The following is a 72,089-nucleotide window of genomic DNA, read 5'->3' as shown; positions in this document are numbered from 1 at the left end:
ACTTTTTGGTAATCAGGTGCCCAGGGCCTGTGTTCCTTCCCTAAAACTGTATTGAAACCTAAACCCAATTGGCATCTCTGGCCACATGTCAGCTCCTGGTAAATGGTACCCAAGGCACTGTGACCAGAGAAGGCCCCTAAGGGCTGAAGCACTTATTGTGCCACCCTTAGAGGCCCTGTACCCTGACACACACACACACTGCATTTGCGTCTTGGTACAGAACAAAACGAGTCTACATGGCACACACCCCTGTGTGTCATGCCCACAACACACTGCCCTGGCATACCTCAGTCATCCCTCTAGCTGGGTGCCCTATGCCAGTGGTGTGGGTACAGGTGCATGAGCCCTGTACCCCTACAGTACCCAGGTCCATTCCTGGGCACTGTAAGTGCAGTGCTGCCATTAAGAGTATATGGTGCTGGGAAGTCGTCATCACGAACTCCACAGCACCATGATGGCTACACTGAAGACTGAGATGTTTGGTATCAAACTTCTCAGCACATTAAATCCACACTGATGCCAGTGTGGGATTTAATGTAAATTGCACGACAGAGGGCAACTTAGAGTTGCACCCTGAAACTAACCCACAACCCACGTCCTGACTGAGAGGCTGCCACCTAGCAGACATGTTGCTGGACCCCTGGGTAGAGAGCCACCCGCTCTGGTGGGTCTGCAACAATGCACATCCTGGGCAAGGTGCTAGGTCTCCTCCCCCTGGATGGGCAGGGGAAGCTTCAAAGGCATGCCACCTTTGTGAGCCTCCCCAGACCACTTGCTGTACTCAGCAACTACTCCTCACTGGTTCTGACCCCCACTCTGGCGGTAAGACTGGCGGGAAAACCCAAGTAAGGACATGAATAAAATATATATCGTGTGAGATAAAGAACTAAATTAAAAGTTCAGTTTTAACCCTGAGGGTGTGGTCAACATGTTTCTGACTATGTGTGATTGCTAATCAGGCTTTCACCAAAGTGTAGTGGTGAACCCTGGCGGTATGGGTGCGCTAAGGCCTACCCTAACCAGGGGTTGCTAGTGTGAAAAATATTAAAAAACACTAAGAGTTCAGATTCCCTCGGGATTAGAAAGGAACCGAGTTTATTAAATAGTACAATCGTTCATTGTACCATGGGTCATGGGAGGGGGGTGGTGGTGATATGGTGCACCGCCCTCGACGCCAGGCACCCGCTTGGTACCTGGGAGCACCCTCTTTTAACCGGACCCCGTAGATGGTCCGGTTTCACACTAGCAACCCCTGGGTATGGTGGGCCTTAGCGCGCCCTTACTGCTGGGGTTCACCACTACACTTTGGTCCTGATGAAAGCCTGATTAGCAATCACACATAGGCAGAAACATGTTGACCACACCCCCAGGGTTAAAACTGAGTTTTTAATTTAGTTCTTTATCCCACACAATATATATTTTATTCATGTCTGATTGGCAAAACTAATAAAATTATTTTTTGACACAGTCTAGACATTTTTAAAATTCACTATTCACTCTTCACCAAACACCAATTACCAGCTCCACAGTAAACTGGCATTGCAGGACACTAAGGTGGCATTCGGCCACTCCTGGTGGGGCCCTATGATGAAGCATGTCACCAACCAGGTTGGTGAGTGAGGGCTTTTTTAGAAACCTAATGGGTCTTTCTCTACAGTAAAACCTACTGTTATTTTCAACAAGCTTGCTCTTCTTTTATTTTGATGGTACACTCCTTTGTTGATTTCATGAGATTATTTTTGATTACTTTTCAGATTACCTTATGGATTACTTTTTCTAATCAGTGTGATATGCCTTAGAGAAAAGGTAGGTAATGCAGTTTTGTGATATTTGCGGTTTTTCAAGTTCTTATACAAGACCAACTCCACACTTGAAACAATTTTCACAAGAATGCAGAAAGTGCAGTCATATGGAAGTTAAATGAGGTTATCAGTCTCAAGTTAAGTACTTAGGTTTAGGAGTTGGTTTTCTGGGGTTAGAACCAGGGTTCTCCCAGGTTCATGGATGCACTCTCAAAGCACCCTGAGCTGCACTAGGTTGGCTGGGTGCGGAGTACTGAGGCCCAATGTTATCCAGTGGGGGTTAGGGGGCCTCCGGTTGGTGGCTGCTCACAAGCAGGCCACAAGGTTGTGGGAGCACAGCTCCTGGTGTTAAGCTCAGGGCAAAGGGGGATCCAAGTTAGCACCCAAAGTATACCCACAGCAGCGCAGGGGCGGCTGGGTGCAGGGTGCTGTTTTAGCATCGGGTGCCCTGTTGATTTCAAAGGGATTCTCCGGTTGCAACAAAGGCTGCCGGTTTGGGGACGAAGATCTTCTGGAGGTGACCACCGGTTGGAGAGGTAAGTTGGGATGTCACCCAAGGCCGTGGGGCGTCGGGTGCAGGGGTGTCTTTAGGCATCTGGTTTTCTTACCAACTCCGGTCATGGTCAAGGGGATCCTCCAGAAAGGGGCTGCAGGCTTCACTTGGAGATTCGAGGCAGGTCAGAGATCACCAGATCTCAGGTCAGGATCACCAGGGAGATCTCCTCGTGGTGTTGGGCCACTCAAACCCGGGATGTTGGCGCCAGGGGCAGACTCGCGGTTTTGGCTGGGGCCAGAGTCTGTTGGAGAGCAAATCCGGTGCACATGGGAAACAGTCTATTGGGTTTGGAAGGCTGGGCGGATCCTTTGTGATCTTTAGGGCTGCTGGCTGCAGGACACCCCGGGATTTCGCTGGAGGTGGGGAGGTGGAGACAGTCTGGTAGGGCTGGGGCCAAGTCAGTGGGCGCCCTCCTTAGTTTCAGCACAGCTTCACCTGTCCTTCTCTTTATCTGGTCGGTTCTTGTCTGATGAGGCAAGCTTCGGGGGTTGCCCTAAATACTAGATTTAGAGGTGTTACAGGTAAGTAAAGGTTGGGACCAATGGGTCCCTTCCTTGGGGTGGGTACACCCCCTATTATGCCACCCTCCAGTGGGAGGGGCACATATACCTCTGTCTGGTTGGCTAGGTCCCCCCCTCTGCAAGATGGCGGGGACTGAAAGTTGTGCTTCACCTCGCCTCTCCCACCTGAGGGGTGGGGTTAGCAAAGGTGGGCACACCTCTCCTCCTAACTTGGTTTTCTCGACGATTCTCCTGCCCAAAGTGGGGGTCAGAACCAGTGGGAGCCAGTTGCTGGAAGCAGCAAAGGGCTGGGGTAGCTCATAAAGGCGGCAAGCCGTAGAAGCTTCCCCTTCGTGGACCTTGCCCATCCTGGGGGAGGAGGCTTGGCACTGCGTCCCAGGATGTGCATTGTTTCAGACCCCTGAGAGCAGCTGGCGTTTGGCCCAGGGGTCCAGTAACATGTCTGGTGGTGGCAGCTGGCGAGCAGCCACTCAGCCAGGACACTAGTGGTCGTTTTTCAGGGGGCATCTCTAGGATGCCCTCTGTGTGCATTTTTCATCAAATCCCACACTGGCATCAGTGTGGGTTTAATGTGCTGAGGAATGGCTATGCAGCAGCTGGTCACAAACAACTGGGAGTTGCGAAGATCTAGTGGTTGTAACAGAAATGGTGCAGAAGGAGACACAATAGTGGGCATCCAAGAACATAACACTAGGCAGACCCTGCAAAACAACAACTCCCTCAGTGACCATCACAACAGATGCATCTCACAAAGGATGGGGAGCGCAGACAGGAAAATTAAAAATACGGGGTCAATGGAACAACTCAGACACAGACTAGTGTTTCTAGCACTAAAGGCCTTCCAAGCTCACATTGCAGGGAGGACAGTATTGTTCCCGACAGACAATACATCAACGTTTTACTTGAACAAACAAGGAGGAACAAAATCATTTATCCTAAGCAAACTAGTCAGGAGATATGGCACAGAAGCAGATCAGCTCAGTAGACAGAACTGCAGCTCCCACGAATGGGAAGTAAAGCAGAGGAGCCTAGAAAAAATATTCAGACTCAGCAGGACACCAACTATAGACCTATTCGCAACAGCGGAGAACAGGAAATGCCAATCTTTCGCCTCCAGGTTCCAACACCACCTATCCGAAGGGAATGCCCTGTCACTTAATTGGTCAGGGACATTTGCCTATGCTTTTCCCCCACAATTCCTCTACTGCACAAGTTACTGGAGGCCAGGCAACCAGTGGATAGCCTAATCCTCATAGCCCTGCAGTGGGTGAGACAAACCTGGCACTTAAGTCTACTTGAAATGTCCACAGCACAAATGATCAAATTCAAATAAGAAAAGGACCTCCTCACAATGCAAAGTGGTCAAGTATTCTACCCGACACCATCAACGCACAGCCTGGTGCCTGAGTACATAAAATTTGGACATCTCAATTTGCAACAAAGAACAATGAAGATAATAAACGAGCCACAAGGTAATGCTACACAGTTAAGTGAAAGAGGTGTCTCATTTGGTGTAAAGATAACATTACCCTAGATTCATTATCTAAACAGGAAACAGTGTTATAATATCTCTAACCCACTTGCTAGGCAGCGCAATCATCTATTCAAGCGTCAAGGTCCACCTGATGGCAATTCCAGCATACACCATGGGAGCATGATGAGTGAGATGCACACCGAGGGAGCTCCGGCCAGCCACTGCCTTTTGAATCATTTATCGCGGCACCAGGGCATTAACGGTGACACTGCTCAGCCTGCCTGGTCATCGGAGGCGTCAGGGTGTCCTTTACCCCACCCCCCCCGGCGCGACTCTTTGGGCACTGGTAGCTGTGTCCTTGGCAACTTTGCTGTCGGGGCCAGGTCTGGGAGCCCACGGCCACCATCTTGATTCCCTCCAACTCCAGAGAGCGCCCGGAGAGCAAGGGTTCCCTTCTGGTGCATAACGGCACACCGGGGAGCTTCGCCGGACCGCCTAGGGATCAGTGAGGAGGTGTAGCGATCTGCATTCGATATCTGGGAGCGCAGGAGGTGTATCGCGCTGCAGGCGCTTCTCCGTGCGGTGGAGGAGATTGTGCTGCGGAACCCCTAGCTGATTCTCCCCTCCATCGCTGGTGTCCTGGAGGTTCCGAGACGCTGTATCTTCTGTCGTGAAGAGGGGTGAGACTAGGCGGGTGGTGATCCACGACTGGCTTCTCTCCTGGGACCCGCTGCCTCCTGCTGCTGAGGGTGTATGCTGGACATGGGCCCTGGACTGGCTCTGTTTCCCCCTGGTTCCTTACCCCTCGGGACTCTTTGGAGGAGCGCTCCCTATTGGATGTGACCACCCGAAGCCCTGAGACTCTGTCGGGCAGTGTCTCTTTCACAACAGTGCCCCCATCTTCTTGCTGGGGCACGACTACTGTAGGCACCCCCGGATCTGCTTTCCCGGTACCGGCTGCTGTGACGTGCTGGGACCTCCTGGAGACTTGCAGTGTAGGCCTGGTACAGCGCGGACTCCCCGTGTGAGCTCTACTGTGATGCCATCTCCCTACCCCTGTTGTGTGTCTGGCCCCTGTCCTTGCGGGGCTGTATATGTGATCGCTGGGGTTCTCACACCTGCTGGGGTGCTACGAGGAACTTCTCCCCATCCTGCCTACGAATTTTGGTTTTTCATTCAACTCAGAGGGGGGAGTCAGAGGGGGCCTTGGACGCTGTGGGGTGAAGATGCTGCCCCTCTCCCCTTTACTGCTGATCGCCCTGCTCACCGACACTACGACGGCTCCTAACCCTTTACTGGGGGATGTGCTCGGCTTCCTGCTTTATTTCTCTGACTTGGCTCTCCATCCTGTGCGTTGGTGTTTGAGGGGTCATGCCACGCTCTAAAGCTGGGAAAGAAATCGCTGCACCCCGAGAGAAAATCCTGTGACTGCTCTGTGGAACAAACCTGGTTCTACACCCTCTGCGGCTATGGCGCCTTTGGCAGAGGGCCCCTCCGATCCTCTCACACAATCCTTCATGGCCAACGTTTTGCAGGAAATTAAGTCCGAAATTGGATCGCTTAGAACCGAGGTTCAAACCTGCATCAAGGAACTCAGGAGAGACGTGACAGAAATTGGAGAGCGAGTGGACAATCTCGAGAAGACGGTTAATGCTCGCACGGAAGACCAAGAGCAACTCTGGCAACGATTGGCCCTCCTGGAGGAACAACATATTGAGCTCCAAATGAAGCAGGAGGACTTTGAAAACCGGAGCCGCCGCAATAACTTGTGCCTTAGGGTTGTTCCAATGGGGGCAGAAGACTCTGACATTGTGACTTTTGTTGCGGAGTTGCCTCATGAGATCAGAGGGGATGACGATGCCTCTCCACCTGCGCTTGACAGGACTCACCATGTGGCTGTACCCTCTGGGCGCTCTGGTCTGGTTCCCGACATATTAACCAGGGTCCACTTTTTCACAGAGAAAGAGGCTATCTTAAAGGCAGCACGTTCCAAATCGGAGTTAACCTACAAGGGTTCCTCCATTCAGCTCTTTCAGGACTTTGCTCCCACCACGCTTCGTTGCTGCAGGGACGTTAAACCCCTCACTAATAAGCTTCGTGAGCTGGGCATTCAGTACCAATGGGACCATCCCTTTGCGCTTATCTTTCAGTGGAAATCCAAACGCAGGGTGCTGCAATCCCTCCAGGAGGCCACTCAACTGCTCCGCCTCCTGACTTCCTTTCCGCAGCCTAGCCCTTCACGTTTGCCCCCTTTGGATCAAGCACCTGTGAAGCCACAATGAGTTAGAGCGCTCAGACCGCGGAAGCTGCCTAAGCGTGGTGAACGGTCCTCCTCTCATGCCAAGCAAGACATTATTCAACATCTTCGCTCCCTGGACAGAGAGAAGTCTCCCTCACATTCCCAGCCAAAGGAGAACTGAAAGCTCACCCGCGTTTTAAGAGGTCATTGTCTTTGTCACCAGCAGTCCCCCGCAAAGGCGGGGTTGGGTTCTCATGTTCACTGTTTACTCTTTTCTCGCCTTGACTATAGTGTGGCAGCGGTGCTGTCGTGCGCCCCCTAACTGCGGTGCTGATTTCCTGAGACTCGCCCCCCTTTTGATTCCTAAGAGAGTGACATCTCTGGGATGGCTTGTGCTATTGAGCCTAGCCTGCTCCTAGACTGGAACAGGACTTGTTGGCCACGTTGGCCGTTGTTCATTCTCGAAATTTGCTCTCCTTTTTCCTTTCTTTTTCTTCTTCTCTGCTTTCCCTTTTTTCCTTGTTTGGAGGGAGGGAGGGCCACGCTACTGGTTATTACTTGTGCATCAACTTCCTCCTATATTTTGCTGGGTATTGAGATGCAGTCTGGCTGTGTTTATTTTTCATGGTGGTTTGATGGAGGAGGACGGGGGGCTATGGGCCATATCTTGGTCTCACAACATTTGATGGCGGATGAATGTAATCAGCTCTTACCATGACTTCTGTACCCTGTTTGAAACTCCTTTCTCTTAATGTAAAGAGTCTTAACTCTCCTAACAAACATCGTCAAATTTGGCGCTATTTACTACAACAAAACCCAGACATTATCTTCTTACAGGAGACACATCTTTTATAGGTGGATACTTCACGTATGGCCCACCCTAAATATCTCTTTCAATGCTGGGCATCTGCACCTAAAAAAGTGGCTGGGTTGGCTATTCTCTGCAGGGCGGGCATCCAACAGGGAGCTGCCAGAGTGATCTGTGGTCCCAATCAAGCACAGGATCTATTTATCGGGGAACTCCTATGGGAACAGATTACACATGACTATCATCAGCTCATTTTGGGGGTGATTTCAATCTAGTGTGGGATGCCGGAATAGACCATAGTACTGGTACATTTCATGGGGCTGGGGCCATGTCTGCCTCTTTGAAGAAACAGTTTACTGATTTGGGATTGCTAGATATTTGGCGTTACCACTCCCTAGCTACACAAGATTATTCTTATTATTCCCATTTCCATCGCTCCTACTCCTGCATTGATTATCTATTTGTTCCCCACTCCCTGGTACGTGATGTTCTCTTTGCCTAGGTCCGATATCTCCATTTCGCACCATGCACATGTGGAGCTTCTGCTACACGATCGCACACATCAGTCACGTCACTCCCCTCACTGGAGACCACCCCCTCTTTGTCCTCTGGGATCCAGTGGATGTTGCTGAGATCCGTCACGCTATCCTGCCCTATTTTTCATCCAATGGTCTACCAGAAACACCTTTCCCCGTGGTTTGGGACACCTTTAAAGCCACCATTCGGGGTCAGATCACCTCCATTGTGATAGCCCGGGCTTGGCAGGCTCATTTGTTCGAGGACAACTTGTCCGGGGACATCAAAACGCTGGAAAAACTAGACCAGGAACATTCTCTAGCTCTTAATAAGCGATGCCTGGCTATGCTTCATGGTCAGCTAAGGGCTCATAGGACTAATAAGGCGGAGCACACCTTATTGGCATTAAAGCAACGATACTATGAAGGGGTGGACAAGGTGGGAACAGTTCTAGCGCGTCACCTTAGGAAGTGGGCAGCAAAGGCTAACATTGCAAAAATTAAATTAGACGATGGCACATGGGCTACCACTGAAACTGCCAAGCTAAAAGCCTTTCACCATTATTACACTTCTCTTTACACACGGGAGCCACCTAATTCGGATCAGATTCAAGCAGAATTGTGGAAATGCAGATGGACTCCGATCGATGGGCATCATGCGCAACTTATTGAAGATCCACTTACATTAGACGAACTTACTAGTGCGCTGAAGGACCTACCCCTACATAAATCTCCGGGCCCGCATGGTCTCCCGGTCTCTTTCTATCGCACCTTTCTTCTGCAGATACAAGAACCTCTGCTCCGCCTTTTTAATTCCTTTTCTGATACTGGAGGCCCCTCCAATTCTATGGCGTTGGCCCAGATCGCACTGCTCCCTAAACCAGGAAAGGATCCCACGTTGTGCTCCTCTTTTCGCCCCATTGCGCTTTTAAACACAAATCTAAAACTTTACACTAAAATTCTGGCCAAGCGTCTCGACCCACATCTGCCCGGGCTTATCGAGCCTGATCAGGTTGGCTTTGTTCATCAACGGCAGGGCGCGGTTAATGTGTGGCGCATCACTCACTTAGTTGAGAAGGCCCACCACTGGAACATACCCGCCTGCTTATTGTCACTTGATGCTGAAAAAGCATTTGACCAAGTGGGCTGGGCCTTCTCGCGGGCCGTCTTACATAAAATAGGGCTGGGACCTCAGTCGATTGCTAGGATCATGGCGTCTTACTTTTCACATCAAGCCCAGGTCTTGGGTTAATGGCCAACTTGCGGGTACTATCCATGTTCACAGGGGCACCCGGCAGGGATGCCCTTTATCTCCCCTGCTATTTGTGCTTGTTGTAGAACCTCCTGCCATCCTGATCCACCAATCCCCTGACATTACAGGCATTGTTCACGGACGAGTGGACCACAAAATTGCCTTGTTCGTGGACAATCTCATTCTTAAATTGTCACGTCCATGTTCCTCTTTGCCCGCCCTTCATACATTGCTACAGTCTTTTGAAATTGCCTCAGGCCTTAAAATCAATCATGTGAAATCGTGGGCCTTGACTCTTACAATCCCTGTATCTGAGAATCCTGTGCTCCAGTACCTTGCCCCATATCAATGGGCCTCACACTCCATTCGGTACCTTGGCCTTAACTTAACCACTAATCTTACCAGATGGTCACAAGCAAATTGGTAGGAATGTAAAATTGCCATCTTGGAGGATCTATGAACGTGTAGATCTTTCCCTATCTCGTGTCTGGGACGTCAGAACGCGGTTAAAATGTCGGTGCTGCCGAAAATATTATATTTATTCCAAACTCTGCCCATGCCTTTACCGCAACACCACATGCAGAACCTCCAGCGCGAGCTTACTAACTTCATCTGGGGAGGGAAGCGGCCACGCTTCTCTAATAAAATATTTATGCTTCCTCGGGACAGGGGGGGATTGGCTTGTCCCAACTTACTGGAGTATTACTGGGCCTCACATCTCCGTTTTATTTCGGACTGGGTTGTGCGGGAGAGTGAGAAGGTTTGGTTCCATATGGATAGGGCTGTGGCTTGCCGACCCCTATGGGATCTTGTCTGGCTTTCACGGGAGGCCCGACCACGCAGCACCTGTATGGCCATACCAACAAAAACTGTGTTGGATGTTTGGGATAAGCTGGTGCTATAATAATAATCCACATTTATAAAGCGCCAGCAATCACCCGTAAGGGTCTCTAGGCGCTGGGGGCCGTCGGGAAGATTAAGCAAGCTATTGCCCAGAGTCACATGGTGCTGGGCTAATCTGCCACCAGTGCTGGGATTCGAACCGTGGTCCCCAGATTCCGGAGTCAGTCGCCCTGGCCGCAGCGCCACACCTCTTCCAGGTGCTATCCAGGGGTCTCACTTCCTTCCCGTCACCTCACACTCCCATTGCTCGCAACTCTCACTTTCCACCTGCTCTACACCCACACTCTTTCCTGGCCTGGTCAGAAGGGGGGTGCCGGACGCTCCCGGACCTTTTTGAGGGGGACACCTTTAAATCTTTTGAACAATGCAAACGGGACTTCCACCTCTCCGAGGGGGCTAGATTAAAATATCGCCAACTTCGGCACTGGGTACAGGCATCGTCTTCCACTCAGGGAGCCACTCGTCCTTTCACCCCCTTTGAGCACCTGGTGCGTTCATATGATGAATTCAGGGGTCTGATATCTCGCACATATCAAGTCCTTCAACATGCCTCCAGACCTACTCCTCATACATAGCTGAGGGTTTTCCGCAGCATTTCTCAGTGGGAATCCGCCTATCAAGTCATGACACAATGGTATTACACCCCCCATAAGTTGCACAAAATGTTCCCCAATTCCTCCCCTGTTTGCTGGCGATGTACGAACGCTACTGGGGATTTCCTCCACATTTGGTTGCATTGACCAATTACTGGAAGGAGGTCCTTAGTCACATTAAACAAGTGATTGGTTACCCACAACCCAAAACTCCGACTACACTCATCCTGGGCCTCAAACCTGCGAACTTACTCGCTATGACGCACTAGGACTGGCACCTAATTCTACACATGCTTGGCGCAGCGAAACAAACAATAGGGTTATACTGGAAGAAGGCTGAAGCACCCCAGTGAACGTTTGGTTCGCCTGTCTGTGGCATACCATGGCAATGGAGCTACTCACAGCACAGCTCCAGCTCCGCAGCACCAAATTCACAAAAACTTGGCAACCATTGGTAGGTTATTTTTGCAAACTCGATCACGCACATCTACAGCCCCCGAGGCTTCGGGCTTTACACCTCTGAGGACAACATACTCCCCTCTGACGCGGACATACTCTGGGGGCCCAATAGAGATACTGCTTAATCTCCCCTCTGCATGGTGCTGGTCATTTGCGTTGCCATGACTTCCATCGGGTCCTTCTCCACACTTGGCTCCTCCATTCACAGGGGCTTTGTGTTTTGCTGTGGGACATTTTGTTCACCCCGAATACACTTCACATAGCTTCTCTCTCCCAATGGGTCCCACCACCACCTAGTCCCTCCTCACATGTTGGATGCCTTTTTTCTCCCAGAGCAGTGTCCTTCTATATATGACAAATTTGTAATATGCCATTGCTTTGTCTTCTGTGTTTTAATTTGCTGATATTCCGGAGTTGTTTATGATGCGTCCTTCCCTTTCCTTTCCTGGTATTCTTTTTCTCCTTTTTCCTTTTTTCTACTATATTCTTCTTCATGATATTTTGATTGTTGTATTGTATTGTCTTGATTTGTATTGTCAATAAAACAGATTTGAAGCAAAAAGTTGTAACTTAAAAGATTCCTAGAAGGTTCAGAAAAAATCAAATTTCCAAGAAGGGCTCCAGTCTCTATGTGGATTTTAAACACTGTGCTGACACAGTTTATGACGGAACATTTCAAACCAATGCACAAAGCAGAACTTTGGCATGTCACTATAAAAAAATGCCTTCTTAATAGCCATAACGTCACTACGAAGAGTAAGTGAACTACATGCACTAACTATTAAGGAGCCATACATGAAAATCTACAAGGACAAGCTAGTTATAAGAACTAATCCTCAGTTCTACTAAAGTGGTGAGCAATTTTCACGTGAATCAAAGCATTCAGTTAGTTTTCTACACCCACAAACATGACTGGATAGAAGACTTCATACCCTGGATGTAAGAAGAGCGCTACTATATTATCTACAGGAGACAAAACAACTCCATAAGGGGAATCAATTGTTCGTCTCTTACACAAAGTAAAGCAAAGGTTCACCCGCCACAAAAAGAACAATTGCACGCTGGCTTGTGGAGGCCATTCAAATATGCTACTCCTCAGCAGGAAAAACATTAAGCTCACGCCCAAAAGCTCATTCAACAAGAAAAAAGTGTGCAACCCTAGCTTTGCCAATTGACATATATGCAGCTGCTACATGGGCCTCCTCACATACTTTCACCAAGCATTACTGTGGACATACAAATGACAAAGAAAGCACAGGTGGGACAGAAAGTACTTCAACACTTATTTGCTAGTTCTTCCACATCTCATCCCTCCCATGCAAAGGGGGGGGGGGGGGACCGCTACATTATCTAATGCACAGCATATGAATCCAGCAAAGGATTCATGCTGCAAAACAAAATGGTTACTTACCAGTAGGAGTAGTTTTGCAGCTTAGGAAAGCAAACAGTTGGGAAGATCATGAAAAAGAATATATACTCAGATTAGAAAAAGTAAATAAATAACCTTAATCTCAACAAGAAAGGGAAAAAAGAATCCAAAAATGGCTACCACGCACAGGAACTCCTAGGGTGCAGTCTTATGTCACACATGGGATGGATCTAACACCCACAGAAAAAAAAGAAATGCAGACCATTCCGGACCCAACTACTAGATGGCGTAATAATGCACAGCATATGAATCCAGAAAACTCTTCAAACTGTAAAACTACTCCTAGTGGTAAGTAACCATTTTATTACTCAAAATCGTGGAATAATGCTACTCCCTACCCTTCCTTACCTATCCTCCAGACATGCCATGTACACCACAACATCTTCCGAAGGACCAATTGTCTATACTCCAAGAAGTTCCAGCTCTCTTGACAAAGGGGCAATAGAGAGGGTGCCGGTTTCAGAAATCGGGACTGGTTGTTACGTTCTGATACTGAAGATGGATGAAAGCGTTTGCTCCATTTTAGATCTTTCCCTCTGGACTTCTGCTTAAGGAAAGACAAGTTCAGGATGCTAAATCTGTCCCAAGTTATCCCTGCCCTTGAAAAGGGATCCTGCATGTAGTGCTGGACTTGCAGGGCGCATACTTCCACATTCTCATCCTGCCGTTCTACAGGTGCTACTTGCAGTTTCAGGTGGGCTAGGAGCACTTTCAGTTCTGTGTCCTCCTTTTTGGCCTGACCAGTGCACCTGAGGTGTTCACAAAGGTGATAGGTGGTGGTCGTAGCCTATCTGCGGAGGTTATGAATACCAGTCTTCCCATACCTGGCTATGTGAATTTGGCTTGCATCAAACAGTTGCAAACCATTTCCAGATGACTACTGAGCTGTTTACACTGTTGGGTTTCACCATCAGTGTGTTGCAAACTCACACCTGAATCCTTCCCTGTAGCTCCCCTTCATCTAAGCTATCCTGGAAACTGCTCTTCTGAGCTATCCCTCCACTTCAACGAGTTACTGTACATTCGGGCCATGATCCTATTTCAACCTTTGACCTGGACATCAGTGAGAGCGGCCCTACAGCTTCTGGGCCTCCTGAATCCTGCTTGCGGTCCATACCAGGTGGCACATGTGAGCTCTGCAGTGGGATCTGAAGTGGACTTGGAACCAAGGAAATCTGTCAGATTCCATCCATGTTGTGCAGGATACTGCAAAAGATCTGTAGTGATGGTTGCCTGTCTGCAGTTGTATTGTTGGCAGGCCCCTCTCTCTACCGAGAATTAACAATTTTGATGGATGCATTGTTACTGGGTTGGGAAGGTCATCTGGAAGAGGTGGCAATCAGAGTACTTTAGTATCTGATGAAAGTTCACCTTCACATCAACCTTCTAGAATTGCGAAAGACTCTCCCGACTATCAGGAGGGAATGCATGCAGGTTCTCACAGACAACACCACTGCCATATGGTATTACACCAAACTAGGCCGAGTGAGGTTGTTGGCCAATTGCAGGATCTCCTCGCCTCTGGAAGAGGCTGAAAGTTCAGGGCATCTCTTTGATCACCCAACACACAGTGGGATTTTTAACCACCAGGGCAAATGAACTTGGCCGACGTTACCTAGTAGATCACGCTCTGATGTGGCAACGCACTCTATGTTGGCACAACCCAAAAACTCCAAAATAAATAGCAGTGCATCCAGGACGCCTCTGTCAGACTCATTCTCGACATACCTTGCCAAAGCCACATCTCCGGACACCTGAGGGACCTCCACTGGCTCCCGATCAGCCAAATAATACCCTTCAAGCACCTCAGGCACGCCTACAAAGCCCTCCACAACACCGGACCTGAATACCTCAACCACCACCTCTTCTACACACCCGCCAGACATCTCTGCTCTGCCCATCCAGTTCTGGCCACTATCCCACGGATCTGCAAGGTCTCAGCTGGAGGAAGATCCTTCTCTTACCTCGCTGCGAGGACCTGGAACTCTCTACCGCTGCACATCAGGCAATCACAGTCACTGCCTCAATTCAGGAAGGACCTTAAGACCTGACTCTTCGACTGAACTATAGAAGCCCCCACCCAATCTCCCCTTGCCACAGAGAGCGTACAATGTTTGAAGTTCTGTCAGAAGAACAATTTACTTAACTTCGGTAGTGCCTTTTCTGGTAGAGACTATTCAACTACATTTTACTCACCTGTCATCCCTGTTCTGTAGAATAGTCTCATTCAGACCAATCTTAGTAAGAGTCCATCTCAGAAAGTTCTGCTCACTGTTTCTTATTAGTTTCAATAGTCAAGAAAGAAACTAACGCAAGCAGGTGACGTGTATATCTACTACTCCTGGTGTCAGCTTGGTGTCTGTCTCCCTAGGAGATCTCTGAATAGAGCAGCTCCCCAGTCCCAGCCCACCCCCAGGCCAGCAGACCTAGGACTGCTATTGGTTTTCCCCAGCTCCAAGCAAATCTGAGCCCTCCTCTCACACCAGCCCAGGCCCCTTAAGGCTTTGCTGGGTGCACCCCAAATCATTCTCCTCCATCTTGTGAGTTGCAGCCTACCTGTGCCCAGATTGTAGTGAGCAGAGTCCAGGAAGTGGTAAGGAGGCAGACTAGTGCTGTCTCTTTCCTAAAAAAGTTTAAAAAACGATTGTCCCTTCCTGTGATTGCATCATCTTCTTTTTTTCTTTTAAAATTTATTTACCTGTCTTTGCCTGTGGTTGTTACAGTTTAATATTGAAGTTATAACCTGCCAGTGATTGCATAATTTATCCCATGTTTTTGTGTTTAAACTTGTGGTTTTTCCTGCCCGTGACTGCTTCAATTTAACCTGTTGAATTGTGGGATTTGCAGTCCAAACTCTTTAGTTTTTATCTCTCATTCCCCGTGACTATCGTTTTTTCCCTCCAAATGTCTCCTTTGCTCTGTGCTAAGACCTGTTAAGCAGTGCACCCCCAGCCAACATTTTGTGTTAACAAGTCAGTGAAACCAGCCTCCCACCTTTCTCCCTGACACAGCAGTAATCTGCTGTAAGCTGTTTAAACTGTGTTTAATAGGGACTGTGCACTTCGTTTTTTGGGCAGGAGAGGGAGTAAAGCTTTATACAAATAGTGTTGTTAGAGGACAAGTTTGTTAGGCCCGTACCTGTAGAAGTCCAAAGTGTGGATTGCACCCGTCTGTCTCCTAGGAGATTTCTGAATAGAGGAGCAGCTTCCAACTCCCTGGCCAGCAAACCTTGTCTGAGGTAGCTGGGACCTTATATAGTCTGATATTGTTTGGTACATGTGTACACTGATTGGTAGTTGTATCTGATGTTTCTATTGGATTAGGGTTAGTGTCCTCATTGGTTGGGTATTTGAGGGTTCTGATTGGTTTCTGGGTCTTTGATTCAATCAATGTAGGGTTGGAACTAGGGCTAGGGTTAGGATTTATATTGGAAGTAGGGACTTGGGCTTCCTGTGTTATTGGTTGTTGGGACTAGGGTGGGACGAGGGCTAGGGTTAGGCCTTTATTTGGAAGTAGCGATTAGGGCTTCTGGTGTTATTGGTTGCTGGACTAGGTGTGGGACTAAGAGTAGGGTTAGGCTTTCTATTGGAAGTAGTGACTAGGGCTTTCTGTGCCATTGGTTGCTTGTACTAGAGTTGGGACTACTGGTAGGGCTAGGGCCTCTATTGTACGTAGAGATAGGGTTTTTGAAACTGATTGGGTGCTTGGACTAGGGCTAAGATTGGCTGTAAGGTCTTGGTCTCCTATTTGTTCTAGATTTTAGGGCTAGTGTTGTGATCGGATAGTGTTAGGGCTAGGGTTCCCATTGGCTGAAGGGGTCACCTGACTACTAGGGCTATAAACGGCCAAGGCTTAGGGCATCTCAACCCGGGCGTCGAGGCTAAGGGTGGAGAGGACAAGGGTGAGTGCCTGTTTGAGCCTGTTCAAGACTGGTCGGGAACGGGGGCAGAAATGCTGCTCATTTTCCCATTCACTAATGCCCACCCTGTGTATGTGTCCCTCTGAATATAAGCATTTATTTTCACTATAGATATGTCCCTATCTTTGTGTATTGCTTTGTATAAACATGTATAATAATTATGTTGTTATAAAAACAAAACGAAAAAAAAAAGAAAATCCTCTTTGGTCTACATGTACTTGCTTCCATTGTGCATCTATGTACCTCCATGTACTTGGATATGTGTGTCTGTTACTTTTCTCCTGAAAAAGCATATCCAATGCACTGCCCTATTTCTCATCCTGTACCTCTATCAATATCTTTAATCTGCATATGCTTACCTCCTTTATGCATCTATATACTTTCAATGTACTTATGGATCTATATATTTATCACTTTCTTCTAATTTAGCATTTCCAATGCACTACCCTATTCCTCAGCCTATACTTCTCTCAATATATCTTCTAGCCTAACTTTCTGACTCATCTCAAACTTCTTTCTACTACTCTTTCTACTGCACTACCCTATCTCTCATCCTATACATCTATCATTATATCCTCTACACCCACTCTTTCATTTATCCCAAACCCCATACCACTAGTATGTTCCCCAAAATAACCCTTTCTTGACTCTCTCCTGCTCTACCCCTCCTTGCATCATCTGACACCTCTTTTACTATACCGATCCCCAAAACAAACCTTTCTAAACTCTTCCCTCTGGCTCTTCCCCTCCAAAAACCCTTTTTACTCATCCAAAAGCCTCCTCCTACTGTTATGACCTAAAAAAAGAAACCCTTCACTCTTCTATCCCTCCACTATCCTTTTCAATCAAAATAACAGACTAACATGTTCACTTCTCTAATTCCATATTCCACAATACTAATTAACCACTAATCCTTTATGGGTTCCAGAGTAGCGTGCTTCTCGCCAACAAAGCGTTTCAACACCTCATCAGGGTTACAAACGCTATATAAGTGCAAACCTTTTTCCCTTTTTTACCCCTCCCCAACCCTTCTCAATCCAAATAACTGACTAACATATCCACGATTTAAATTACTTTATATTTCACTATACTAATTTTCAACTCTAATCCTTTATGGGTTCCGGAGTAGCCTGCTACTCGCCGAAAAGCACTTCAACACCCCATTAGGGGTAACAGGCGCTATATGAATGCAAACCTTTCTTTCCCTTCTATCCCTCCGCTATCCTTCTCACTCCAAATAACTGATTAATATCCACCACTCAAATTACTTTCATATTTCACCATACTAATTCACCACTAATCCTTTATGGGTTTCCGGAGTAGCGTGCTACTCACCAAAAAAAGCGCCTCAACACCCAATCAGGGGTAAGAAGCGCTATATAAATACAACCTTTTTTCCTCTTCTATCCTTCTGCTATCCTTCCGAATCCAAATAACTGACTAACATATCCACCACTTAAAATGTACTTACATGTTTCACTATACTAATTGAACACTAATCCTCTATGGGTCCCGGAGTAGCAGGCTACTCACCGAAAAGCGCTTTGACGCCTCGTCAGGGATAGTAAGCGCTATACAAATGCAATTACAATACAATACAACTGCATAAGACTCAGCAGCACAACGTCGCACTGCGACACCTGCCAACACTGGAGGGAATTGCTATGCAAAAGTTTCAGGATCCAGTCTGATGCTTGTGGATATTCAAAAGGTGAGACATCTGTGGCTAAATAGTCTTCACCAGAATAGGCATTACAGAAAGTAAGAAACTTGTTTTTTTCATTTCCCCTCTTGATCTTTGACCAATCCCAGCTTCAGCTGCAAGAAAAATTTAGGAACAAGACCACAAGATACAATTTCCCAGATATATGTTACTCTGGAGAATTAAGGGGCATATTATCAACGGCCAGCGATAATTATCGTTGGCCGCTCTTAGCGTTAAAATGTTTAACGCCGGCTATCGCAGATAATTATGTCCATGGTAGCGCTGTATTAACAACGCTCAGCGCAATGGCGATAATTATCCTTGCAATAGTGATGTTTTCTATGGAACATCGCTGGTTTTCCAGCGATGTTCCATGGAAAACGGTGATACCCTTGATGATAAGGGCCTGTGGTCTTAGCCACACAATCCACCCCCCATGTTAAGTATGCCTTAGTCAGGAATTTAACAGATGTTAAATTCCTGCGTTAAGGCATACTTAACGCGATTTTAAAAATCGTTACCCTTCCTTGATAATATCGCGAAGCTGCCTTTGCGATATTTTCCCTGGTTGGTTTCACAGCCACGCCTACTTTGCGTCTCATTAGCGATGCAAAGTTAGGCGTGCTGGAAACGGGGACTAAGTCAGCAAAACACGCGCTAGCTGATTAGGCGATAAAGTTATGGTCGCTTTACGCCTGAAAACGGACGCTAAAGCAGCGATAAGTTTATCGCCTGGCCTTGATATTATGCCCCTAAAACTTTAAACTCATGACAGAATTGGAACCGCCGTTACAGCCCTGATGAAGTCAATTGTTAACACCTACTTTGACCAAACGTATTGGTTGGCTGGAATTTTTCCATTTGAAGTAACGAACAGAAGAATTGATCATGTACTGCTGCAATGCTGTCCATGAAAGTTGGGGTGCCGGCAACCAGTTTAATATACAACTTGCATTAATTTAAGGATTTTTACTCTGGACCAGGGAAGATACTTTTCCTCACTTTGGAAAACGCTACTTTAAATGAGAAAAGAATATAATCCCTTTTCAAGGACTGTGCTACTTGTGGTCAGAGAATAATCTTTGCCGACCATCCTCACAAGCATCTTCTGCCTGTACTTGAAGAACATGGCAGCACTTAGTGGCGTATACTACCTTTATAACGGAAAAATAATTCTGGCTTTATTTCTTCAGGAAAATATTCCCTTCTCAAGGCATACATTTGTACGTAGTGCTTCACCAAGCACTTCCTTGTAAAAGGTGTGGGGGGGGGGGGGGGGGGGGGAAGGGTAGTATGCCAGCCTGCCAGAATCGGAATTTTCTAAGGAAGTGCCACCCGAAGAGCTTCCAAAGAGAAATCGCCACCTTCCATGCCAGCTCAATTTAAGTAGCATTGAAAAGCTGTAGGAGCTTTCTTCGCATAAAATAGTGTGAAAATCTGGTTTCCCTGAACTTCATGCGACATTCCCACCTACGTCTATCAGTGGTGTTCTAGTCAGCAGCCAAGGCACATACACCGGTGTGTCATCTGCCTTGTCGACAGACACCTCATCAGTTGTGAACCCTTCAACTAATTATTTAATCTCTGAATGACAGCAGTGCTGACAATGTTCCTGCTGTTAGTACTTACCTCATAATCCCACTGATACTGCATCAGCAAAGGTGCAGCTAGTGGATAAGTCTGTTATCCCCTTGTACAAGTAGGTTGTGAGCGTGGAAAATCCACCACAGCAAAGCATGGTCCTAACTCGCCTGAGGTTCCCCCCCTCCCGTTTACCACTTCACTGTTTTGCCAGCATGGGGCAATGGACATGGGTTTGAAGAAATTAGGCAGCATTATGTGGACAACGACCCTAAAACCCCTTACCTCATGCTGCGACTCTCACAGGCAGTGCAATACAGAGGACTTCCTGAGCCTATTACCTTTATTACAAGAAATATGCAATAGAGCCTCCCATGTTTCAGATTGCTTTAGATTTTCTGCAGTCTCCTGCGTAGGATGAACAACTTCTCCAGGTTTCCAACACAACCATTGAAAGTGCTACCAACTCCACCAAAAAGGCTTGTTCCGCCATCTGCACCTTCACAGCGGCTACCATCGTCACCCCCTGTAACTGACACTCACAATGTGTGGGAGGAAAAAGAAGAGGAAAGGGTGAAGATGAGGCCAACGAGGAGTGAGCCACTACATGGCGCATCAAGAAGGGCGGGAGACCTCATCTCAGCAAGATTCTGCTCCCTTTGGGGCTCTTTTCCACTTACTTCTGAAGTAAGCTGCGAAATGATTTGATTTAGCGATCACCTTGGGTGGCGGAGCAGCGCTTCCTCTTCAGGTTCAAGGAGCAACCCAGGAACTCTATGAAATCCATCCCTTTTCTGCTGTGTGTATGTGGCAGGAGGATTTAAAGCCCTGATAGCAATGTCTAGGGAATAAACATTAGTTCCTTTTCTCATCTGACAAAAAGTATCACTATCCTGAGGTCGCTCCAGCATGCCTCATTGCTCCCCCAACATTTGACTCAGTCATGTGCTGGTGTGGTATAAGGCGCCGAGCCTCATGCGATGAGGTTCTAGCTTCTTTATTCATGAGCCACCCCTCCCCCCATCTGCAGGTCTGACCTTCTCCAGATCCCGCATCAACTGTCCAACATGGAACACTGGCTACATCATCACTACTGTGGAACTTGACCAGTATTCTATCCCTACCATTCCAGCAGGTATCTTCTAGGATACCACACATCCCCGGCTATTACAATAATTTTAAAAGAAAATACTTTAAAAAAACATTTCACAGCTAAACAAATTGTAGTTTGCATTAAATATTAACACACAATGCAATACAATTATTTGCTTGGTAAAATAATTATTTACACGAGATGCATGTCCAATTTGCATTTGTGGTTTAACACAATACCAAACAAAGGAAATATTCCCATACAAGCTGCAACCCACAAAGAAGTGTTTACTTTATAAGCCACAATACTTATACACTACAACACTATTGAGATTCCAAACCCTACCATCTTTACAGCATTTTTTAACAATTTTTTGAGAAACTGAACATTTTGAAATGTCTTTTGACTTCACAGGTTTCTTTATTGATACTATATTTCCCACCTTGAATTTGATTAAGATTTATTTGCATCATAATTTAATTTCTGTCTCTTTTCCTTTCTTTCCATAGTATCTCCCTCATTCCATTGCACACACCTTTCCTTGTCCCAATGCAACCACAATTGTGTTAGCTTTCTTCCCTCCGAACTGTTCAATTTATACTTTCACAGTTGTGAAGTGTAATGAAAATCTGTAAGTAAAAAAAGAAACCCCGAAACCGGTCCAAAAATGCTTGTTTCCAGTCCAGGGAGGGCCTGGCCTGGCAATTCGGGCTGGATTATTCGCGTGAGGAATAAGGTCAAGACTGATTTGCATATGGCTGGGTCCAAACTGTGGTGGCATAGTGAGCAAAAGAAACATGGATTTAACCCAGATCTGTGCTTGCGGTGAGTGGTTGATAAGTTTCAGCAATTCGTCCATCATCCTGTTGTGCTTGCTATGTTCGCCCTAAGTGCCCAAGGGTATGCCCAGACATGGGTCCTTTGCTCACTGTGACACTGGATTCAAGATAGCCTGCCTGATGAGTGCCAGGATGCCTGTTTCTGGTCCAGGACCTGGCCTGGCAGTTCAGGCTGGACTGTTCCCATGAGGCTGATTTGCATATGGCTGGGTCCAAACTGGAAAAACGATGGATAAAACCCAGATCTGTGACAGGGGGTGAGTGGTTCAAAAGTTTCAGCACTCTGTCCATCATCCTGAGGTATTTGCAAAAATCTTTAAGCATATAGAAATGTATTTAAACATTCTTTCTTCCAGAGGCTTGTTCCAATTGGATACATACTTTTATAGCTCTATAAAATCTCTCAACAATACATTTTCCTTCTAGGTAATACAGAGAGCACAACCTATGTTTAATGCCTTTTTGAACTAAGAATGTTTCCATTTCTGCAGAAATCATTTGTGGACCATTGTCAGTCAGGAGTGTGTTAGGTACCTCCTCCCAATGGAATATTTAATCAAGAAAATCAGTGATTTTATTTTTCGTTTCTATCTCATTCACAATGCCAATTTCAGCCCACCATGAGAATTGATCAACCAATACTAGCAGATAACTGGTCACTCCCCTATCATGATGAGGTGCAACTATAGCAATAGGTACAACTTCCCAATTTCACAGGCATGTCCCTGTATGCCATGGGGGGATTCTCGACCTTGTAGATTTTGTCGCTCTTTGCACAATCTTTGCATTCCCTGACCCCGGTTTTTAAAGCAAAATGTCCATCCCTGGCCACCGGTAACTCTAACATATTGTTCCTTTGGTCTTACTCATTCCTTGATGTCCTTCATTGCCTAGTCTCGCTACTTCCTCCCTTAACTCTATTGGCACCACCAACTTCAAACATCTCAAAAGTACTCCATCTTCACAAGAAAGCTGATTTCTCACTTTCCATTATACCATTTTTTTTTCACTTCTGAGCCTCATCCTTTTTGTAAGTCTATAGTAAGCCTTTGCAATATAGGATCTCTTCCTACAGCATCATGATCTAACCATTCTTCACAAGACATACTTCATTCAGTAATGCTGCATACTTCCACTCCATCTTCATTACCTTCATCTAATATCTCCAATACTGAACTCAGCCTTGACAGACAATCTGCTACTTTGTTCTGTGATCCCGGAACAGAGCAAACTTGGAAATCAACATCTTGCAGTTCTATTATCCATTTACTAATACACATTGAAATCATGTTGAGCTCTTTCTTACCAATAGGGACTTGTGATCAGTCAATAATGTGACAGTTTTCCCCACAATTACGTTTTTAATTTCTTTACTGCCCGGAGCTTCTATCTCAATTGTGGAACACTTAGTTTCTGCTCCCCTCGATGTGTGCAATAGGTTTCAATACCTCTTCACCTTCTTCAATTTGAAACAACACTGCTTCTAAACCCTTTGTGCTGGTGTCTCATTATGCAGCAGGGTTTAGATAGATCAAAATGTTTCAAATTATTAGTAGGAATCTGGCTCTGTATATGCTATACCAAAGTGAGGTATAGTGTGCACAGAGTCCAGTGGAAACCCAAAGTTAGGCAGAGGTAAAGTTATATAGCACCTCACTCTCTATTTGTGGTAGTGTTGTCGAGCAGTAAGGCAGTATCAGAGGACAGTGTTAAGCATTTGATGTACACACTCAGTCAGCAAATTGATTCACACACTCAAGAACTGAACTCTAGGCCTATTGCTTTTGTATAAAAAATATACTGTTGTTTTATTTTTAGAACCAAGCATGCCTGGCACAGGTAAGCATTAAATACTTTACAGTAATAAATTGCTGAGTGTAGAACAGTTTGAAAATGCAATAGGAATTGTACTTTGTTTGATTTACAGGGGATGCAGTAGGTTTCAATACTTAGCAAATACAGTACATTGAAATGAATAGGCTTTTTCAGTAAATTACAGGTAAGTTACTTTTTACGTTACTTTTCTAACTCAGTGCTCGATGCCTTGATTCAGCACTGGGACATTTCCTGCAAACAGGTGAGTAAATATGTTTTGGTTATTCATGCGTTTTTCAAAGAATATTTTTAGATTTCAAAACTCCACACAGAAACTTTTTGGAAGAAAATTGTCAATGTTATCCTATTGAGGAAAAACAGGTTATTGGTTCACAGATAAGTTATCGACTGTGGGAGTTAAGGTTCTGGGGTTAGACTCAGGGGTCCCCCAGGGTCAGTGATGCACTCTTGTTGCACCCTCAGCGGCACTAGGGTGGCTGGATGCAGAGTGTTGAGGCCCAATGATATCCAATGGGGGATAGGGGGCCTCCGGTTGGTGGCTGCTGGCATGCAGGCCACTCGGTTGTGGGAGCAAAGCTCCTAGGGTTTAGGTCAGGGCAAATGGGGAAACAAAGTAGCACAAAAGGTGCACCCTCAGCGGCACTAGGGCGGCCGGGTGCAGGGTGCTGTTTCAAGGTCGGGTGCCCTGTTGTTTTCAATGGAGGACCTCCGCTTTGCAAAAGCACAGCAGGCAGGGAGATGAAGGACTTCTGGGTGCGACCACCACTTCGAGAGTTGGGAAGTTAAGGGTTGGTTAGGCATCGTTGGTTTGGGCACACAAGGCCGTGGGGCGTTGGGTGCAGGGGTGCCTTTTGGGGTTGGATCTTCTTACCAGCTCCGGTTCGCGGTTAGGGGGGCCTTCTGGATTTAGGCTGCAGGCATCGGCTGGAGGCTTGAGGCAGGCCAGGTGTCGCCGGATCTTGGGTCAGGATCGCCGGGGTGACCTCCTTGTGGTGTTTTTCCACTCCAGCTCGGGCCAGGTTCGGCGGGGGCAGAGTAGGCTGGATTTGCGGTCTCTGGCTGCTGCCAGAGGTTGCAATTGAACAAATCCGGTGTTCACGGGAGAAGCAGTTTTTGGAAGTGAAGGTAGGCTGGTCCTCCGGGGTTATTGAGGTTGCTGGCTGCAGGACACACCGGAAGTTTGCAGGAGCAGGTCCGAGGGGAGACAGGCCGGTAGGGCTGGGGCCAAGTCAGTAGGCGTCTTCCTCTTGTTAGCTGGCTGCATGGCTGTTCGGTCCATCTTCTTCTTGTCAGGCTGGATCTGAGGAAGCAACGTTCAGGGTGCCCCCTAAATACTAGATTTAGGGGTGCTACAGGTAGGTAAAGGGCAGGGACCAATGAGTCCCTTCCCTGAGGTGGGTACACCCCCTATCGTGCCACCCTCCCGTGGGAGGGGGCAGGAGTCTGTCCCTGGTTGGTTGGGTCCCCCATCCTCAAGGTGGCGGGGACTCAGAGTTGTGCTTCACCTCGCCTCCCCCACCTGAGTGGTGGAGTTGGCAGAGATGGGCACACCTCTTTCCCTCACTTGTTTTTCCCGCCGGCTCTCCCGCCCAAAGTGGGGGGTAGAACCAGTGGGGACCAGTTGCTAAAAGCAGCAAATGGTCTGGGGAGGCTCACAAAGGCATCATGCCTTTGAAGCTTTCCCTTTGTGAACCCTGCCCATCTTGGGGGAGGAGGTTTGGCACCTCGTCCCAGGATGTGCATTGTTTCAGGCCCCTAAGAGCAGCAGGCTCTCGACCCAGGGGTCCAGAAACATGTCTGTTGGTGGCAGACTAAGCAGACACTCAGTCGGGTCACTAGAAGTTGGTCGAGTTTCAGGGAGCATCTCTAAGATGCCCTCCGTTGGGCATTTTACATTAAATTCCACACTGGCATCAGTGTGGGTTTAATGTGCTGAGAAGTTTGATACCAAACTTCCCAGTTTTCAGTGGAGCCATTATGTTGTTGTGGAGTTCGTAATGACAAACTCCCAGCACCATATACTCTTAATGGCAATACTGCACTTGCAATGCCCCAGAATGGACTTGGGCACTGACGGGGTACAGGGCTCATGTACCTGTACCCTCACCACTGACATAGTTCACCCTGCTGGAGGGGTGAATGATCTTTGCCAGGGCAGTGGTTTTGTGAGCATGGCACACAGGGATGTGTGCCATGTCGACTCTTCACTTTGTTCTGCACCAAGACACGCAGCCTGTAAAGGCAGTGTGTGAGTGTCAGGGTGCAAGACCTCTAAGGGTGGCACAATACGTGCTGCAGCCCTTAGAGGCCTTCTCTGGTCACAGTGCCCTGGGTACCTGTGGTACCATTTACCAGGGGCTGACCTGTGGCCAGAGATGCCAATTGGGATTAGGCTTCAATGCAATTTTAGGGAAGGAACATAGGCCCTGGGTACCTGATTAGCAGGAGCCCAGGGCACACTCAGTGAAAGAACATCAGCAATTCAGCAAAAAGTAGGGCATACCATGCAGAAAGAGGGCACTTTCTCACACAACCCCGCCCCCAAACGAAAGATGATGAGACTAACCTTTACCTAAAGAGTCTTCATTGTCTAAGTGGAAGAATCTGGTAAGCCCATCTGCATTGGCATGGGCAGTCCCAGGTCTGTGTTCCACTTCAAAGTCCATTCCATGTAGGGAGATGGACCACCTCAACAGTTTTGGATTTTCTCCTTTCATTTGCATTAGCCATCTGAGAGGTCTGTGATCAGTTTGAACTAGGAAGTGAGTACCAAACAAGTATGGTCTCAACTTCTTCAGGGAGCAAACTACAGCAAAGGCCTCCTTCTCAATGGCACCCCAACGCTGCTCCCTGGGAAGAAGCCTTCTGCTTATGAAAGCAACAGGTTGGTCTTGGCCTTCATCATTGGCCTGGGATTAGACCGCTCCTATCCCTAGCTCAGAGGCATCAGTCTGCACTATGAACTGCTTGGCATAATCTGGAGCCTTCAGAATTGGTGCTGAGCACATTGCTTCTTTCAGGGTGTCAAAAGCCTTTTGGCAACTAACTGTCCAGTTAACCTTCTTAGGCATTTTCTTGGAGGTGAGTTCTGTGAGGGGAGTCACAATGGACCCATATCCCTTCACAAACCTCCTGTAATACCCAGTCAAGCCAAGGAATGCCCTGACTTGGGTCTGGGTGGTTGGAGCTGCCCAGTCCAGGATGGCCTGGATCTAGGGCTGTAAGGGCTGTACCTGGCCTCCACCAACAAGGTGGCCCAAGTACACCACAGTTCCCTGCCCTATCTGGCATTTGGATGCGTTGATAGTTAGGCCTGCAGTTTGCAGGGCTTTTAAAACCTTCCCAAGGTGGATCAGGTGATCCTGCCAGGTGAAACTAAAGACAGCAATATCATCAAGATAAGCTGCACTAAAGGACTCCAACCCAGCAAGGACTTGATTCACCAACCTCTGGAAGGTGGCAGGGGCATTCTTTAAATCAGAGGACATAACAGTGAACTTATAATGCCCATCAGGTGTGGAGAATGCTGTTTTCTCTTTTGCTCCAGGGGCCATGCCAATTTGCCAGTACCCTGCAGTTAAGTTAAAGGTACTTAGAAATTTGGCTGCACCTAATTTGTCTATAAACTTATCTGCTCTTGGAATAGGGTGAGCATCTGTCTTGTTGACAGAGTTGAGCCCTCTATAGTGCACACAGAAACCCATTTCTCTCTTTCCACCCTGTGGATGAGGTTTGGGGACTAGAACCACTGGGCTGGCCCAGGGGCTCTCAGAGGGTTCAATAACCCCTAACTCCAGCATCTTGCTGACTTCAGCTCTGATGCTTTCTTTGACTTGGTATGACTGTCGATAGATTTTGTTTTTGACAGGTGCACTGTCACAAGTGTCCACATCATGGGTACACCAGTTTGTCAGACCAGTGGACAAGGAAAAGAGCTTAGCATACTGTTGAAAGACTTGCTTGCAGTCAGTCTGTTACTGGGCAGACAGGGTGTCTGAAAAGACAACTCCATCTACTGACCCATCTTTTGGGCTATATGAGAGGAGGTCAGGGAGAGGTTCACTCTCTGCTTCCTGTTCCTCATCAGTCACCATCAGCATGGTGATGTCAGCCCTATCATTGTAGAGCTTTAGGCGGTTCAGGATAGGGTAAGGGCCACTCCATCTGTCCTGGAGTGCCCTTGGTGCCACTGGCTCCAAAACCCACACCTTTTGCCCAGGTTGAAATTCAACCAGTACAGCTTTTTGGTCATACTAGTGCTTCTGAAGCTCCTGGATGGCCTCAAGATTTTTGGATGCCTTTTCCATGTACTCAGCCATTCTGGACCTGACATCAAGCACATCGTCCAAAATATCTTGTTTGGGTTCTTGGAAAGGCTTCTCCCAACCCTCTTTTATAAGACAGAGTGATCCCCTCACAGGATGGCCAAACAGAAGTTCAAAGGGGGAAAACCCTACTCCCTTTTGTGGCACTTCTCTGTAAGCGAAAAGCAGGCATGGTAAGAGGACATCCCATCTCCTTTTGAGTTTTTCCGGGAGTCCCATAATCATCCCTTTCAATGTCTTGTTGAACCTCTCAACAAGGCCATTGGTTTGTGGGTGATAGGATGTGGTAAACTTGTACTGCACTCCACACTCCTTCCACATGTGTTTTAGGTAAGCAGACATGAAGTTGGAATCTCTGTCTGATACCACCTCCTTAGAAAACCCTACTCTGGTGATGACACCAATGAGGGCCTTGGCTACTGCAGGAGCTGTAGTAGTCCTAAGGGGAATTGCTTCAGGGTACCTAGTGGCATGATCCACTACCACTAGAATGAATTTGTTCCCTGATGCTGTGGGTGGTTCAAGTGGACCAACTATGACCACACATACCCTTTCAAATGGAAACCCCCACCACAGGCAGTGGTATCAGGGAGGCTTTGGGTGGCCACTGGCTTGACAGGTAACACAGGAGTTGACATACTCTTTCACCTTTTGGTGCATTTGGGGCCAGTAAAAGTGGCTAACTAGCCTTTCCTGTCTTGGTTTGGCCCAGATGTCCAGCTAGGGGGATGTCATGAGCTAAAGTTAGAAGGAACTCCCTGTATTTCTGTGGCACTACCACTCTCCTGGTGGCTCCAGGTTTGGGGTCTCTTGCCTCAGTGTAGAGTAAATCCCTCTTCCCAATAAGCGCTGTGGGTACCACTGACATCTCCCTTTGCTTCTGAAACAGCTTGCTGCCTCAGGCTTTCAAGAGTGGGACAGTCCTGCTGCCCCTGGCACAGCTCTTCCCTAGAGGATCCCCCTGTGCACAAGAGTTCAACCTGGTAAGGGTCAAGCTCCATAGGCTCAGTTGCCTCTGGGGTGTCCAAGTCCTCTCCCTGAGGAGAGGGGTCCTGATCCTTTTGCTGAATAGAAGCTGGTTCCTCAGTCGTCTTACCTTTTCTCTTGGTAGGATGGGCCATACTTTCAGGCTCCAACACTTCTTTTTCACCCTGCCGTTTGCTCTGCGCTCTTGTTTTTACACACACCAATTCAGGGATATCCAGCATTGCTGCATGGGCTTTTACTTCAACCTCAGCCCAGGCTGAGGTTTCCAGGTCATTGCTAAGCAGGTCATGCAGCTGGTAGCTTTGGAGAGATCACTACCTGTTTCAGGCCAGTAACCCCCCCCCCCCCCCAGTCTAATGTCACCATAGCCATAGCATGGTTAGTGGTAACACTGTCAGCATTGGTGACTGGGTAAGTACGCCCAATCAAGTATTGCTCAGGGGAAACCAGTGTGTCTTTCACCATAGTGATACTGGCACTTTTATCCCTCAGAGCCTCTATCCTAGTTCCATTAATCCAAGGGTATTGTAAGTACTTCTTTAAGTTGAGTGGCCACACAGCTACAGTGTCAAACTCAACTTCCCCCTCTGAAACTAGAACTGCTTCAGTGTGCAACCTGATTTGCTCTGGGCACACTGTTGATCCCATCTGAAGACTTGCTACACCAGGAGTAGCTGTAGGACTATGGGCCTTTTTGCTAGGGCAAGCATTGTCTCCAGTTAAGTGTCCCAACTTTCTACAGTTGTTACACCAGGCCTTTGCAGGATCAAGGTTCTCGTCCTTATATCTAGAACAAAATTGAGAAGAGTTTTGGGACCCACCTTCCTTTGAAGGTTTTTGGGGCCCTTTAGAAGACTTGGACTTTTTATCTTGGGGATTCTCACTACCATTTCCCTGGGGAGGTTTTGTAACCCCTTTCTTTTGGTCACCCCCAGTGGTTGTCTTAGTCACCCTAGTCTTGACCAAGTGGTCTGCCTTCTTTCCCAATTCTTGGGAGAAATTAGACCTAGGTCTACCAAATGCTGATGTAACTTTTCATTCGTGCAATTACTTAAAATATGTTCCTTCATAAACAAGTTGTAAATTCCAGTAAAGTCATGCACATTGTGTCCAGTAAACCAACCATCTAGTATCATTACTGAGTAGTCTACGAAATCAATCCAGGACTATTTGGGGGTTTTGTGAGCACTCCTGAATCTAATTCTGTACTCCTTAGTTGAGAGTCCACATCCCTCAATCAGAGTTCTCTTCACGAGGTCATAAAACCCAGCATCTTCCCCAGAAAGGATCAGGAGTCTGTCTGCAGTTACCATAGAACAGTTCCCACAGGTGTGCCCCCCAGAGAGGTTTCTTCACCTTTCTCACAAGCCCTCTCAAAGGCTCTGAACCATTTAGTGATGTCATCACCCTCCTCAAATATAGGGACAGTCCCTCTGGGGATTTTAGGATCATAAGATTGCTCTTTATCATTATTATTTTGATTGCTGCCACCATTGATGGCTGCTAAACCCATCTCCTTTCTTTTTCTAGCCAGGAGTCTGGACTCTAGATCCAGTCTTTTGGCCAGCCTTGCTAAAAGGCTGTCCTCACCAGAACCTGAGTCACCTGTGTGGCATCTAGGTCCCCATGGGTTGATTCTTGGAAGTAAGGGAACAGGATTCCTTTCTTCCCTAGGAAGTGGTGGAGGTGGGCACCTTTCTCCCTCCTCCTCACCTCCTTCTCCCTCTGACTGGTCATCACCATTTTCAGAGGGGTGGGCCTTTGAATACTCAGCCAACAGCTCCTGGAGCTTTTGTTAGGTTGGATCCTCATCCCTTGGTATATTATTAATTTTACATAAGGACCTTACTTCTGTGAAAGACAAGTGAAGGTAAGGGGTGAGGTCAAGCTCCTCAACCATGTCCTGTATGTCATTAGGGTTATCTTCACTAATTGCTGGGTTCTGTTTTTGAGACATTCTAACAAAAAAATTCTAACCCCTCTACCCTTGACTACAGTGACTTTTTATTTTCTAAAACTCTAAAGGGACTTAAGCAAGGCCCTAACAAGACTTTTAGTTGTTTTGTAAAAATGCCAATTTGAAAAACAATCTGAATTCTAAAGGCAGTTTAAGAGTTCTGTCGTGTGATCAGGTGGTAACCAAGTAGTCAAACAAATGCAAGTTGTATATCCCACGCTGATCCACCAATCCAGGAAATTGGCTCTATATATACTACACCAAAATGAGGTATAGTGTGTATAGAGTCCAGGTGACCCCAGAGGTAGGTAGAGGTTAAAGTTAGATAGAACCTTACTCTCTATTTGTGGTAGAGTGGTCGAGCAGTAAGGCAGTATCAGAGGACAGTGTTAAGTATTTGATGTGGACACTCAGTCAGCAAATGAATTCACACACTCAAGAACTGAACTCTAGGCGTATTGTTTTTGTATATGGGTGCCGCTCGTAGGCTGGGACATTGCATGCTCTTTAATTTTCCACTCGCTGGGGTTGCCCTGGAGGAGCTGACCGGCTGCTGTTCACGAACGAGTCTTTTTAAAAGGAACATTTTATTGTTGGGACTGCGAGGACCAGTGCGCCTTGCACATTCTTCAGTTATCGCACCTGGGTCCTCTTCCCGACTCCTCCCCCTCAAGCTACTTAACGCCTCGGGGCCCCCGCTTCGCGGGAGCCGCTCGTAGGCTGGGACATTGCTTGCTCTTTAATCTTCCACTCGCTGGGGTTGCCCTGGAGGAGCTGACCGGCTGCTGTTCACGAACGAGTCTTTTTAAAAGGAACATTTTATTGTTGGGACTGCGAGGACCAGTGCGCCTTGCACATTCTTCAGTTATCGCACCTGGGTCCTCTTCCCGACTCCTCGCCCTCAAGCTACTTAACGCCTCGCGGCCCCCGCTTCGCAGGTGCCGCTCGTAGGCTGGGACATTGCTTGCTCTTTAATCTTCCACTCGCTGGGGTTGCCCTGGAGGAGCTGACCGGCTGCTGTTCACGAACGAGTCTTTTTAAAAGGAACATTTTATTGTTGGGACTGCGAGGACCAGTGCGCCTTGCACATTCTTCAGTTATCGCACCTGGGTCCTCTTCCCGACTCCTCCTCTCAACTATTTTAGCCACGCCCAGTCTCGCGTGAGCGGGACGCGTGCGGGGCGCAGACCGGGGCGAAGCCCGGGTAAAGGGCGGGCCCGTTTAAGCCCGTTCAAGCACGGGCAAGACCGGACCGGGCCCCCCCACTTACCCGTACTCTCTACCATTAGGTGAAGAACGAGGCTATGTCCTCAAGGGAAATGAGAAGCAAAGCCACGCCAGTAGCTTCTACGGTTACAGGTACCCTTGATAATTTTCTTATTAGGGCTCACTCTGTGGTGAACAATGAATTGGATCTTCTGGAAAGTCGGTTGTCAGATGGGATCGCAAGTACTAGAAGATCGTCTCTGGGTCTAATGTCAACTGTCAGAACCTTCGAAAATTTAGATGACTCTCATACTGCTCTCATGGACAGTATTGACCATTCAATAGACTCTGTCCTGCAAGAACTCAGGTCTAGCACATCCTCCCGCCGAGATTCACTCCAACCCATCCCTGAGAGTCTTCTGTATTGACTGATAAAGACGGGAGTGACTTAAAGATATCTTCTGCATGTGGGTCTCGGGAGGGTGCTGTTCCAAAGAGGAAGGGAGTGAGGAAGCTTAAGGGAGGTAAAAGGGCTAAGATAGATTGCCCTTGTTACAACCCACCAACTACGATTCCTCCTGCGGATAGTCTGGTAATTTTAAATTCTAATCCTACCCCAGTCCCACCTGATCCGGTACAAATATCCTCTTCACCACATCCTCTCTTGGGTATTTCTGAAGTGGGGCTTGGAGGGGGTGGAGAGTACCTTATTAATGTCATTACTAATGTCTTAAAAGATTTCCTTGCCCCCCTGATGGCTAGATTTGATTCTATTGATACCAGGTTAAATAAAATAGAATTGGTCACAGGGGATATCGAGATCTGCCTGAGGTCCAAGGGAAGCACTCAAAGTGTGGTGTTAACAAATATTGCTGATTCCTCCTTGCCTAATCCTATTGGCCTCACAAAACCTACGATAGGATCGCACTCTATTTTATCGGGTACATCTGTAACCCCACTTCCCTCCCATGGTCAGCCCCTTTCCGGTGCAAGGAATTCTAACCCGGTAGATAATTCAAATGTGATCAAACTAGGGAAGATCCCGAATGACACTGGTGGCCGTAATACACAAGACCTACCCAGCTTAAGCGGGAAAAATGTAGTAAACCTTCCTCCAAAGGTCGCACCTTATGTGATTGTCCTAACTGGTGTTCCTGAGCTCAAAAATTCTGTATTAGAAACCTATGAGTCTTTAAAAAACAAGGTCATCAGTTGGTTGAACAATTATAGACCCCTCCCCTTATCTATGAGAGGTGAATTGTTGATGGTTAGGAGGGTAACTTGGCTAGGACATACTGAGAAGAAATTGAGGGGCGATTGTATTCTGGTAAATTTTAGAAATCCACAAATTGTTTCCCACATTTGTAATTGGCTGGGTAGTAAGGAAGGTACATCCATTCAACCTTTTTCACTCTCCTTTTTTTATCCCCCATGTAATTTCCGCAACCATCCAGGGACTGCTGATGAATGGACAAGGGTGGGACCTAGACCTCTAGGCAGAAGATTTAGCTATATTCAGCATGAGACTCCCAATTTAGGTGATTACTCATGCATTAATAGGTATAGCTGTCTTGAACAGGTTGACTGACTTTCTAGTGAGGACGGCAATAAGAGCACTGAAGGAGGGAATTGCTATCTAGCGCAGTCGGGGGCAATGGCTGTTGCCCCTTGAATCGGGCACTCACCACGAGGTCAATCGCCTTTCTGATTGGTGAATCCAGGAAATGAGCCTTCTCCCGTCCAACTTTTTGATACCTCCCTAGGCCCACCAGTATTAAAAATTCTTTCCTGGAACGTAGCAGGCCTTGGTAACAAGCTGGCCTGTCCTGAATGGGGATCTTTTATAGATCTCCATGATATCTGTTTCTTCCAGGAAACATGGGCAAGGGAAGAGCTATTCCGTCTGGGATATGCTTCTTTTTCAGTCCCTGCTAGGTGGGGAGGAAAGGGCCGACCGTCAGGGGGCCTAACAATCTGGGATGCAACCCATTTGGGCTGCAGACCCACAGTCCTGGACACTGAGACTGATGATGTTCAGTGTGTGTTTCTGGAGTGGCGGTCTGGCTTTAGACTTGCTATGGTCAATGTCTATTCTAGACCTGTGAGTCTTTCCTCTGAGTCAGGGGCAATGGAAGAGCTGTCCACAGTCCTCTCCAGAATCCCAGAGGGTATCATGTTCGTGGTGGGAGGTGATTTCAACTCCCATTTCGAACCGCTTGAAGGGTTGCTGGACGGTATAAATCAGGAGGAGGATGATCTTTGGAAAATTCCACCAGTTGTAGGCCCGGTGGCATGGATGTGGACTCCTCTTGCCGTCCAAATTACATCTTTGACCTTTGCCCACTCGATGACGGCTTGTAACGGCCGTGCAAAATCTGATAACCCCTCCATGCCTACATTTAATAAGGCGCGGAGGGAGGCACGTCTTGATTACATTTTTGTCCAGTGCAGGGCCTGGAATAGAGTCTCAGATTTTAGGGTGGTTCCTAGGGGTGAGAGCGACCATAATCCCTTGATTTTGGATTTTTTAGTCCCAGATGTCTGCAAGAGCAGACTACGATCGCTCTCTGGTATATCTAGTAGGGCTACCCTTTCTAGTAATAGACGTAGGGTAAGATGGGATAAGTTGGCTGACAACCCCGAGGAATTATTTGGTCTTTATGCTAGGGTTGCTTCAGTACTGGCAGATGTGGCTGTCCTTATCGAACAGCCTGTGTCTGATTTCTTTCAAAGACTGGGAGAATTTAATAAATTACTATTTTTAGGACTCTCAGATATTCTAAATCCCCCAGGTTCTGGTGGGAAAAGGATACGAAGGAAGCAATCCTGGTATAATAGGACATGCAGATTAGCAAAGAGCGAACTCCTTGATGCATTAAAGAATAGTGCAAGCAGGGAAACTATCTAGCAAAGGAGGCAAGTATATCGCCACCTAATACACCATGCTAAGCTCGAGTGGGGCAATAAGAACTGGGCCAGGTTAACTACAGCGCTAGCCGTCAAGGACGGACGCAAATTCTGGCAGATTGTGACCACAGGCTCATCTGACCCCGACCCTGCAGTAACTTCAAATATTGCTCCAGAGGTATGGGAAGATCATTTTAGTACCCTGTACAAAGGGGATGACCCCTGCTTGGAAGACCCTTCGGATGATAGATTGCCGAGTTGTACTGACGGCTTAGAAGCGATTATTTTTACCCTAAGCGAGGTTGACCTTGCGATATCTAGACTCCCTGTGGGTAAAGCACCAGGGCTGAATAAGGTTCCGGGAGATCTTTACAAACAGGAACCTAAGGTTTGGGCGCCCTACTTGTTGACAATTTTTAATGCTATCTCTGGTGGTATGGCGGTCCCTGATACTTGGCTGGGAGCGGAGGTAGTCCCGATTTTTAAGAAGGGGTCGCCTCTGCTCCCAGCCAACTATAGGCCAATCAGCCTAATAGATGTAGATCAAAAACTTTTTGCAAGGCTGATCCTTGATCGCCTCTTGGATTGGATGGAGGATGCAGAGATTCTGAGCCAGTATCAGGCAGGTTTTAGAAAGAGTGTATCAACCATCGACCAGATTTTTAGATTGGCTATGCTTTTTTGGAAGACGGCGAAGGTCGAGGGTGGCTCCCTCTACACTGTCTTCGTAGACCTGCGTGCGGCCTTTGATTTATTCCCACCTAGGAAATTATGGAGTGTCCTACGGGACCTAGGAATACCTGCTCCTCTACTGGATATTATTATAAGACTCCACACTCATAATTTCGCAAAGGTCAGGTGTGGGAGAGAAGGCAATTTGTCATCTAGCTTTCCCGTCGCCAGGGGGGTTAGGCAGGGTTGCTTTTTGGCGCCAACCCTGTTCTGCCTCTATGTAAACGGTGTTATCTCCCACCTGAATGCGGTCCCCAACAGAGATGCACCAAAGCTTGGTGGCATAAGGATATCAGCTATTATGTTCGCTGACGATACCCTCTTACTCTCCAAAACGCCTATGGGCATCCAGCGAGTTTTAGAGGGTTTCGTCACGTTCTGCTCTGATAGGGGGCTGGAAATAAATACGGCCAAGACGAAATTTATGATTTTTAACCCCCCTAAGTCAACCCGACCAAATCCAGTTATAAATGGTGTGAGCCTAGAAAGAGTACAAACGTTTGAGTATTTGGACTTGACTCTCAACGAGAATATGACCTGGGCTCAACACCAGACTAAATCTCAGCTTAAGCTAATACAAAAGGCTGGGGGGATTATTAAGCTGTGGAATAAGTCGATGATAAAACCTATTGGGCCCCCCCCTTGAAATTTATAAAATGCAGGCCCGTGGTGCTATAATATACGGTGGTGAATTGTGGGGACATAAGTGTATCCCTGCAATTACTGTCACGGAAAATAAGTTCCTCAGGCAGTTAGCTTCCTTGCCTATTAGTTCACCCATTCTTCCTCTCAGGCTTGATCTGGGAATAAGACCATTAAAGGAGGAATTGGGTCTGAAGCCTCTAACCTTTTGGAGGCGTTTATGGGTAACCCCCGAACTATTTAGCTATAGGCAAGAGCTTAAGGAACTATTACAAATCCCACTTGTACGGGAACTCCCCTGGTTAAAATATATTAAGCAGGAATTTGAGAGGTTGGGCTGCCCTTTGATGTGGATTAACCCGGAAGAGGCCAGTAGAAATATATCGCGCAAGGACCTGGTTAATCGGTATTATGAGTATAATCTATCTAGTAGCCTACTGAATGATCAAATGGGGATAATGTCCAGCACCTTTATAACAACGAAAGATTATTATAAGTTGGAGACTGTCTTGGACAACATTAGCCATAATGGTTTAAGGAAACTGTTTCTCCAATGGAGATATAATTCCTTACCAATAAGAGCCCTTACTAGTAGATGGTATCCATCTACCAGCAAAAACTGCCCAGTTTGCTCTGACGAGTTTGAGAATGAGATCCATGTTATGTTTTATTGTCCTTCCTATTTAAAGCCTAGGCAGAAGTGGATCATTCCCTTATGTAGAAACTGGGGGATTAGGCACTGTTCACTCTCATACCGAATACTAAAAACTGACCTATCCCCATTAACTGTTTTTGCTGTTAGTAAATTCCTAGCTACTATGTGGAACATCAGAAGATGCCTTGTGGCAAAATTAGTTTTCCTCCATCAATGTTTAGTGAATGGGGCCAGAGGCTTTTTAAATTAGGAGTTCCATTCCTGTTGTTTTAATGTATAAATGAACAAACTGTTATGATTTTTAACTGTGATTGTAAATTTTATAATCTGTAAAGATTTGTTTTGTAATGTTTGCCATTTCTTTTATGACTTTTTAAGTCGAAATAAAGATAATGAAATGAAAAATAAAAAATATACTGTTGTTTTATTTTTAGAACCAAGCAAGCCTGGCACAGGTAAGCATTAAATACTTTACAGTAATAAGTTGCTGAATGTAGAACAGTTTGAAAATGCAATAGGAATTGTACTTTGATTTACAGGGGATGCAGTAGGTTGCAATACTTAGCAAATACAGTACATTGAAATGAATAGGCTTGATGTAGCGCTTAAAAGGTTGAAAATCGTAGGGGTGCGTCATATTCACTGTTAGTTGGCACCCGCATATAATCAAATGTGTACTCAGGTATTTTGTGTGTGAAATGTTTTAAGAAATGTATAAGGTATCGATTTAAATTAGAAGTGTTAGCAATGTACAAGCGTATTGTGAATGTATTTAGAGAAATGCATAGAGTTTTAGTTTATATGAACGCAATGTGAAGTTAACGTGTAACCTAGAAAACGTTCATGAAGATTGCTTAAAGCATACATGAAAGGGAAGACGTAAATGTCAATAGCTTGATTTAGGCATGCTTGTGTAACCGAGTAGTGGCCAGAATTCACATATATCGTTAAGGAGAAAGGCCTGTTATTTTCTTATGTTAGCCGAGGGCAATAGGCCAAAAGGATTTATTTTAGTAGAGGTTTTAGGCTGTAGTAAATTGCAAAGTTAAAAGGTGTGACGTATGTCTGCATTCCATGATCTCACTCCAGGTGCAAGGACAGTTGCTTCGTTAGTAGAGAAGTTCTTTGTTCACAAATTGACTTATGTAGTTAAAGCCAGACATGGGAGTGCATTGGAATGTGCCAATCGTAACTCCTAGTGCGGATGGTGTCTGGGACTCAAGGCCAAGCTGATGGACGATGGAACTGGACAGCGCTCAACGGAAAATTACTGAAAGACGACCCGGCTGGAGAGGAGGTGCAAAAGGGCATGTTCTAGGATTTGGGGTTCTGTATTAGGGAAAGCGCCCCGAGGGTGGAGGCAGAAACAGAATAGATCAGAGCAGAGAAGAGTTAGGCGAGGAGCGAGAGGGGGCATTTATAGATCAAGCTCTCCAAGTGAAGACTTCTTAGGAAGTTTCACTCTGACACCTTTTTCTCGATTTGAGGGTCTCAAGGTATTGCTAAGTAGGGATGACATCTAGTACAGAGTAGGGACAGAGATGGTATGGTCCAGTATCCCTAATATCGACATTGGCTTGGTAGTTTTCTACCTCATGCTTTTAGAAATTGTGCTTTTGGTTATTTTTAGTCGTATGCGGATTCTTCGTAGAGTAGCTTTTGTGTTAGTGCCTATGTATTTGTTGTGCCTCGTATTGAGGAGTTGTATCTTCAAATTTTTATGTTGATAATAAAAGCCAGAGAGCCAAGAGATTAAGTCTCGAGTCCTTGATTATGACAAATTGCGGACAGCATTCTTTGATAATTGTGTTTATTCCCTCCACGCTATTGGGCAAGTAAAAAGTTCCATCCGACCAGAGTGGGTTCTTGTAGATAATTTGCAGATAAGAAAATGGGCCTGAGCAGTTGGTAGCAGAGGATGGTTCCTTCCGATAGCGAGGGACGATTAGATTAGATAAGGATAAGTGATCCTTGAGGCCCATAGACGATAAGTGATGGTGAATCATCAGACGGTGAGCGGGAGACGACGGCGGCAGATGAGCATCGACGGCGAGTAGCAGTGCGGCAGGAAACAGCAGTTCCAGGAGTGAGTATGAACAAAACGAGATGTTGTAGGTTGCGGTGTTGAGTTGTTGTGTGATGTTCTGCGGAGTTGATGTGTATGTCGAGTGATTGTGAGATCAGGCTGTGAGCGTGCGCAGCCCGGGAGTTGTGGTGTAGAAGACACCTGAGATAGATTTTGTTGACCGCCCAAAGGAGATCGTGAGGTACCATCGATCACCTGGACCGAGATTGGGGGAGTGAATGTGTGAGTGCGTGACAACTTGACGCTGGTCGTGGGTTGTTGTACGTGGAATTGAATATTAGTAACCTTACAGAGGCGATCTGTCTGCCCGGACGGGGACAGACGGTTGCCAGCCGAGGTCAACAATTTCGAGAGACTGTGGACGTACAGTCAGAGGCTGTGGACAGACAGCCAGAGAAGTGACTTAATTGGTTACTTCAGCGTATGAATGGGACGAGTGTGGGCGTGAAACGTGTCTGGTGAAGGGAACTGCTGCGAACGAAGGAAGGTGACGTCAGAGAGTGTCGCGCTGTGATAGGCCGGTTGGTGTGAGGCGCGCTGTTATTGGAGGATTTAAGAGCAAGAAGTAAACAGAGCGCGAGATCGAACTTGTTCGCCATGAAGTGGTTTAGGGTTTTGCGGGAATTGTGTAGAGGTGACAAGCATGTGGTTACTCGAGAGGGAGAAGAAGCCCCTCCCAAGGATACCCCAGCACATTATATGGCAAAGAATGTGAGATTACACACCATAGTTTGGATCGAGAATTGGCACAAGATTACACAAGGTGAAGGGGAACTAGCTTTCCCGAGGTACGGCTCATTCAGACTAGCGGTGCTGTATCAGCTGAAGGCTGTGATGGCGTCCTTAAGACCCTTGCCAAGGCCAACACAGTTCGAAGCACTACATGCGTGGATTAGAGCAGCACATGATAAGGAAAAGGGAAGAAATCAGGAAAGGGTGAGAAAATCGATTAGGGCATTCCAAGATGCCAGGTGGGACGCAGCGGAGAAAAGATGGAGAGTGCAGGCGATAGAGGAAGAAAAACTGTATCCCTTATTAATAGACTCGACGGGGATAAGGCATGTGAAGGCACAGGAGGAGGAAAGTGATTCCGATGATGGAGTATTGGAAAGAATGCTGGAGGAGAGACCACCTCCTTACAACCCAGAAGAGACAGAGGACAGGTGGGGTGAGAGAGGGGAAACTAGAAGGGTAACAATTCAACCCGAGACTCGAGTAGAAGGGATGGTCTCGTTCGGAACAGAGAGTTCACGGAGTCAGTCTGAGGTTAGTGGGAGGATCGAGAGAGAGATGAGGTTGCCGGATGCACTAGGGTACCGGTTACCATTGGACCGATTGTGTCGATTTATAGTCCAGAATCGGAGGAGATGGAGAGGTCCGAACGGGTAGCTGAAAGAACGAGGAGGGAAAGCAAGGAAAGTGGGTTGGAGGGCGCAACGGCCCGAACTCCAAGCCCTGTACAATGGAGCACACCATTGGTAGCGGTATCAGATTCATCTAGGGGCGAAGGTGGATGGAGACCCGAAAGGTCGATGAATCTGATGGGGTCGGAATCAGAGTTGCGATCATGGGTACCAACCGAGAAGCACCGGAACCCAAGTATGGCACAATCGGAGAGGGATCGGATTGATTTTTTGAACCGTTCCGCTCCTATGCAAGCACCAGAAGAGAGTAGGGTGAGGGAAGCACCAGAAGAGAGTAGGGGGAAGGAATTGGAATGCGAGTATGACGAGAGACATGGAGCGAGTTGTCAGGTGTTGAAGGGAGCTCTGAAAGTAGGGACGATAGATGTCGTAAGGCTCAAAGCAGAGGTAGATGAAATAATAGCTGGAACTCTACCTCTTGAGAGAATAGTAACATACAACCCGGATGAGCTGTTCTTTGTAGCGAAAGATGTGACTCGCAAAGCACGAATTGCACACGAGAAACTAAGGGGATTGGCGAAGGAATATGAGGTGGATCTATCCAAGACTAGAACGTTGCAAGGAAGTCATAGGATGCATTATACTGAGCGGGAGTTGGAGGAGAAAAGGGTTGTTGGTTTAAGATCACATACCAGAGAACTGATCTTAGCCATGCGAATATGGATGATGCTTGATAAATGGTGTGAGAAGTTGGCCTGGTATATGATGTTCACTAGTTAAAGTGACCACCTTGTACCATGCCAAGCAACCCTTATGGCGTGGTTGTAAGTCAACCTTTTCGGACTAGCTGCCCTAGTGGTAGCGTAGGCTAAGCAGTCTTTGAGGCTAAACTCGTGAAACGTGTTAAGCAAGCTGTTTTACCAAATGTAACCCCCTTTTATACCAATGAGAGGACACCACACAGATATATATTGAAAATATATATGTATTTATTTCTCAAAGTAACCCCTAGACTCTTTATGAGCACAGGAGCACAAATCGTTAAACAAGATTACAGTAGTATACACAGAAGTTGCACTTTATATGGATAGGCCCTGGTGGCCGCTGAAACCATATACTAAAATAGTGGTATAAGTACCACGAACAGAAAAGGGAAAAGGCCTAGGGCCTCTAGAATCGCTGGGCCTACAAGGAGCTAACTTTAGTTAGTGACCAGGAGGTCCACGGGTTGCATGTGCAGAGCAAACAGTCACACGCGAGCTCCCATAGGTTTTCAATGGGTGCGTAAAAGTTACAAAGTTACTGCAAAAAGGATCTTCCGGATGGACTATGAACTCAAGATTCGAAACACAGACACTAGAGATGATACTCTACACTTGGACACCGGAGTGCCAGCTTTACCTCACCCACAGGAAGCGGGTGCATAGGTCTCGAAGTGCGTCGGGTTTCTTCTATCTGTTCAATGGAGCCTGAAGACAAAGATGCTGCAGGCGATCGGTCCGGAAGAGATGCGACGGATGCAAGAGTGGATCGGAGTTGTAGAAGACCTGTAAGCAGAGGGGACAGTGTTCACAGTCACTAGCCAGTGACCAGCGTGGCACCAGGTGGGTACCAGGCGATGTCGGGTGCAAACAGGTAGGAAGGTGTAGCTTGTCTCTGCAGCCACGTGGTCCCTGAAGGTCGACGACGTCCAGGAGTCGGTTCACGAGCTGTCCCACGCAGGCTCTCGCTGTCGGCGGTGTCGGCGACTTGATCGAAGCAAACAAGCCTTGGCAAAAGCAATTGTTGTGGAAAACGAAATAAGCTGATGGTTCTGACCAGCAAGGTCAGAGGGACTGCTCCTTTGGAGGGGAGCAAGGGCCAGCCTGGAGCAACCAGACCAGTGGTGTAGCTCTTGAAGTTCGTTGCCAAGATGGCCACTAGCCAGCGGGCCAGCAACCGGTTAGGCGCGTCGAGTGGCAAAATGCAGAAGGGCCCCACGCCGATCGTGGAGATGCTGGAGGGCTCACCTTTGGTGCAGATGCTGCTCGGGTGTTGGGCTTCTCAGATCCCAAAGCACAACTTGGAGGGAGCCTCGGTTGTTGCGCTTGCAGCTTGTCGTGGTCTTTTCAAGATGGCTGGCTCCACGTGTCTCGGTACCTCCACGGGTCTCCTCTTTTCAGGGACTGTGGATCGGGCGGTGAGAGGTCTGAAGGTCCAGGTCTTGTCAGTCTCTGGGCTCGGGCTCCGGCGGGAGGCGGCGGCAAAGCAGACGTTGATTCGCTGGATGGTGCTTGCGTTAGCAAGGTGGTCCCTCCCTGACCACAGGGGAGATTGGCTTCAGTCCTCTGTGCGGCAGAGCGTCGAAGTTCCCGTCTTCTTCTTGTAGTTAAGTTGATTCCAGGATATCTGAAGTCTTAGGACACAGCTCCTACCTTTAAGCGGATTCTAGGGGCCGAACTACCTGCTAGGTCCCTCCCTAAGGGTGGGACCAGGAAGGGGGGTGGTTACACCCCCAATCCTTTGTCCAGCTCGCCCCAGGCCCGGGACTGGTGTGCCCCAGGACCGGATTGAACTGGCATATGCACCGAGGCTCCTTGTGAGCCTCAGGCATGTCTGGTTTCTTTCAAGCCCTACCTGACCAATACACAAAATCCTGTCTGGGGTGGTGCACGCACCTCCCCTGGCAGGAAACCCTTTGTCCACACCTCCCAAGCTGGAAGGACTCCCAGCAGCAGGAGGGCAGACTTGTGTCTGTGGTGGCAGCATCCATTTTGTGGAGCTGAGGCTATGTCTGATTTTACCCGGGTTTCAGGTACTGTACATGTCGTGTCCCTCTGGAAGGGTGGAATGCTAACCCCGTCGCCAGAATTGGCGAGGGGTTAGTATTCCAATTCGTATGACACCTTACTCGACATGTTTTGATAAAGCCAAACCAAAGTTAGCATTTAACCGCGAGGTTCATAATGCACTTAAGAGTATATGGTATGACGATATCTGGAAACAGTAGAAGGAAGTTGTTCCGACCACTGCAGACAGGCTCAGCTCATGCCAGAGCACCATCTCACATGGAACCAAGCACTCTGCCTTCAGGATTGTTAAGGCCTGCTATAGGAGTGACTTATAGTTTAACATGGGTCCCATTTAAGGTTAGGTATAGGTATACTACACCTAAGTAAGAGGTGGTTACACCAACTTACCCCAGCTGAGTGATCAGCCAGTTGTGTCAAATTTGTTAGGGCAAGCCTGGGGTGGCATAATACATGCTTCAGCCCCTGGCAGGCCTTAGATACACCAATGCCCTGGGTACCTAGTGTACACTGGTACAGGGGCTCACAGGGTGATCCACTTCCAATTGGTTATGCACCTAGGGTGCATAGTGTAAATTTAGTAGAGAGAACAGCAGGCTGGGGGTCTGATTGGCAGGCCCACAGCCTCAATATGTCAAAAACCAGTGAAGCAAAAAGCAAAAATTTGGGGCGACCATAGGATAGCAGACCCTACTCTCCTACACAACCCCCCCCCCCCAAACGCAGGGACATTAAACTAGCCTTGACCAGTCTCGTCTTCATGTCCTAAGTGGAAGTACCTGGAGAGACCATCTGCATTCCCATGGTCAGTACCTGGCCGGTGCTCCACTGTAAAGTCCATACCCTGTAGGGAAATGGACCACCTAAGCAGTTTGGGGTTTTCACCCTTCATCTGATTTAGCCACAAGAGGTGCTTATGGTCGGTCTGAATCTTGAAGTGAGTGCCAAACAAGTATGGCCTCAGCTTCTTCAGGGCCCACACCACAGCAAAGGCCTCCCTCTCAATAGCTGACCAATTCTTCTCTCTGGGGGTCAACCTTCTGCTAATAAAAGCAATGGGTTGGTCTTGACCATCTAAATTAAGTTGTGACAGCACAGCTCCCACACCCAACTCAGAAGCATCTGTTTGGACAATAAACTCTTTGGAGTAGTCAGGACTTTTCAGGATAGGTGCAGAGCACATGGCCTCCTTCAGGTCATCAAATGCCTTTTGACAGCTTACTGTCCACTGAACCTTTTTGGGCATCTTCTTGGATGTCAGATCATTAAGAGGAGTCACAATGGACCCATAGTTCTTAACAAACTTCCTGTAGTACCCAGTCAAGCCCAAGAAAGCTCGAACTTGAGTCTGGGTGGTTGGAGGGGACCAGTCCTTGATGGATTGTATCTTACTCTCCAGTGGTTGAACTTGGCCTCCACCTACAAGGTGGCCCAAATACACAACCTTACTCTGCCCTATCTGGCACTTAGTAGCCTTGATAGTGAGGCCTGCCCTTTGCAGAGCTTCAAGAGCCTTCTTCAGGTGGATCAGGTGATCCTCCCAGGTGGAGCTAAAGACAGCAATGTCATCAAGATATGCTGCACAAAAGTCATCCAACCCAGTAAGGACTTGGTTCGCCAGCCTTTGGAAGGTGGCAGGTGCATTCTTCAGACCAAAGGGCATCACCACAAATTGGTAGTGCCCACCTGGGGTTGAGAATGCTGTTTTGGCCTTAGACTCCTCAGCTAATCTGATTTGCCAATAGCCAGCTGTCAACTCAAATGTGCTCAAAAACTTAGCAGAAGCTAGTTTGTCTATGAGCTCATCTGCCCTTGGAATAGGGTGTGCATCTGTCCTGGTGACAACATTGAGTCCTCTGTAATCCACACAGAACCTCATCTCTCTCTTGCCATCTTTGGTGTGAGGTTTGGGGACCAGAACCACTGGGCTAGCCCAGGGGCTCTCTGAGGGTTCAATGACACCTAATTCCAGCATTTTGTGTACCTCAGCCTTTATACAGTCCCTGACGTGGTCAGGTTGTCTGTAAAGTTTGTTCTTTACAGGCAGACTGTCACCAGTGTCCACCACATGGGTACACCAGTCAGTTTGGCTAGGTATTAGGGAAAACATGTGTTGAAATGATTGTAGAACTTGTCTCCATTCAGTCTGCTGATGGGCAGTGAGGTTGCCTCCAAGGGTCACTCCTTCAACTGAGCCATCTTCAGGGTTCTGAGACAACAGGTCTGGGAGAGGGTCACTCTCTTCCTCCTGTCCCTCATCTGTAGCCATGAGCAAGCCCATGTCTGCCCTGTCAACATATGCTTTTAACCTGTTAACATGGAGTACCCTGTGGGGACTCCTGGGAGTTCCTAGGTCTACCAAGTAGGTAACCTCTCCCTTCTTTTCCAGGAGTGTATGGGGTCCAGACCATTTGTCTTGGAGTGCTGCTGGGGCCACTGGCTCCAACACCCATACCTTCTGTCCTGGCTGAAACTCAACCAAGACAGCCTTTTGGTCATGCCAAGCTTTCTGTAAGGCCTGGCTTGCCTCAAGGTGTTTGGATGCCTTCTCCATATACTCAGCCATCCTGGAGCGGAGACCAAGTACATAGTCCACTATGTCTTGTTTAGGCTTTTTGAGAGGTAACTCCCATCCTTCCTTCACTAAACACAGTGGGCCTCTTACAGGGTGCCCAAACAACAATTCAAAGGGGCTGTAGCCAACTCCTTTTTGTGGGACCTCTCTGTAAGCAAACAGAAGGCAGGGTAGAAGGATGTCCCATCTTCGCCTGAGCTTTTCAGGTAATCCTTTGATCATACCCTTTAGGGTCTTGTTGAATCTCTCACCAAGCCCATTGCATTGTGGGTGATAAGGGGTGGTGAACTTGTAGTTGACACCACATTCCTTCCACATAGCTGTCATGTATCCTGACATGAAGTTGGTACCTCTGTCAGAAACTACCTCCTTAGGAAACCCCACTCTGGAGAATACTCCCAGCAGGGCCCTGGCCACAACAGGTGCTCTAGTGGTCCTACGGGGAATTGCCTCTGGATACCTGGTGGCATGATCCACTACCACCAGTATAAATCTGTGCCCAGATGCAGTGGGAGGATCCATGGGACCCACTATATCTATTCCCACTCTTTCAAAGGGGACCCCCACCACAGGTAGTGGTATTAGGGGGGCCTTTGTTGTGCCACCTGATTTGCCACTGGCTTGGCAGGTCACACAGGAGCGACAAAACTCCTTTGTATCTTCATTCATGTGAGGCCAGTGAAAGTGAGGGACAAGCCTGTCCCAAGTCTTGTTCTGGCCTAAGTGTCCTGCTAAAGGAATATCATGGGCCAAGGTAAGAAGGAAGCCCCTAAATTGCAGAGGTATAACCAACCTCCTGGTTGCACCAGGCTTGGGGTCTCTAGCCTCTGAATAAAGGAGCCCATCATCCCAATACACTTTATGGGTACCTTGAGCATTCCCAGCAGCCTCAGCAGCAGCCAGCTGTCTGAGGGGTTCAAGAGAGGGACAGGATAACTGAGCCTGCCTCAAGTCAGCCCTTGAAGGTCCCCCTGTCCCAAGAAACTCAACCTGATCAGGTTCAAGCTCTTCAGGGACAGTTCCTTCAGGGTTCTCTAGATCAGCTTCCTGGGAAGTTTGATCATCACTCTGAGGCAGGGGGGAAGGCACAGCCTTGACCCTCCTGTTCTTCTTCTTGGTAGGTGCTTGGTCCATTGTTCCAGGATCCAAGACCTGTGGTTCAGTAAGGCACTTTTTGGCCTGTGACCTGGTCACAGCAAGGACATGTGGTGATATACCTAACATCTCTGCATGTGTCCTGTACTCCACTTCTGACCATAGAGAACTCTCTAGGTCATTGCCCAACAAACATTCTACTGGGAGGTCTGCACTAACCACAACCCTTTTGAGGGCAGTTACCCCTCCCCATGAGAAGTTAACAACTGCCACACTATGTGAAGTAGTGGCATTGCTGGCATTGGTCACCAGGTAATTCTCACCTGGTATGTACTGTCCAGGATCCACAAAGCCTGGTGTCACCATAGTGACACTGGCACATGTGTCCCTGTAGGCTTGAGCCACTTTTTCATTAATTAAAGGAGTCTGTCTGTACTTGCCCAGGTTACTGGGGCTCACAGTCAGGGACAAATCAATGTCCCCATCACAGATCAAGACTGCCTGTGTCAGGGTTCTGTCTAAGTCAGAATCTCCTTCAGTTCCCATAGTGATTCCCACTACACCCTTTGTCTGGGGACCAACACTGCTAACAGTAGTACTGGGAGCAGGTGCCTTAGGGGCAACAGTGTTGGGGGCTCCACCCTTTTTACAATCACTAGTCCAGTGAGTTGTATTTTTGCAAGAGTTGCACCAGGGTTTCTTTTGACCTTCTTTCTTCTTCCCTTTAGGCTGGGACCCACCCTCTTTAGCATTAGTTTGGGGCCCTGTTGAAGACTTCTGGTCTTTAGATTTCTGATCTCCACCCTTTTGGTCTGTTTTCTTCTGATCACCCCCTTGGCCCTGGTTCTGGTTCTTTTGCTTAACCCTGGTTCTGACCCATTTGTCTGCCTTCTTTCCCAATTCTTGGGGAGAGGTCAGATCAGAGTCAACCAAGTGTTGATGCAGTTGCTGGTTTTGACAGTTATTTAAAATCTGTTCTCTCATCATCAAATTGTACAATCCTGTATAATCAGATACCTTACTTCCCAGCAACCAACCCTCCAAAGCCTTAGTGGCACATTCAATGTATTCAGACCAGTCCTGAGTCTGTGTCTTTTGGGTGTCTCTGAACATTAACCTGTACTGTTCAGTGGTTAAGCCTAACCCATCAACTAGGACACTCTTCAGGACTCTGTAATTTCTGACATCCTCTTCTCTAACAGTGAGGAGTCTATCTCTGCCTCTCCCCTCAAAGGAGAGCCATAAGATTGCTTCCCACTGGTCTTCAGGAACCTGCTGCACTTTGCAGGCTTTCTCAAGAGCAGTCATCCATTTGTGGATGTCATCCCCACTTTTGTAGGGGGGCACAACCTTGGACAGGTTCCTATTATCAAAGACCCTATCTTTGTCCTTAGGGACAATGCTGCCACCAGTGGGCATAGACCCACTCTCTCTAGGTTGCCTAGCTTTGTTCAGTTTCTCTTCCATCAGGGCTACCTCTAGCTCCTGCTTCCTGATCCTCAGCTGGGCTTCCTGCATTCTGGCCTCATGCTCCCTCCTCTGAGGGGTGGTCATCCTTCTCCTGGAGTGACCTTGAGAGCCTCTAGAGGTATGAGAAGCATTAGATTCACCTGAGTGATTCCTTTGCCTCCCAGACCCCTGGTTAAGTCCACTGGGGAGATCCAATGGGGTGATCCCATTGTCAGTCCCCAATAGCCTTAAGTTAGCTGGGCCACGTATAACACTTGGCACTGGGCTAATTCTCCCTTCATCCTCACTACCTTCTGTATCCCCACCACTTTCCTCCTCTGTAGTATGATTCTCATCTAAGGGATGGCTATTGGAAAGGGGTACTTCAGTAGCATCTTCAGAAGGGGGGCCTCCTGTTCCTGTCCCTAAGGGGCCTAACTGGGAGGCTTTCCTGAGAGCTTTCTGATCTTTATCAGCCTGTAAAAGCTCTCTGAGTTCAGCAGAAGTAGGATTCTTGGGCTGTTTAAGGCCCCTGATATTTTCCAACTGCCTGAGCTCATTTTGATTAAGGGTAGCAAAGATGGATGGTGCCCTCTGGGGGTCACTCTCAACAGAGATGGGTACAGTGGACCCCTCTGCCCCAGCCATTGCTCTTAAGTGTGGGTGGATGTGTTGCAATCTACCTACACTTGGGTTTACCTACTAAACCTATCTAGTAGTTGTAGTCAGGGTGTGCTACTCCCTTTGCTCTACAACACTAAGTTCAGTAGAACTTAAGTATATCTAATCTTGTTTTATATGTACCTACAGGTACCTATGTGATCTTTCAATTGGTAACCAAGAGATTACAATGGTAAAACACAGCAAGCTCAAATCCCACCGCTGCTCACCAATGTGAGAAGTTGGCCTGGTATATGATGTTCACTAGTTAAAGTGACCACCTTGTACCATGCCAAGCAACCCTTATGGCGTGGTTGTAAGTCAACCTTTTCAGACTAGCTGCCCTAGTGGTAGCGTAGGCTAAGCAGTCTTTGAGGCTAAACTCGTGAAACGTGTTAAGCAAGCTGTTTTACCAAATGTAACCCCCTTTTATACCAATGAAAGGACACCACACAGATATATATTGAAAATATATATGTATTTATTTCTCAAAGTAACCCCTAGACTCTTTATGAGCACAGGAGCACAAATCGTTAAACAAGATTACAGTAGTATACACAGAAGTTGCACTTTATATGGATAGGCCCTGGTGGCTGCTCAAACCATATACTAAAATAGTGGTATAAGTACCACGAACAGAAAAGGGAAAAGGCCTAGGGCCTCTAGAATCGCTGGGCCTACAAGGAGCTAACTTTAGTTAGTGACCAGGAGGTCCACGGGTTGCGTGTGCAGAGCAAACAGTCACACGCGAGCTCCCATAGGTTTTCAATGGGTGCGTAAAAGTTACAAAGTTACTGCAAAAAGGATCTTCCGGATGGACTATGAACTCAAGATTCGAAACACAGACACTAGAGATGATACTCTACACTTGGACACCGGAGTGCCAGCTTTACCTCACCCACAGGAAGCGGGTGCATAGGTCTCGAAGTGCGTCGGGTTTCTTCTATCTGTTCAATGGAGCCTGAAGACAAAGATGCTGCAGGCGATCGGTCCGGAAGAGATGCGATGGATCCAAGAGTGGATCGGAGTTGTAGAAGACCTGTAAGCAGAGGGGACAGTGTTCACAGTCACTAGCCAGTGACCAGCGTGGCACCAGGTGGGTACCAGGCGATGTCGGGTGCAAACAGGTAGGAAGGTGTAGCTTGTCTCTGCAGCCACGTGGTCCCTGAAGGTCGACGACGTCCAGGAGTCGATTCACGAGCTGTCCCATGCAGGCTCTCGCTGTCAGCGGTGTTGGCGACTTGATCGAAGCAAACAAGCCTTGGCAAAAGCAATTGTTGTGGAAAACAAAATAAGCTGATGGTTCTGACCAGCAAGGTCAGAGGGACTGCTCCTTTGGAGGGGAGCAAGGGCCAGCCTGGAGCAACCAGACCAGCGGTGTAGTTCTTGAAGTTCGTCGCCAAGATGGCCACTAGCCAGCGGGCCAGCAACCGGTTAGGCGCGTCGAGTGGCAAAATGCAGAAGGGCCCCACGCAGATCGTGGAGATGCTGGAGGGCTCACCTTTGGTGCAGATACTGCTCGGGTGTTGGGCTTCTCAGATCCCAAAGCACAACTTGGAGGGAGCCTCGGTTGTTGCGCTTGCAGCTTGTCGTGGTCTTTTCAAGATGGCTGGCTCCACGTGTCTCGGTGCCTCCACGGGTCTCCTCTTTTCAGGGACTGTGGATCGGGCGGTGAGAGGTCTGGAGGTCCAGGTCTTGTCAGTCTCTGGGCTCGGGCTCCGGCGGGAGGCGGCGGCAAAGCAGACGTTGATTCGCTGGATGGTGCTTGCGTTAGCAAGGTGGTCACTCCCTGATCACAGGGGAGATTGGCTTCAGTCCTCTGTGCGGCAGAGCGTCGAAGTTCCCGTCTTCTTCTTGTAGTTAAGTTGATTCCAGGATGTCTGAAGTCTTAGGACACAGCTCCTACCTTTAAGCGGATTCTAGGGGCCGGACTACCTGCTAGGTCCCTCCCTAAGGGTGGGACCAGGAAGAGGGGTGGTTACACCCCCAATCCTTTGTCCAGCTCGCCCCAGGCCCGGGACTGGTGTGCCCCAGGACCGGATTGAACTGGCATATGCACCGAGGCTCCTTGTGAGCCTCAGGCATGTCTGGTTTCTTTCAAGCCCTACCTGACCAATACACAAAATCCTGTCTGGGGTGGTGCACGCACCTCCCCTGGCAGGAAACCCTTTGTCCACACCTCCCAAGCTGGAAGGACTCCCAGCAGCAGGAGGGCAGACTTGTGTCTGTGGTGGCAGCATCCATTTTGTGGAGCTGAGGCTATGTCTGATTTTACCCGGGTTTCAGGTACTGTACATGTCGTGTCCCTCTGGAAGGGTGGAATGCTAACCCCGTCGCCAGAATTGGCGAGGGGTTAGTATTCCAATTCGTATGACACCTTACTCGACATGTTTTGATAAAGCCAAACCAAAGTTAGCATTTAACCGCGAGGTTCATAATGCACTTAAGAGTATATGGTATGACGATATCTGGAAACAGTAGAAGGAAGTTGTTCCGACCACTGCAGACAGGCTCAGCTCATGCCAGAGCACCATCTCACATGGAACCAAGCACTCTGCCTTCAGGATTGTTAAGGCCTGCTATAGGAGTGACTTATAGGTTAACATGGGTCCCATTTAAGGTTAGGTATAGGTATACTACACCTAAGTAAGAGGTGGTTACACCAACTTACCCCAGCTGAGTGATCAGCCAGTTGTGTCAAATTTGTTAGGCCAAGCCTGGGGTGGCATAATACATGCTTCAGCCCCTGGCAGGCCTTAGATACACCAATGCCCTGGGTACCTAGTGTACACTGGTACAGGGGCTCACAGGGTGATCCACTTCCAATTGGTTATGCACCTAGGGTGCATAGTGTAAATTTAGTAGAGAGAACAGCAGGCTGGGGGTCTGATTGGCAGGCCCACAGCCTCAATATGTTGTCGTAAATAAAATATTACGCACTCATAATTTCTCGTATGTATCAATATGATCATGCATAAAGCAAGAGGCTGAGTCTGTGGTATCAGGTTCAAAAGGGATTTATTCCAATAACTCGAGTTATAGGGAGAATAGTTCCATCACCACAAGGGATCAGGAAGGGTCTTCTCAGAATAATTCTCAAACTTTATTCACAGAGTACAGTATATATACATTTGATATTATACGTAAGCAGGAGTGCTTCAGGCGGAGCAAGAGAGAATGAGATAAGAGCATGTGGGTGTGTAAGTAGGCGTGAAGGGGAGCGTCCACTTGATGATAATAGGTGAGTGTCATAGGTGGGTGGATGCCTGGAGGGGGTTGCGTGATCAGCTGGAACTTTACTGGAACTTTGCCTTACTTGTGTTCAACTCGAGCATGACGTGTAATTGACGTGTGACTGGGGGAAGGCTGCTTGTGCAGTCGGGGAGTCTGGAAGTGAGGCCTTCAGTGTCAGGACGACCAGCACATCTTGTATTATCTGATATCTAAAGTCTGGAGCAGGGACTGATTTGTGACATAGGTTGCCCATCACCAAGAGCCGATGTGGCATTTATTTCTTCATTCACTGCACAGGCCTTACATGGGGGCTATGGGCTTTTCACTGACGTGAGGTTTGCAATCACACAAAAAGAGACAGAAAGGCTAGGCTTTCTCCTTTGCAGATGGGTTATGTTTATTCCTCCTTCTCCAGGCAGGAATGTGGTTTAGTAGGAGTAAGCAGATAACCGTGCTCAATACTGTCTCGGCACCTCGGACAGGGCCCCTTTGGCTGAGGCCCAAGTGTGCAAGGCCAAGGATACGCAGCTGCAGCTCTCAGAGCGTCTGAGGCCTGAAACCTCTTTTCGGCTCAGGCTGAGCCACAAACATGGATTTTCATGAAAATGCAGGAAAACATGATGCAAAACGTGTAGGCCTCAGTGCAGATTTGTCGTTTCTCTCATGGGAGACTGGATGATGGCAGGCCACGTTTGTAGTATAAGCATCATGATAGACAGGCCATGGAGGGGAAATGCATGGTATACATGCATGTGTACATAGAGCGTTGAGGGGGCCCAAGGGGACACATAGGTCTCATAATTTTTATTTCCTCAATGTCAAAAACCAGTGAAGCAAAAAGCAAAAATTTGGGGTGACCATAGGATAGCAGACCCTACTCTCCTACAAATGGGAGGAGAAATGGTCGAAGAAAAAGAATTCTAAGGGAACGGCAGGAGGAACCCCGGGTGGAGGGTTGCCACTGGCAAAGACCTTCCCTTTGAGGGAAGTGGCGAATGGAGGATATGTGCATGTACCATGGAGCAGGGGTGATTTGGCATCATTTACGAATGATTTCCCCAGGCTCACGGAGAAGCCTGCAGAGTGGTACAAGCAAGTTGAGCCCTTTGTTAAGATTTCGAAGGTATTATGGATCGATCTGAATACCTTATTTGATATCGTGGTTCCGGGAGATTTGTGGAACGCATGCAAGGTTGCCGTTGATTGGCCGGACTATGAGCCTGATAGGAACTCGATTACGAATGGTCCGTCACCAGTGGTGATGAGGCTATATGATAAAGTAATTACTTGGTTGAAATCAAAGGTCTCACCACAAGACATAGATTGGGTGAAAATAGACAGGACAGTGCAGGAACCAAAGGAGACAGTACATGAGTTTTATGAGAGACTCTTAAAGGCTTTTAAGCAGTACAGTGGCCTAGACGAGCTGGAAACGAAAGATATGAGACAGTTCGTTTCTAAGTTTGTGTTGGGTTTGAAGCCAGAGGTTAGTCTCATGATACAGCAGCATTTAATTTGTTGGCAGAATAAGCCCGTGGATGAAATCTTACGGTACGCCAGGTACTGCACGGACGAGATTGAATCAAAACATAAAAAGCTAAAGGACAATTTGTTGTTTATACAGATGCAAGCTGCGCAGGGACCGCCGAATGGGGGACCAGTGGTAAGGAGACAGGGGAACTATCAAGTAGGAAATCAGAACGTGCATGGGCAGGGGAGGCCAAGGCCTATAGACCCTAGGACTGGCATGGATGTAGCGATACTGAAAAGGACGACTGCTTGTCACCAGTGTCATCAGGTGGGACACTGGAGACGCGAGTGTCCCCTGAATCCCTGGAACCAGCCACAGACGGAGGGAGGAATAGCTCAGGTCCCTGGGGCGGAACAGGTACAGACGGTGACTACACCGAGAATGATGAAAGGGGGGACAGGTGTCCCACAGGTGCAGGTTCCCCAGCCACCCAGGATACAGAACATACAGCAGGGAGCTCGAACTTATTTGCAGATGCCCATGTTTGAAGTAAGCGAGGAGAAGGATACAGATTTGCTGGCCCGGTTGAGTTCAAGCCAAGACGATGACTGCATACTTAGGGCCATCTTAGAGGTAGATCAGAGAGGACCCTTTGTGGAAGCAGAGCTTGACGGACACTCTACTACCTTTTTGGTTGATACGGGGGCTACTAGGTCGACTATAAGATCGGCAGTAGTTCCGGGGGTAGCGCTTTCGGGGGAAAGTATACAGGTTGTTGGGGTGGCGAATAAGAGGCTAGTTAGCCCTTTGACAGAACCGATTCCAATTAGGATAGGACATTTTAGGGATCGACACCAGTTCGTGGTGTGCGATTCTAGTCCTGTTTGTTTATTAGGGAGGGACTTATTGTGCAAGCTCAATTGCACAATTTACTGTACCCCGAGAGGAGTAGAGGTACAGACAAGAGATGATGACGCGACCTTTAAGGTTGCGAATCAGCTGGTGTGTGTGGAAATGTACCCAGCTTTGACGGTGGAGGAGCTCCCACTCGACCTGAGGGACTCAGTGTCCATCGATGTATGGGACCTAATTGGAGAAGAGATTGGCTTAGTCAGGGGAGTGGATCCAGTGAGGATACAGATCAAGCCAAATGCGGAGTTCCCGAGGACACCTCAATATAAGTTATCTCCTGAGACGATTGCAGGGATAAAGCCTGTGATCGAGTCTATGATTAAGCAGGGAATACTGACGGAAATCATGGGTAGTCCATGTAATTCGCCCATTATGGGACTGCAGAAACCAAGTGGGAAGTTTCGGATTGTACAAGATTTGCGAAAAATAAACGACATAGTTGTTCCATGTTGTCCAGTGGTACCGAATCCATCTGTGATCCTGTTTCAGATCCCATGTGAAGCTGAATGGTTCACAGTAATTGACCTGTGTCAAGCATTTTTTTCGATTCCCCTACATGAAGAGAGCAGATTTCTTTTTGCATTTAGGCTAGAGAACCGTGTATTAACGTGGTGTCGTATCCCACAGGGGTATAGCGAGAGTCCATCTATTTTTAATCAACTCTTGAAGAAAAACCTTGAAGGTCTCGTGTTGCCACAAAACTCTGTTTTAGTGCAATACATTGATGATCTGCTTGTTGCGTCGGAAACAGAAGACGCTTGCAGAACTGATACGGTTGCGTTGTTGAATTTCCTGGGAGAAAATGGTCACAAGGTGTCCCCAAACAAGCTGCAATACTGTTTGCCTGAGGTACAGTATGTGGGGCACCGAATTGAGAAGGGTAAAAGAAAGTTGTCTCCAGATCGCATTGATTCTGAGAATGCCAGTTCCCTCGACGCAGAGGGAGGTTAGAATGTTTTTGGGAATGGTGGGTTATTGCCGCCAGTGGATCCCAAACTTTTCCTTTGAAGCGAAGCCTTTACAGCGGCTGACGCGAAAGGATGTAAGTGATCCGGTACCATGGGCATACGACTGTTTGAAATCATTTCTGAGGCTGAGAGAAGCCTTATGTAGCGCTCCTGCGTTGGGAATGCCGGATTACAACAAGGCATTCGCGTTATTCTGCTGCGAAAGAGAAGGTTGTGCATTAGCAGTGTTAACTCAGAATCATGGAGGTGTCCATAGACCAGTTGCCTATTTTTCAGCTACTTTAGATCCAGTAGCTTCTGCGTTGCCCGGATGTCTCAGATCCGTTGCGGCAACAGGCGTCAGCATCGAGAGATGTGAGAGCATTGTGATGGGTCATCCTCTTACTGTACATGTGCCACATTCCGTTGAACTGTTGATGACAAGGACTAAAACACAGTACCTCACGAATAATAGGCTGACTCGTTATGAGCAAGTCATCCTTGCAGCAGATAATGTGATATTGAAGAGGTGTGCTGTTTTAAATCCTGCTACATTGTTACCTGTCCCAAATGTAGATGATGATGAAGATTGTGAGGACCATGATTGTCTCGATGTGACTGAACTATGCACCAAACCGAGACCAGACATTGTTGATGAACCGCTCCCAGTTTCAGATGAGATTTTCTTTGTGAACGGTTCATGTTTAAGAGACAGTGTCGGTCGATTGAGAGCAGCGTTTGCTGTATGTACCATCACGGGGGTGGTTGAAGCCGCTTGTCTAGAAGGAGTACACTCCGCGCAGGTGGCTGAGCTTATTGCGTTGACTCGTGCCTGTTTGGCAGCTGATAAGATCCGTGTAACTATTTACACAGACAGCCAATATGGGTTTGGTGTGGTTCATGACTTTGGACAGCCATGGTCCCAGAGAGGGCTCATGACGTCTTCAGGTTCACCCATTAGAAATGGTGACTATGTGCGAAAATTGCTTGAAGCCTTGCAAGGTCCTGATGAAATTGCTGTCGTTAAATGTTCTGCACACACTAAGGGAAATTATTTTGTTTCACTGGGTAATAATTATGCTGATGAAGTTGCCCGGTTTTGTGCCGAACAGGGATGTAATTACACGGAGAACCACATTGTGGAAACTGAGGAGAAAACGGTGTATGATCAGATGTTAGTAATGGCAGACTCATGGGAGGAACTGAAACAGCTTCAGGAAGGGGTTTCGGATCAGGAGCGAGACAGCTGGATACGAGCTGGATGTGAGAAAGGAGATGTGGATATATGGGTTTCGAATGATGGACGAGCGGTGTTGCCAGAATGTTTGTTGAATCCCATGGCGAGGTTGATACATAGTGCTGTACATCTTGGTAGAGACGCAATGATGCGAGTGTTTCGTAAAACTTGGTACAACCCGAAGTTTCGGGCGGTGGCCGAAACCGTGTGCCAGAGGTGTGTCACTTGTCAACAGATGAATGTAGGGAAGAGGACAGCTGTGACGTTGAGTCACATAGGGAGGTCAGGTGGACCTTTCAATAGGATGCAGCTGGATTTCATTGAAATGCCGAAGTGTAATGGGTTGAGGTACATATTAGTCATAGTATGTGTCTTTTCCAGGTGGGTGGAGGCATACCCTACATGCAGATGTGACACACTCACGGTAGCAAAATTATTATTGAGAGAACTCGTTCCGAGGTACGGTTTCCCGACCTCTTTTGAATCAGATGGAGGAACTCATTTCCACAGTGAAGTCATGAAGTTGCTTTGTGCTGCCCTAAATATAGATCAGAGGTTACACTGTAGCTATAGACCAGAAGCTTCAGGGATAGTGGAGCAAGTGAATGGAACTTTAAAAGCTCGAATGGCGAAAGTGTGTTCGTCGACGTCCCTGAAATGGCCTGACGCATTACCCTTAGTTCTCATGAGCCTCCGAAGTGTGCCTGATAGGAGGACTGGATTGTCACCCCATGAGATCCTTATGGGGAGGGCGATGCGTTTGCCAGCAATACCTGCCACTGCTCTGATAAATATCACTGATGATATGATCCTGGACTATTGTAAAGGCCTTGCTGACGTGGTCCGTTCTGTGTCTCAGCAGGTGCAGACAGCAACGGTTCCAGCTGCGAGTGACCTGTGCCACGACCTATGTCCAGGCGATTGGGTCCTGGGGGCAGATTTATGAGCCCCTTGCGCCACTTTTGCGTCACTTTTAACATGGGAAAAGTGACGCAAAAGTGGCGCAAGGGGCTCATAAATCTGCCCCCTGGTTCGCAAGCACGTGAGGAAGAGCTGCCTGGATGCTAGGTGGCGAGGACCGTTTCAAGTGATCCTCATCACGAACACAGCAGTCAAGTGTGGAGGTTGCTGAAGCAGCTGGTGGTGCACTGAATCAAGCTGAAGGAGAACGTGAGAGAAGCCCAGAGCCAGAAACAGGGGAAGAAGTAAGAGGTGCAGTGGGCAGTGCTGAATCGAGTTCTGCCGAAGAAGGAGAGAGCAGTGCACAGGGTATTGCGGGAGGGACCAGAGGTGCCACAGAAGCAGAAAAGGTTTGGCCCGCGAGACAGAAATGGGTAAACCTGAGGTTGGCGCCGAGCACAGATCTCGCACCAGTTTCGGAGGAGCCAGAAGCAGAATCGAGTGATGAGGAGCATCCTCAAGGTACTCTGAGAAAGTCAAAAAGAACTAGAGTGCCAAGTCAGAAGTACGCTTCACCGGAGTGGGCATATCCAGTGACTGATGCCAGGTTTACCGAGCACGGGAAGATTGAGGTCAATGACATTGGTCAGCAGTGCTCCGTTTTCAAGAGTGGAAGTGTTGCTGAGAATTCCAGGACTGGAGATCGATGGAATCCTGACCATCAACGTCCCGAATCCGCCATTTCTAAGCATTATTCGTGGTCTGATCTTGGATACCTTGGATTTCCCGACATTTACAGTTGTGCCACCTCCACAAGAACTGACCATTCTTAAGCTCGAAATATTGCAGGGGGTCCTAGAACTGTTAGGACCAGCAGTTATTCTGGACTGATTCAAGAGTGTTGTAAAGCAGGAAAAAGAAGATAACCTAGACCCGAGAGGAAGAAGAATAAAATTAGGGACCTTCCGTTGTAGAACGAAGAAAAGTTAGGGAGGTCTGCCAAAGTTCATAAAGAGACATTAATGAGAAAGAGACTTACCATCCCAGAGACTGTATTGAACATTGAGTATATTCCAAAGATGGCAAATCCTGGAAACTCACATCGTAGGGCTAGATTAATAGTAGGCACATTGGTAGGGATAGTGATAGCCACTATATTTGCAGTAGTGATAAGTTCGTACATGGTGGCCCACAGGCAGGAGGGGGAGGTTCAGGGAGCACCTACACCTACTACTCCAGGGCAGAGAGGGGTTAATATTAGAGATCAGAGAACATTAAAGTTAAAAGAGGATCGTAGACTCCACATGGATTTGTCGAAGGGCGATTTTAAACTCAATGCTTATGCGAAGTTGTTGTACGAGTATGTTGATGCGATGGATGTGAAGGATTGCTATGTGTGTATGCAGTTGCCTGCTTCAGTGGGGATGAGGGTATCAAGTATCATCATCTCCCATTGATGTATGGGATTTCTTGTAGTTTGTTGCTTAGCTTATTTTACGACAGGAGGCAGTTCGAGTATTTCTTTTCAAATTTTGATACGGTACTTCCTGAAGTTCCAGCAATCAAGCATTTGAATAAGTACGACTATTATAAGAAAGAGGACAGACTCCTGAAGTATTTTAGACCAACTGTGAGGTTGGATACTGCGCATGCTCACCGGAATAACCTGACATGTGCATTGTCTGAGACGGAGAAGAAATTCATTGACCAGGTAGAGGACAGATATAGAAAGTTGACCCAGGCTCGAGATACCGGAGATAGTTCAGTAGATTGGACGGATGAGGAGAAATTTCACAAGTCCAAGGGAAGCTATGGACCAATTGCATTAGATGAAGCGCAGAAAGGGAATTTGTGTATTGGACGTCCTCAATCAGCTACCAAGAAGGTTTCAGTGGGACATAGCACTTGTTCCCATACCTTCACTATGGAGACTTCTGTTAAGAACTTTATGCAAGGTGCAGTACAAGTGATTCCGACAGTGTATTATGTATGTGGGAAGAATGCTTATGTAAGATTGCCTGCAAATTGGTATGGCATATGTTATTTGGCTATTATATTCCCGAAGATTTATCACACGGAGAACTTGGAGTTGTTAGAGACGAGACAACATTCTAGGAGACGTAGGACTGTAAATGCAGGTGCAGTGATTGGTGATCTATATGGAGCGATGATACCTAGTATGGGTGTGGTTTTGAATGACGTGAAGATCAGAAGATTGGCGACAGTAGTTGACGAGCTGTCAATGAATACAGCGAGGTCCTTGTTGTTGGTGACTGGAGAGATGTTGTCGATACGGAATATGGTTATGCAGAATCGCCTTGCGTTAGACGTGTTATTAGCAAAAGAGGGCGGAGTCTGTAAATTACTGAAGGTTCAAGAATGCTGCACATATATTCCAGACAATACGAAGGAGTTGGGGAAGTACATAGACAACATCACAACTATTCACAAGGAAATTATGGATTTGACGGAGGAGAATGTGTGGGAAAAGATTGGACAGGGATTTGGTAGAGTGGGAACATGGTTTGCAAATTTGGGGAGGGGATTTCTTGGATCGGTGTTGAAGCCAATTATTATTGCTGTGGTTTGTGTGATTTGTTTGTGGGGATGCGTGAAAGCCTGGAAGTGGTATCAAGGAGGCAAGGTTGAAAGAGCTCTTAGAGCGAATGAGCAGAGAATGGCGAAATTTCAGGATCAACAATATGAGAATCTTGAGTGAATGGAGGGAATTCGACATGGCAGGGCAATGACAAGTACCGTCTAAATCAGTCTCTAAAGAAGGGAGATTGTAATGGTGTGATGACAGATGTCATCAAAGGGGGGAACTGATGTAGCGCTTAAAAGGTTGAAAATCGTAGGGGTGCGTCATATTCACTGTTAGTTGGCACCCGCATATAATCAAATGTGTATTTTGTGTGTGAAATGTTTTAAGAAATGTATAAGGTATCGATTTAAATTAGAAGTGTTAGCAATGTACAAGCGTATTGTGAATGTATTTAGAGAAATGCATAGAGTTTTAGTTTATATGAACGCAATGTGAAGTTAACGTGTAACCTAGAAAACGTTCATGAAGATTGATTAAAGCATACATGAAAGGGAAGACGTAAATGTCAATAGCTTGATTTAGGCATGCTTGTGTAACCGAGTAGTGGCCAGAATTCACATATATCGTTAAGGAGAAAGGCCTGTTATTTTCTTATGTTAGCCGAGGGCAATAGGCCAAAAGGATTTATTTTAGTAGAGGTTTTAGGCTGTAGTAAATTGCAAAGTTAAAAGATGTGAAGTATGTCTGCATTCCATGATCTCACTCCAGGTGCAAGGACAGTTGCTTCGTTAGTAGAGAAGTTCTTTGTTCACGAATTGACTTATGTAGTTAAAGCCAGACATGGGAGTGCATTGGAATGTGCCAATCGTAACTCCTAGTGCGGATGTTGTCTGGGACTCAAGGCCAAGCTGATGGACGATGGAACTGGACAGCGCTCAACGGAAAATTACTGAAAGACGACCCGGCTGGAGAGGAGGTGCAAAAGGGCGTGTTCTAGGATTTGGGGTTCTGTATTAGGGAAAGCGCCCCGAGGGTGGAGGCAGAAACAGAATAGATCAGAGCAGAGAAGAGTTAGGCGAGGAGCGAGAGGGGGCATTTATAGATCAAGCACTCCAAGTGAAGACTTCTTAGGAAGTTTCACTCTGATGCCTTTTTCTCGATTTGAGGGTCTCAAGGGATTGCTAAGTAGGGATGACATCTAGTACAGAGTAGGGACAGAGATGGTATGGTCCAGTATCCCTAATATCGACATTGGCTTGGTAGTTTTCTACCTCATGCTTTTAGAAATTGTGCTTTTGGTTATTTTTAGTCATATGCGGATTCTTCGTAGAGTAGCTTTTGTGTTAGTGCCTATGTATTTGTTGTGCCTCGTATTGAGGAGTTGTATCTTCAAATTTTTATGTTGATAATAAAAGCCAGAGAGCCAAGAGATTAAGTCTCGAGTCCTTGATTATGACAAATTGCGGACAGCATTCTTTGATAATTGTGTTTATTCCCTCCACGCTATTGGGCAAGTAAAAAGTTCCATCCAACCAGAGTGGGTTCTTGTAGATAATTGGCAGATAAGAAAATGGGCCTGAGCAGGCTTTTTCAGTAAATTACAGGTAAGTTACTTTTTACGTTACTTTTCTAACTCAGTGCTGGATACCTAGATTCAGCACTGGGACATTTCCTGCTGATGCAGCGGAGTTTACCAGCTCTACACATACATACACACAACACTCATTTAGGCCCATATACATTCATACACTCAATGAGCTAGCAAATATCTGCTGGTCATCAATTGTATTTACCCTAGGAAACCTTTACACCAGTATTCTTACCATTCCTGTCTCCTGAGTAAATGCACCTTTGAAAGATCTAGTAGTAGATTAGAATCACAGACTTGGGTGCCGATCACAATCCGGTAAAAACCGGGTACGAACCGTCGGACGGAGCATATTCTCCGTCCGACGCGTACCCGGTCGTCAAAATATACAAACATGGAATTACGATTCGCACGGGTACACCATTACCGTACGAATCGTAAAAAAGACCGACCGAACAAAAAACACCTACCAATGCGATCCGGGAAAGCGCCGACCTGACGTCGGGACGCACGCAGCCAGCCATTCACGACCCAGGAATCACGATTCGCACCGACGTCACCCCGCACGGTGAATATTTTGCGGCAGCCAAAAACTGCCGGGAAATCAGGACGACGCGAACAAGGACCACCAGTACGCGACGGACAGACGGCGACGCGAACAAGGAGGACCAGTACGTGACGGACACACAGGACGACGCCACCAAGGAGGACCCGTACGCGACAGGACGACGCGATCAAGGAGGACCCGTACGCGACAGGACGACGCGAGCAAGGAGTACCAGTACGCGACGGACAGACATGGACCCGAACCTACGAGTCATCCCTGCCCTCATAGCAGTACACCTCCTCTACAGGTTACGACGCAGACGCCGCAGAAGGTCAGAATAACTAAGGGAGGGGGGAAAGTGGGGTGGGGTGGGGGTGGCACGACCAGGGCAGGCCACAAAACAACCACATGAGTGACACACTACACATGGCCTGGACATACCTGACTCCCATGCCCTGGTCACCACGAGGGGGTGGGGGCGTGTCCTGATAATCCAGCGACCGCCACAACGGAAGTCCGTCACCACGCGAACCGGCAACACAACCAGACAGGTACGTCCCGTACCCACGCCTGAAGAGCGTGGGTACGAGTCGGACCACGCCCACACACGTCACCCCAACAATGGCGGGACGGATCGCACCCACGTGGCAAAGGCCTGGGTACGGGCCGCACAAACATCACATAGCGTGGGGACGGATATGTACGGACCCTACCCCCACCCCGTATGCAAGGAGCGTACCCCCCAGCCCAACAGTGCAAGTACGACCCGTACCCCCACCCGCGGACGTACGGAGCGTACCCCCAGCCCAACAGTGTAAGTACGACCCGTACCCCCACCCGCGGACGTACGGAGCGTACCCCCAGCCCAACAGTGTAAGTACGACCCGTACCCCCACCCGCGGACGTACGGAGCGTACCCCCAGCCCAACAGTGTAAGTACGACCCGTACCCCCACCCGCGGACGCACGGAGCGTACCCCCAGCCCAACAGTGTAAGTACGACCCGTACCCCCACCCGCGGACGTACGGAGCGTACCCCCAGCCCAACAGTGTAAGTACGACCCGTACCCCCACCCGCGGACGCACGGAGCGTACCCCCAGCCCAACAGTGTAAGTACGACCCGTACCCCCACCCGCGGACGTACGGAGCGTACCCCCAGCCCAACAGTGTAAGTACGACCCGTACCCCCACCCGCGAATGCAAGGAGCGTACCCCCCTGCCCAACAGTGTAAGTACGACCCGTACCCCCACCCGCGTATGCATGGAGCGTACCCCCCATGCCAACAGTGTAAGTACGACTCGAACCCCCACCCACGAATGCAAGGAGCGTACCCCCCTGCCCAACAGTGTAAGTACGACCCGTACCCACACCCGCGTATGCAAGGAGCGTACCCCCCATGCCAACAGTGTAAGTACGACTCGAACCCCCACCCACGAATGCAAGGAGCGTACCCCCCTGCCCAACAGTGTAAGTACGACCCGTACCCACACCCGCGGACGTACGGAGCGTACCCCCACCACACCAGTGTCAGTAGACTCGTACCCTCACCTCTAATGCAGTGTGCGTAACCCCACCGTGTATGTGCCAAGCGCACATATCCAGAAATCGGAGGTGTGTGTGCAGAGTCCACCCAGCAGTGCCCTGAGACAGGAGTGGTGGGTGTGGAGTCCTCCCAGCAGTGCCCTGAGACAGGAGGGGTGGGTGCCCATCACTCCCAGCAGTGCCCTGACACAGGAGGGGTGGGTGCAGAGTCCTCCCAGCAGTGCCCAGACACAGGAGGGGTGGGTGTGGAGTCCTCCCAGCAGTGCCCTGAGACAGGAGGGGTGGGTGCAGAGACCTCCCAGCAGTGCCCTGAGACAGGAGGGGTGTGTGCAGAGTCCTCCCAGCAGTGTCCAGACCCAGGAGGGGTGTGTGCAGAGTCCTCCCAGCAGTGTCCAGACCCAGGAGGGGTGGGTGCAGAGTCCTCCCAGCAGTGCCCAGAGACAGGAGGGGTGTGTGCAGAGTCCTCCCAGCAGTGTCCAGACCCAGGAGGGGTGTGTGCAGAGTCCTCCCAGCAGTGTCCAGACCCAGGAGGGGTGGGTGCAGAGTCCTCCCAGCAGTGCCCAGAGACAGGAGGGGTGTGTGCAGAGTCCTCCCAGCAGTGTCCAGACCCAGGAGGGGTGGGTGCAGAGACCTCCCAGCAGTGCCCTGAGACAGGAGGGGTGGGTGGTGAGTCCTCCCAGCAGTGCCCAGAGACAGGAGGGGTGGGTGCAGAGACCTCCCAGCAGTGCCCTGAGACAGGAGGGGTGTGTGCAGAGTCCTCCCAGCAGTGTCCAGACCCAGGAGGGGTGGGTGCAGAGACCTCCCAGCAGTGCCCTGAGACAGGAGGGGTGTGTGCAGAGTCCTCCCAGCAGTGTCCAGACCCAGGAGGGGTGGGTGCAGAGACCTCCCAGCAGTGCCCTGAGACAGGAGGGGTGGGTGGTGAGTCCTCCCAGCAGTGCCCAGAGACAGGAGGGGTGGGTGCAGAGACCTCCCAGCAGTGCCCTGAGACAGGAGGGGTGTGTGCAGAGTCCTCCCAGCAGTGTCCAGACCCAGGAGGGGTGTGTGCAGAGTCCTCCCAGCAGTGTCCAGACCCAGGAGGGGTGGGTGCAGAGTCCTCCCAGCAGTGCCCAGAGACAGGAGGGGTGTGTGCAGAGTCCTCCCAGCAGTGTCCAGACCCAGGAGGGGTGTGTGCAGAGTCCTCCCAGCAGTGTCCAGACCCAGGAGGGGTGGGTGCAGAGTCCTCCCAGCAGTGCCCAGAGACAGGAGGGGTGTGTGCAGAGTCCTCCCAGCAGTGTCCAGACCCAGGAGGGGTGTGTGCAGAGTCCTCCCAGCAGTGTCCAGACCCAGGAGGGGTGGGTGCAGAGTCCTCCCAGCAGTGTCCACACCCAGGAGGGGTGTAACACATGTGTGTGATGCCACAATTACCCACATCCATACTGCCTACAAGGGAACATGTCCCCATGAACTCATGTCAACTGACTCCACACACAAGTACAGTGATCACCAAGGATGCCACGATTGTTGCAGGTGGAGACATGGCCATGCATGCATGGCCAAAGTAGAAGGGCTCCGTCACACACACAGCTCATGTACACACAGCTCTGCGCTAAACATTGGGAACACCCTGCAGGGAAGAAACTGGGTACACAGAGGAAGGAATACACCCTGGGACAATTGAACCATGCAGTAACTGCTGACATGACCTAAGGAAGTTAGCCAACACCTTGTGATGGCACACAGATCCTAGGGTGGCCCCAAAGAGCAGAACACTACTACAAATCCCACACACCCAAAGCCTTAAACACCACCCAAAACAATGTAGCAGCCCCACCAACACCAATACCACCATAGCAGGAGTGTGATAATGAAAAAAAAAATAAGCTTTATTCAGCATGAGCACAATGTCCGTGGATCAAAGGCAGTTCAAAGTCAACAAAGGCCATAGGGCAGTCAATTATTCCCAGCTGCATGGGGGACACAGTGGGATGTGTGTCCCCTACCTTGCCTGCACAGTCAAATGCCATCGTCTTCCATACTGGTGAGGGCATCAGGGGGGGGGGAAGCAACAGGCACCGCAGGGACATCAGGGCAAAGGGGCGGCGTTGTGGGTGCAGGGATGGAGGACTCAACCACAGGGGGTGTGTCATGGCCAAAGGCGGAGGCCAGGATGGCACTACACACCTTAGCAAGGTCCTCCAGGGAGTCCCCTGCACCCGAAGTGACCTCAGGCCCCAAGGAGGGGGGGGGTTCAGAGGGATGGGTTGCAGCGCCACCGGGGGAGGGTGGAGACAGGGGGGGAGACTCAACCACCCTGACCGAGGACTTCCTTGACCGCTTGCGTGGTGGCGTAACTGTGGGGCTCAGGGACAGAGCGGCCATGAAGGAGTCCTTGGGGGAGATGTGGCCAGGAGAGCTGAGGGGAGGGGATTTGGAGGGAGTGGATTGTGTGGAATGCGGACTCCCACTCTGGCTGCGTGTCACACGTTTGCCCCCCGACCCAGTGGGTGTGCCTATCTCACCCTGTGTGTGCGTGTCAGGAGGAGTGCGGTGGACCTTCCCTGCTGGTGTGGTGCCTGTGTCTGTTGTGGTGGGTGCATGCCGACGTCTGGGTGTACGTGGGACAGGCATGGAAGTGGGAAGTGTGGATGGGGCAGGGGTAGGTGGGGGGAGGTCGCGCTGCAGGAGACCCACTGCTGCAGTCAGTGTGGAGTCTAGGGACCTCAGCAAGTTGCGTTGGTCAGCCTGCAAAGAATGAATGCCCTCCAAGAATGCCACGATGTTGGTGAGGGTTTTCCCGTGGGAATGGAGGACATTCAGGATCGCAGCCTGACCAACCTGCATTTGCCGCTGGATGTCCATAGACTCAGCATTGGCGGCAGCAGTGGAGACAGGGGCAGGGGGTGCGGTGCCTGGCAGGAAGGAGACATGCGGTGACCGGGCACGCTGGGAAGGGACACGAGCAAGTGGGAGGCGGTTGGTGGGAACTGAGGGGGCGGTGGCAGGTGTTGTTCCACTGTCAGCTGCTGGTGCAGCCTCCGCCAACTCTGAGACATCCTCCTCGGACCTGTCAGCTTCGTAGTCTGATGTGCCAGTCGACAGGTCCTCGGCCACACTATCCTCCGCCTCTGTCCCACTCAATGTGCCAGCCCCGATGTCACGGCTGCCACTGGTGCTCGGTCCCTCCGCCTGGTCCGTGTCCATGTCTCCCTCTGTGTCCCCCGACGATGCTGTGGGCAGGGTGGAGAGACAGAAATTAATCAGACACCTGTACACATCTGTCACATGAGTCCAATCTACATAGTCAACATTGCATAGCCTGAAGAGGCAGATCCCTAACATCTGCAAAACAAGGTACCGATGTAGGGCATGAAACACAGTTGGTTGAGCCACCATGCCACTGAAATACCATGGAGAGCATGAGACAATAGCTGATGACAGGAAACGGAGTCTGACATAGCACCCAGGCCCTGGGGACAATCCTGCACTGCCTCTGCACCACACAGCGTTTGTGAAAATACCTATGACCAGGGACAATATCCATGAACTTGAGACACATGCTGCATAGGTAATGCTGCAAACATGCCCAACATAACTCGGTCACTGCACCTTGCGTGTGTGTCCAGTAACATCACACACTGTCCAGACCCAGCAATTAGGAATCAGGATTTGACACATAGGCATTGCCCGCCCCAAGCAACCCCCACACGATGCTAATTGCTGAGACACAGGTGGCACCAACATCTCATAGTCTGGGTGATAAACACAGTGGCAGGCAAAAGGCAAGATTGGACGCAAAACAGCAAAGGTGCGCCTGTACAAATAATGAGGTACCAGTGCCCATCCTCAGATGAGTATAACAAGACACACAGGCACTGGCAACTGTGAGTATGAAGAGGGACAATCAGGTCAGGCTGCACAGTGGACACCTGTACATAATAGCACGTCTATATACATGGTGACAGGGGACAATGGCACAGAGCACAACCTACGCTGTAGACAGTGAGAGTGTCCACGTTGATGATGACACAAACAACACTGAGGATAAGGTGCCCCAGGGGACAGTATTGGGCACGCAACTACATGCTACTGAATGGGAATGACTGCTACACACGTCACCATCCCTGCACTATGCGTAGCGCACACTCATGCACATCATGTCACAGGCCACTACATAGGACATGCGCGCTGTAAGGCATGACACATGAGAGACCAACTCCCATGTCTGGAGCCAGCATCAGTGCCAACTGACATGGAACCCACATGCAGTGAACTTGACAGTTCACAGGCAAGGTCCCACAACCTGTTACCCACCACCACCACCCATGATGCTACAGTCATTGTTCTCGTGGACAAAGCGCCAGCCTACATTACCTTGTGAAGGAGTGACTACACACAGACCAGGGAACACATTGCAAGGAGGGGAAGGGTGGCAGGGGCGCAGCGCTACACTTGGGCAAACTGGATGGGCACAGCACCTTTAAACCCTGCCAGTGAATTAATGCCACTGTGCCCTTACAAATGCCGGTGACACACAACAAACGCACATGTACCTACCCCCTTCCGCCTGCTGCATCGCCTGTAAGCGCCTCTCCAGGTCTGGAAAGACCACCGGCAGCACACGCCTGTGGAGGTGGGTCAGACGGCGGCGGCCGCGGTTCTTGTGGCTCTCAGGTGAGTCCCCCAGCAGGAGCCGTGCAATCCTCCGCGTCCAGCACCGGATATCCTGCCAGCGTTTCCTCACCTGGGACAGGCTCCGCCTCCGACCATCCACACGCCTCACGGCACTGACGGAGGTCAGCCAGATCTGCTCCTTGGCAGTGGCGCCTACCTGTGAGGAAGTACAAGTGACACCACATCAATACACCAGCCACATGTCACAGAGAGACATATGTGAACATAATAGCTGGTTACTACATGGCATGTAATGCAGCCAACGCATTGCACCTCTGTCATAGGGACATCATCCTCTGGTGAGGGAAAAGGCAGTACGTGCCATAGTGGGTACTCAGGTGGAATGATGGCAATGTCACAATCAATGATCAAGGCTCACACTGTGCATCACACCCACACCTCCTGTCTCAGGGCACTGCTGGGAGGACTCTGCACACACACCTCCTGTCTCAGGGCACTGCTGGGAGGACTCTGCACACACCCCTCCTGTCTCAGGGCACTGCTGGGAGACATCAGGCACCCCCCCCCTTGTACCCCCCCGACAGTACATGGCATGTGTGTCACACCGGGTCACAATGCCTGAAGACACAGTCACAACATAGGGACAGTCTGTGGCAGTGGCCTATGCACTCACCTGATACCCTGGTCGCCCATACAGCATGGGGTACTGTGGGAGGATCACATCCAGCAGAGCCATGTTCTCCTCCAGGGTGAATGGCTGTGTCCTCTCCACAGCCCTTGACATGGTTCCAGGGAATCAGTAGCAGCAGCTTGGTCGACAAATGCAAAGATGTGCAGGCAAGTAATCCCTCATGGGACCTGGCTGCCTTATATGTGGCCTTCTGCCCAGTCTCATGCACAGGAGTACAGAGTGATTGGTCACTCACATTTGCATCCTATGTTTCCACCAATCCCTTCAAACCTAGCAGTCTGTGGGTTCTCTATCGGTTTCATTCTCCTGCATGATGTCAGCCCCACAAACACATTGCAACAAAGTAGAAGAATTCCAACTGACTTCTGCTGTGCACCTTCCAGAACAAAATCGAAATTTGAACCTGGTCGCCATGACAACCAGCATGCATGTAGGCCTTAATACTTGTCCCCTATGTAATTAGGAGAATCACACACAGGTACGGTGCGTTTCCGGGCCCTAGGGCACCCCAAATGCATGGCAACGGCCCGTACATGCATGCCTACGTTCAAAATCACTATGGGTCTGCACGCGTATGCGTACACGTAGTGGTACGGACCGTACACACGCATGTACGCTCACTATCACTATGGGTCTGTGTACCCGTAGTGATAGTGAGCGTACATGCGAGTGTACGGTCCGCACCACTACGTGTACGCATACGCGTGCAGAACCATAGTGATAGTGAGCGTAGATGCGAGTGTACGGTCCGTACCACTACGTGTACGCATACGCGTGCAGAACCATAGTGATAGTGAGCGTACAGGCATTTGTACGGTCCGTACCACAACGAGTACGCATACGCGTGCAGAACCATAGTGATAGTGAGCGTACAGGCATTTGTACGGTCCGTACCACAACGAGTACGCATACGCGTGCAGACCCATAGTGAGAGGGCCGTACACTCGCATGTACGCTCACTATCACTATGGTTCTGCACGCGTATGCGTACTCGTTGTGGTACGGACCGTACAAATGCCTGTACGCTCACTATCACTATGGGTCTGTGTACCCGTAGTGATAGTGAGCGTACATGCGAGTGTACGGTCCGTACCACTACGTGTACGCATACGCGTGCAGAACCATAGTGATAGTGAGCGTACATGCGAGTGTACGGTCCGTACCACTACGTGTACGCATACGCGTGCAGAACCATAGTGATAGTGAGCGTACAGGCATTTGTACGGTCCGTACCACAACGAGTACGCATACGCGTGCAGAACCATAGTGATAGTGAGCGTACAGGCATTTGTACGGTCCGTACCACAACGAGTACGCATACGCGTGCAGACCCATAGTGAGAGGGCCGTACACTCGCATGTACGCTCACTATCACTATGGGTCTGCACGCGTATGCGTACTCGTTGTGGTACGGACCGTACAAATGCCTGTACGCTCGCCATCACGATGGGTACACATACGGCAGCACTCCCACAGTGATTGGGGAACATACACAGGCCCTCTTAGCAGCAGTACGCCGGTTTGTACACATCACTGTGGTGATAGTCGACACACAGGTAGGAATAGGGCGGACATACTTGTCCATGGATGGACATACTTGTCCAGGAATGGACATCAAGGCATCGTCTGTGCATTACTACATGTGTGGGGCACAGGTGTGACAGGCTGTGATGTGGAACATGCCTCCTGAGTGGAGGAGGCACCAGATGTATGATGAGATGTGTACAGGTGTACTGTGTGAGGGTGCAATGTGTGCCAGGCATGCCCTTGACTCCTTTGACATGTGTGCATGTCGTACTGCGCACTTGGGGTGAGCGTCACTGGCATGGCACGGACACCAACACACGGAAGTGTCCCATGATGCCCGGTACAGGGGTCATGACACCTGACTTGTCACTACCCACAGTGCACAATGTGACTATGTCATTTATGTGTCCGGGATTTACATCAGGTTGATGTTGTAGCACCCTCAAAAGCTGCAGCCGTTGCAGCAACCAACATGTGTCTGTGTGTAGATTGTCATTGCACACTGTTCCGCACACCATGCCACATGTGGTATCTGATGTGAGGTGCACATGTATGCATGGGACACGGAGTAGCGTGACAAGGCCATGTCAGCATCCTCACAAGGAATGTGTGGTGAGTCATGACATGTGCACCTTCATGGCAAGGTGTGTGGGCAGGCCTAGTGTAATGTCATGTGACCTGTGGCTCCGGTGTTCCGCTACCAGTCTCTACAATCGGCATCCTACTTCTGCTGATGTGTGGGTGTATGTCACTTCTGTCTTGCGTCGGGCTGTTCACTTGCACTGGGACACAGCTATTCCCATGGCGTGGCATGGGGAGGTTCTCAATCACCGTGTGTAGCTGGGTCTTGGAAGGAGTGTCACCTTGCATCCATACGTGTCCTGGGCATGTAGCACATGCCTGACTCCCTATGTGGCATGTGTGTATTGGCAGATTTACATGTGCTCAGTAGACATGAGTTGTTCTCGTAGTGCACTCACTCTTCCTTGTCACTTCCAAATTACTGCAGAGCGCCTCCTGTTGCCCGAAGAATTCCAGACTTGGCCACCATGCAGGAGAATGACAGCATCCGGCTCTACCGCTTCACCCAACCGTTGATTCTGGAGCTGACGGCGAGACTGGCACCACACCTGCAACCGCAGCACAGGTATCCTACGGCACTGACACCCCAGCTGAAGGTAATGGCTGCCCTACATTTCCTTGCCACGGGTACCTTCCAATATACCATAGCTCATGTTGGTGGCATGTCCCAGAGCATGTTCAGCGGTGTGCTGCATGATTTCTTGGAGGCCATGTTGATTCACCTGGATGACTTCATCAAGTTCCCAACCCCTGAACAGATGACTGAGGTCAAACGTGGTTTCTATGCCCTGGGAGGGATGC

This window comes from Triturus cristatus, chromosome 4_2 (assembly GCF_964204655.1).
Source record: "Triturus cristatus chromosome 4_2, aTriCri1.1, whole genome shotgun sequence".
In the NCBI taxonomy this organism is placed as follows: domain Eukaryota; kingdom Metazoa; phylum Chordata; class Amphibia; order Caudata; family Salamandridae; genus Triturus; species Triturus cristatus.
Note: the sequence above shows the minus strand (reverse complement) of the source record.